General features: G+C 51.1%; 1 protein-coding gene across 1 annotated transcript; it reads right to left on the bottom strand.

The window, feature by feature from the left end:
- Positions 1-33,607: 33,607 nt before the first annotated feature.
- On the bottom strand, positions 33,608-69,707 carry Trmt9b (tRNA methyltransferase 9B (putative)). The gene is made up of 6 exons (XM_048330551.1): positions 69,645-69,707; positions 57,090-57,252; positions 49,171-49,325; positions 40,451-40,624; positions 34,154-34,332; positions 33,608-34,003 (listed from the first exon to the last, which is right to left on the bottom strand). Exons 3-6 carry the CDS (start codon positions 49,322-49,324, stop codon positions 33,608-33,610), a joined length of 903 nt encoding a protein of 300 aa, XP_048186508.1. The 5' UTR covers position 49,325; positions 57,090-57,252; positions 69,645-69,707.
- Positions 69,708-71,098: the final 1,391 nt, after the last annotated feature.

Here is a 71,098-nt window from a genome sequence, read left to right as displayed (position 1 = left end):
CTGGGCGCTGTCTCTGAACTTGCTTTTCTTTTTCTTCTTGTTCAGAGCTACTGCCCTACGAATTGAGCCATAGCTCTACTTGTGACCTTTTTGGTGCTTAGTTGGAGATGAGAGTCTCCTGAAGTTTCCTGCCCAGGTTGGCTTCAAACCAGGATCCTGAGAACTCAGCCTCCCGAGTAGCAAGGATTACAGATGTGAGCCCTGTGTGCCTTGAAGCTACTCTACTTTTAAGGCAACTTCTTTTTTTAAAATTCCATAGATGAGAGGCAAGTACCATATTGTCTTTCTGTGTCTAGCATATTTCTCTTAACATGATGTCTTACAACACCATTCACTGTTCAATGAAGGACAGGATTCCATTCTTCTTTATGGCTGAGTAACATACCATTGTGTATGTATACATTTCCTTTCTCTCTTTCCTTCCTCCTTTCTCTTTCCTTTTTCCTTCCCTCCCTCCCTCTGTCCCTCCCTCCCTCTCTCCCTCCCTCCCTGCTTTCCTTCTTGGCTTACATCCCTTAACTTTCTCGCTCAAGGTTAGCGCTCTACCACATGATCCACAGCTCCACTTCTGGCTTTGGGGTGGTTAATTGGAGATAAAGTCCTCCCAGTCTGTCTTGCCTGGACTGGCTTTGACAATGATTCTCAGATCTTCTGCGTAGCTGGGCTCACAGGCCTACGCCGCCTGCCTCCAGCCTCGATGACCGCCCCTAGCACCATGTTTTGGCATGTGGCTCGTTGCAGGTGTGCCTCGAAGTTTAGAACGCCGCAGAGGCCCGGGCTCCAGGGCTGAGCGTGGGGCTAAGGGAAGGAAGGGAGGAGTTGACATCAGTGGAGAGACCCAACTCATTCTTCATGATCTTCCTCAGGCTTAAATCTATTTCCTACACTCCGGAAGGGGGTTGGCTCTTAAGGTGTCTAGGACAGTGTCCACCTGCCCCTTGTCCTATGCAAAGCTCTCCAAGGCTGCAATGCAGAGCGTAAGAGTTACATCCGTTTATATGTGGGCTACACTGACAGACAGTGCTCATGTTTATGGGGTGGAGGGTGGCAGTTGGTACCCCGTATGCCGTAAGTAGTTGACATTCCACAGCAAGCCCCGCTGTGGGGAGATGACACTAAGCAGGACTAGAGCCAGTGGACCAAGATTCATGGGAAAACCAAGTGGGATCAGAGTTCTAGGACTCTAGTTCCTTAATCTGCCTGCACCTCTGCTTCCAACAACAAGAAATGGAAAATAGGGGCTGGGGATATAGCCTAGTGGCAAGAGTGCCTGCCTCGGTATACCCGAGGCCCTAGGTTCGATTCCCCAGCACCGCATATACAGAAAACGGCCAGAAGCGGCGCTGTGGCTCAAGTGGCAGAGTGCTAGCCTTGAGCGGGAAGAAGCCAGGGACAGTGCTCAGGCCCTGAGTCCAAGGCCCAGGACTGGCCAAAAAAAAAAAAAAAAAAAAAGAAATGGAAAATAGAACTTTATGGCCTAGACTGGGAAACCCAATGAGAAAACGGGGTTTTCAGGTACACTCTTCTGTACCAAGTGCTTAGGAGAAATACAAGATTTTGACTTTGCCCGTGTGAGCATTGCTGGAATATTTTGTGGGGTGGGTGGTGGCCATGCACTTTGAAAGTCCTCCAGAATGAAGTCACCTCCAGCCCTCTCAGTAGAATAAAGTTCTCACTTGTTCAGGGCTTGGGTGGACCTTGACGATTTCCTGCAGAAATTCCTGGCTTGGCTTTCTTTTTTATGGAACTCCCTTCTCCTCCCCAACAGCCTCATATTTCTAACGTGTGTGGACCGCGCCTTTCATGAAAGGGACACAACGCTGTCTGTGTCAGCCCTTGCACGGAGGGGAGGTCTTCCAACTTGCATCTGAAGGCTGGGTGAGAGAGAGATCCCGAGAGGGCGCTCTCAAAATGACTCAGCCCACTCTCTCCGTGTGGGACTTGAAATTCTTTCTCTGGATGCAGCCGGCATCAGCCAAGCAAACACTGGCTCACTTATGACTTGGGTTCCACATGAAAAGACAGAGTTGTGTTTTCACGAGTGAAGTTCTAAGAGCCAAGGCAGGAAGCCGTTCATGAAGCATTTGGTTTGGATTTGCTGCTCCGTGTGTGGAGTTTGTGGACTTGGGGCCTCTCCACCTCCTGGGTCTCCCTCAAGAAGGTTCTGGTCAGAAACCGGAAGCCTGTGTCCATCAAGGTTTCAGAAAGGGTTTCCCTCCCCCCTGGAGCCTCCCTCCTACACCCTGGTCTTCAGAACTAACTTTGTCCCCTCACCCCTCCACACACACACACACACACACACACACACACACCACACACACCACACACCACACACACCACACACACAGAGTTTTAAAGTCTGCCCTACCTTGTACTCCATTGCTTCTGAGACCTCTGTCACCTTGTCACCGACTCCGATGTCCTCCCTCCTTCTGATTTTTGTGTGTTTGGGTTATATGGGTGGTGTTGTTTTTTAATCCTTTCTAGAAATGTCAAGACATGAAAAGCGAAGTGTTTTAAATACGCAGAGACAATCATCCAAGTCCTAAGTTGGCCAGGCTCTTTGTCTTCTCTTCTTCTATTGCCCCCCCCCCTTTTTTTTTCTATTTTCAGTTTTAGTTCGCAGTACCCTGACCACTTCAGTCATAATATGGTTTCGGTGCGCGGCCCTCGGTGACCAGTGCGCCCGCAGGTTCCGGCCAACGCGAGGGTCTGGGATGGTTGTTGAATGAGTAATAGAGAAGCTCTGCGCAGGAGGAAGCGGGTCTCACTCTAGAATGCGGCCACTTCCTCTCCTTCATTATCTGAGGTCCCGGTTTCCTGAGCCCCAGGGCCCCTGGCGGCTTGCTTTTCCTTGTGCGCGGCCTCCTGTGGGGCCTCTGCTTGGGCACCCACGGGAAGGAGTGGAGTGGGTCCTCTTGCACCTGTTTCACTCTCCTGGGGGGGGGAGGGGGGCTGCTGAACCTAGGAAGGGGGGGCAGGGCTGGCAGGCCTTCTTTTGCACGAGGTGACTATCTCAGACTTTGCACGCGTGTGGTCTCCAGTCAGCCTCCAGCCATTGTCTCTCATCGCGGGTGCCTTCCGTGGGTGCAACTTGCCCCCGCGCTGGATTGGGGGTTCGTGGGGTGGCACTATCGCGTTCTGCAGCTCAGGCTCGCCTCCCACTCGCCGTCCTCCTCCTGCAGCCTCCGAGGGTTGGGGTGACAGGCGTGCACCCCCATACCAGCTGCTAGGATGTACTTGTCATCTCCACTTTAGCCCCGGAGAGGTCTCTGTGGTGTCAAGGAGACTTCCCCGGGGACAGGAGACACCCATGTGAGGGGGGGGGTGGCCGGGGAGGGAGTCCCGGTCCCCGGGGACAGGAGACACCCATGTGGGGGGGGGGAAGCCCCGGTCTGCCCTTCTGTTTCCGCTTCCACTCTGCAGGGCGCCGTTCGCACCGCCTCCCTAGCTGTGTTGTCCTTTGCATTTTTTTTGGTATTTTGGTCAGCACCTCCCTGTTTAGAATGCTCCCCGCGCTTCTACAATGTTCCCTGACCTCTCCACGTGGAAGGAGATGGGGCGGAGGCTCGGGGCCAAGCCCTCGGGCGGGAGAGTGGCCGCGGGCAGCCGGCGAGTATCTGATCGCGGAGCCACACGCGTGTGAACACGAGTATCTGATCGCGGAGCCACACGCGTGTGAACACGAGTATCTGTCCATGGAACCACACGCGTGTGAACACGAGTATCTGATCGCCGAGCCACACGCGTGTGAACACGAGTATCTGTCCACGGAACCACACGCGTGTGAACACGAGTATCTGATCGCCGAGCCACACGCGTGTGAACACGAGTATCTGTCCACGGAACCACACGCGTGTGAACACGAGTATCTGATCGCCGAGCCACACGCGTGTGAACACGAGTATCTGTCCACGGAACCACACGCGTGTGAACACGAGTATCTGATCGCCGAGCCACACGCGTGTGAACACGAGTATCTGTCCACGGAACCACACGCGTGTGAACACGAGTATCTGATCGCCGAGCCACACGCGTGTGAACACGGCGCGTTTAAACAGAAACGCGCACAAAATACAGCTGCTGGGTGACCGGTTGATTGGCAAGAAAGGGGGCGCCGCGGGCTCAGGGGAGGCTCCAGGGCCCCGGGAGGCTCCAGGGATGGGGAGGCTCCAGGGATGGGGAGGCTCCAGGGATGGGGAGGCTCCAGGGATGGGGAGGCTCCAGGGCCCAGGGGAGGCTCCAGGGATGGGGAGGCTGGGGAGGCTCCAGGGCCCGGGGGAGGCTCCAGGGATGGGGAGGCTGGGGAGGCTCCAGGGCCCGGGGGAGGCTCCAGGGATGGGGAGGCTGGGGAGGCTCCAGGGCCCGGGGGAGGCTCCAGGGATGGGGAGGCTGGGGAGGCTCCAGGGCCCGGGGGAGGCTCCAGGGATGGGGAGGCTGGGGAGGCTCCAGGGATGGGGGAGGCGGGGGAGGCTCCAGGGCCCAGGGGAGGCTCCAGGGATGGGGAGGCTGGGGAGGCTCCAGGGCCCGGGGGAGGCTCCAGGGATGGGGAGGCTGGGGAGGCTCCAGGGCCCGGGGGAGGCTCCAGGGATGGGGAGGCTGGGGAGGCTCCAGGGCCCGGGGGAGGCTCCAGGGATGGGGAGGCTGGGGAGGCTCCAGGGCCCCGGGAGGCTCCAGGCGCCTCCCTCCCCGGGACCATAGCTTCTGTGAGTGCAGTGTTCAGGGTGACCTTTCAGGACAAAGCCACCCGGAGGGACCGGAACTGAACCCGCGGGACTGCACTCTGCAGGGCGAGGGCGGGCGGGGGAGGGGGACGGGGGTCGAGGAGGGCGGGAGACCCACCAGTCCCGTCTGGGGGCGGAGGCGTCCGCACCATCTAACTTCTGTGGATCACGGATTGTTTTGATCCATCTGATCCCCACCCCCCACCCGTGGCCAGCAGGTGCCCTGCGTGGGGGTCACAGCCCTGCGTGGGGGTCACGGCCCAGGGAGGGAGGGAGGGAGGAGGGAGGGGCGCACATCAGGTCCCAGCACCGCCCCGGCCCCGGGAGAGGGTGGCGCGCGCCCGGGGGGCCAGCGGGGAACACCCACACCCACGCCTCGGCCTGAACCAGGCCAGCGCGCTGTAAAGGAGGCCCCGCCCCTCCGTCCAGTGGGCGTGGCTCGGGCGCCCCGCCCCTCCATCCAGTGGGCGTGGCTCGGGCGCCCCGCCCCTCCATCCAGTGGGCGTGGCTCGGGCGCCCCGCCCCTCCGTCCGGTGGGCGTGGCTCGGGCGCCCCGCCCCTCCGGCCAGTGGGCGTGGCTCGGGTGCCCCGCCCCCGTCCGGTGGGCGTGGCGCCACGGCGGGGCGGGGAGCTGGGGGGGCGGGGGGCGGGGCTGCCCAGATGGGGCTCCCCCCCCCCCCGCCCCCGGCCTCACCCCGCAGCCCCGCCTTCACCCCAGGGCTGGGGGCGTCCGTGCGCGCGCGCGTGTGCTGGGTGTCTTTGGGGAGCCCCCCCCGCCCCGGCCCCGGCCCCGGCCCCGGCCCCGGCCACCGCTCCCCGTCGCCCTCCCGCCGCAGCCCTCGCTCCTCGGAGGCCACAGCAGAGAATCGGGCTGACAGCCAGGCTGGGCAGGAGAGTCCCGAGGCGCTCACCTCCAGCACCCCCCCCCCCCCCGTCCCAGGGAGCCCATTTCTAACAGTGTAAAAGCAAAACTAGGTAAGTCTGTGGTTGGTGTAGCATGTTAGTTGAGTGACAGCAGGGTGCTAGTAGCTCAGGTCTGTGATCTGAGCCGATCATAGGGCTGAGATTTGGGGATCACGATTCAAAGCCAGTCCAGGCAGAAAAGTCTCTGAGACTTTTTTTTTTTTTTTTGGCCAGTCCCGGGCCTTGGACTCAGGGCCTGAGCACTGTCCCTGGCTTCTTCCCGCTCAAGGCTAGCACTCTGCCACCTGAGCCACAGCGCCGCTTCTGGCCGTTTTCTGTATATGTGGTGCTGGGGAATCAAACCCAGGGCCTCATGTATACGAGACAAGCACTCTTGCCACTAGGCTATATCCCCAGCCCCTCTCTGAGACTTTTGTTTCCAATTGATCATCAAAAAGCCAGGAGTTGAAGGTGTGACTCAAGTGGTAGATCAACCTTGAGCAAAAAAAAGCCAAGCAAAAGCTCAAGGCCTGGAGTTTAAGCCCCAGTACTCACACACACACATTTAAAACAAAAAAGAGAGAAAGAGGGCTGGGAATATGGCCTAGTGGCAAGAGTGCTTGCCTCCTACACATGAAGCCCTGGGTTCGATTCCCCAGCACCACATATATGGAAAATGGCCGGAAGTGGTGCTGTGGCTCAAGTGGCAGAGTGCTACTAGCCTTGAGCAAAAGGAAGCCAGGGACAGTGCTCAGGCCCTGAGTCCAAAGCCCAGGACTGGCCAAAAAAACAAAAAAAACGAGCATGTTAACACACACAAACAGAACCACTGACTGGTTTGTTTAAATCCTGATTGTCCAGGCATTGGTGGTTCACGCCTGAAATCCTAGCTACTCAGAAGGCTGAGATCTAAGGGTCGCGGTTCAAAGTTCAACAGGACAGGAGAGTCCATGAGATTCTTATTGCCAAGTAACTACTTAAAAAAAGAAAAAAAAAAAAAAAAGGCTGGAAATGGTGCTGTGGCTCAAAGTGGTCAAGCACTGGGCTTGAGCCCAGAAGCCCAGGGAATGCGGCTCAGGGCCCGAGTTCAAGCCCCAGGACCAGCACACAGACGCACAAAAAGCCACTGATGATAAGACAGGAAAAATACATTTTTACCAAGTCTCAGCCTGTGCGTCTTCGTCCACTTAGTGTACTGCGTGACCAAAAGGGAAGTGCAAACAAAGTGATTGTGTTCACCAGCGAAGCAGACTCGCTCTCACTTACACAGAGGCCGGATCCGCGGCGTCATGCCCTTGTCGCTCGTGGGCTGCTGGCGCACTGCTTCTTGAGCCACGTCTCCAGCCCAGCACTTTGGCTGTCAGTTGGCCTCTCTAAGGCCTCCTCCGAGCCACAGTCCTCCCCATCTCGGTCTCCGGAGCAGCGAGGAGCCCAGGCCTGCGCCCCTGTGCTGAGCTCCACGGGTTTTCTTGGGGGGAAATCCTTCACCATTGCGTTATCAGCTGTTTGCGCTGTAGAAGATGAGCGGCAAGTGGGGCTTACTGATTAAGTTCAAATCTCTTCCACAGACAGTTTCTCAAAAATGAAAAAAAAAGGGAACTTGTCACCTCAAGTACCAGGCCGGGGAGTGTGCACTGCCACAGACAAAATCTGAACTTGGAAGGAAATTAGTACTAGAGGAAGCTTCCGCCCATCCGGTGGCCGGGGCAGCTTCCCGAGAGACGGCTCTCGTGAGCCCCACGGCCACATGCGTAAGTAAGGGCCATCGCTTGTGATGCCGTGTAACAAAACATGTCGAAACCTGGAAGATCTCTCGAGACCCACGAAGCAGCCTTTGCCCAAATCGCACCCGAGTGAGCTCCATCGCCGGGCAGAATGGATGAGCGGATTTCTTGTGGGGAAGATTTAATGGTCCCATGGATAAGGCTGTTGAGTCCCCGTCCCAATTAACTTTTAAGAAATGAGTTTTTGTTGAGCTTGGATATAATAGCAAACAATAGGCACAATTATTTTATATTTAAACACGTACCACTGGAAGCTAATTTTTCTTTATAAGCTTTAACTCAAATCGTTTTTGTTGTAAGATAACATTTTTGTTGTAATTTGTTTTGGGGGTGTGTGCCTTGGTGGCATCAATTCTTGACTTTATGCATGTATGTACATATGCATGTATGTATTTATGTAGTTTGCATGTGTGCATGTGTGCATGTATGTACATATGCATGTATGTATTTATGTAGTGTGCATGTATGCATGTGTGCATGCATGTATTTATGTAGTGTGCATGTATGTATTTATGTAGTGTGCATGTATGTATTTATGTAGTGTGCATGTATGCATGTATGCATGTATGTACATATGCATGCATGTATGTATGTAGTGTGCATGTATGCATGTGTGCATGCGTGCACGTGTGCCTGTGAGCCTGGAATCTGCCCCTGAGGCGCGTGCTCGAGGCTGGCGCTCTTCCAGCCACTCAAGCCACAGCTCCACTTGCAGCTGTCTTGGTGGCTGCTGGAGTTGGGAGTCTCGCGGGCTTTCCTGCCCGGGCTGGCTTTGAAACGCCGTCCTCGGATCTCAGCCTCCTGAGTAGCTAGGATGACAGGTGCAAGTTACAGCACCTGGAGGCAAATTGTTTTTGTTGTAAACTATTATAACAGGTAAATGTTGAAGGACAGCAGGTATGAGACTTTATTTAAATTTATTTATTTATTAAATTTATTTAAATTATGCATCAAAGAGGTTTGCCAACTGTAAATAACCAATTTTCACATTGAATTTCTGCTTCGCTTTAAAAATGTTTATTTTTTGTAAACAGTGTTTTGTATCTGTGTGAGATGAAGCAAACATATGCATAATTATTACATTTAAATAAACAACTGAGGATTTCTTACTGCCACTTTCTAACATGGTAATTTCAGTAGTCTTCTTTCATTTGAAGCAATACTTCCTGGGGTTTCCATTTTCTTCAGTTAACCATGGTCTGAAAATACTAAATGGAAAAATTCAAGAAGAGAATTTAGGGAGAGATGTTTCATAATAAATTGCAAAAGGAAAAAAATGAGATTTAGGCTTCACAAGTTGAGTAAATCTAGCAGTTTGTCATTTTCCCATGTCGTGGTAACTGAGGGCTACATTGGGCCTGAAGAGCCAATAACTTCCCCATCTTGGCATCCTTGGTAATCATCTGTGTGTCCCTTTACATTGTTAATTTGAATTTTCAGAGTCAACATTACAATGAGCCATCTGCAAAGCATTTTAAAGCTCCTTTCCATAATCCTAGCTACTCAGGAGGGTGAGATCTGAGGATCTTGGTTCAATGCCAGACCAGGCAAATCCAAGAAACTCTTATCTTCAATTAACCAGCAGAAAGCCAGAAGTGGAAGGGTGGCTCAAGCAGTTGGGCACTAGCCTTGAGCACAACACAAAGTGAGAGCACGCATTCCTGATTTCAAGTCCTAGTGCTGCTGCACACACGCACGCACACCGCATACACACCTAAGCCCTGATAAAGCTATGGTTCTGAGGGTTGAGTATTACGGACAAAATGTGTTTTTGTGCACAAAATGTTCTGGAAACTTGTAATTATGATGTATTATGGATGTTGTCATTTTGAAGTTTTCCCTCAGAAAGGGAGACTTCAATTTGAACTCCTAGCTCTGGCTCAGTGGCTGAAGTCTGTCGTGCTAGCTGCTTGGAAGGTGGAGATTAGGAAGCCTTGGTTCAAGGCCAGCCTGGGCACAAGGTTGCGCCCACCTGTAATCCCGGCTAGGGGGAAGCGCCTGGCGAGGGCCTGGAGGGCAGGCCTGCTGTCCCCAGTGACGCCGGAAAACATAAGCAGGACTTTCAGCCTGGGCTGGCCCAGCCTACAGGGAGACTCCTCCCAAATTACCCCTGACTCAAGTGGTAGAGTGCCTGTCTAGCAAGCACCAGGCCCTGGTTCAATCCAGAGTACCGCACACAAACGATTTTAGCCTTTAAGTCATGCTCACATGACAGTAAAGCTAAACATCCTCTAAGACATGTATGACTATCGGTTTTCATGCTGCGTGGTTTTAAGCGTGCCGGGGTGGGTATTGGGACCCCCTCAATGAATGGGGGGGGGGGGGGGGGCGGAGAGTATCAATCTGAAAAAAAAAATCTGACATCTTCATTTTTAAGAGCCGAGATCAAAATGTGCCGCGACCTCTGGTTTCCATTCAGCCTAAGAGAACTCGGGAGACGTTTTCTCCTCATTGTTCTCTCTACCAGAAGCCAAGTCTCCAGCAGCAGGCACGGTGGAGAGCCGCGGGTATGGGACGCGGACACTAACGGAGGTGGCTTGGTGGCCCCGGCCCTGCCCAGTCCGTCCGTCGTGCAGGTCTGGCCAGGCCTCGGGCGCAGGCCCTGCGCGTGTCCCTGAGGTTTGCTTGCTCCGGTCCAGCGCCCCGTCGCCGGAGCCGCAGCTCCGCTTCTGGCTGCAGGGGTGGTGACTTGGAGTCCGGAGGCTCGCAGACTTGCCCGCCCGCCCGGCCGGGTCCCCAGGCCGCAGCCTCCCGGGTAGCTGGGATTACAAGTGTGACCCCGGCCGCCCCGGCTCCTCGTTCTCACCCGGGGGGAAGGCGTTCGGGGAGGCCGTGGGGATCCATCCCGGGGTGACGGGACGAAGGCTCCGGCCCCGAGGCCCACGGCTTCCCGGGACTGCGCGGCCATCTCCCCGAGACCCAGACCCATCGGGCCACTGCCAGAGAGGTTCACCTCCCACACAGCACTGCACCTGCCGTGCCAGCATGGCCTCATCCCAGTAACCGCCGCACAATAGCATCGCACGCACACACGCACATGCACACACACGCATGCACACACGCACGCACACGCACACACACGCACGCGCACGCGCACACACGCGCACACATGCACACGCACACGCACACACGCCTGTGAGCCAGCTGGGCCTCCCTTTAAACTTCTTGCAGTCATTCCTCTTCCTAAGGAAGACGGTTGCGCCCCCCCCCCCCGCCCTGCGCTGGGCCTGGCGTTCCCGTGTGCGTGTGGAACTGGTGACTAAGTAGGGTCAAAGCGCTTGCGCCGTGGTCTCCTGTGTGATCGCGGTGGACTCCTCCAGCCTCGCGTGGCGGTCTCCTGTGTGAGCGCGGTGGACTCCTCCAGCCTCGCGTGGCGGTCTCCTGTGTGATCGCGGTGGACTCCTCCAGCCTCGCGTGGCGGTCTCCTGTGTGATCGCGGTGGACTCCTCCAGCCTCGCGTGGCGGTCTCCTGTGTGAGCGCGGTGGACTCCTCCAGCCTCGCGTCGCGGTCTCCTGTGTGATCCGGTGGACTCCTCCAGCCTCGCGTGGCGGTCTCCTGTGTGAGCGCGGTGGACTCCTCCAGCCTCGCGTGGCGGTCTCCTGTGTGAGCGCGGTGGACTCCTCCAGCCTCGCGTCGCGGTCTCCTGTGTGAGCGCGGTGGACTCCTCCAGCCTCGCGTGGCGGTCTCCTGTGTGATCCCGTGGACTCCTCCAGCCTCGCGTGGCGGTCTCCTGTGTGATCCCGTGGACTCCTCCAGCCTCGCGTCGCGGTCTCCTGTGTGATCCCGTGGACTCCTCCAGCCTCGCGTCGCGGTCTCCTGTGTGATCGCGGTGGACTCCTCCAGCCTCGCGTCGCGGTCTCCTGTGTGATCGCGGTGGACTCCTCCAGCCTCGCGTCGCGGTCTCCTGTGTGAGCGCGGTGGACTCCTCCAGCCTCGCGTCGCGGTCTCCTGTGTGATCGCGGTGGACTCCTCCAGCCTCGCGTCGCGGTCTCCTGTGTGATCGCGGTGGACTCCTCCAGCCTCGCGTCGCGGTCTCCTGTGTGATCGCGGTGGACTCCTCCAGCCTCGCGTCGCGGTCTCCTGTGTGATCGCGGTGGACTCCTCCAGCCTCGCGTGGCGGTCTCCTGTGTGATCGCGGTGGACTCCTCCAGCCTCGCGTGGCGGTCTCCTGTGTGATCGCGGTGGACTCCTCCAGCCTCGCGTCGTGGTCTCCTGTGTGATCGCGGTGGACTCCTCCCCAGCCTTGCGTGTGGTGTGCTCTCTGGGGCGGCCTGGCCCGCTGCTGGCGGCTCAGAGGGCTTCCTTCAGCTTCCTGGCTGTGGTCGCCGTGAATGCGTGTGTGCTTGTGCCCCGTGGAGGAGGAGGCGTCCCGGGAACAGACATCGGGGTTGTGAGGTTTGAGTCACGCAGCACCCAGCATCAGAGGCACGAAGGAGGACGGCACCAGCACAGATGGCACTCAGGGCTCCTCTGTCACTGATTATCTGCATCGTTTTTGGAGTATTATTTCGTCTTCAAGCCCAATTCTGCTTCCATACAAGGCTCCTTCCAGCTCCACAACTTGAACATTTTGGCTTCTATTCAAAGCTTCTTCTTCTGTTGTTGTTGTTTGTTTGTGTGTTTGTTTGTTTTTGTTGTTGTTTTTTGCCAGTCCTGGGCCTTGGACTCAGGGCCTGAGCACTGTCCCTGGCTTCTTTTTGCTCAAGGCTAGCACTCTGCCACTTGAGCCACAGCGCCACTTCCGGCTTTTTCTGTGTATGTGGTGCTGAGGAATCGAACCCAGGGCTTCATGCATGCTAGGCGAACTCTCTACCACTGGGCCACATTCCCAGCCTATGCTTTGCTTCTCCAAAACATTTGCTTTTCTTCCTTCTGATCTTACTTTTCATTCTTTTACATTTCCCTTGATTATTGCTACACCTTAGCCTCTCACGCTGGACAAAGGCTCCTTTTCTGCTAGCTGCTTTCAGCCAGTCTCCATTGTCTCTGTGTAAACATTACAAAGGGTCAGGCTTATCTGAACACGGAGGTCCAGAATGTGCTCACTTCCTGTTTTGTTCACGGAGGAGCCGGAGCTTGGATTTCCTCAGCAGCCTTCTTCCGAAATCTGTAAGAGGGGCCGGGCTGCCGTCCGCTTCTCTAGCTCGGTTCTATTTTTATTCAGTGCAGCGAATGGCACCGTCGCTCCCCTGCGCTGATCCCTGAGTAGCAGTGTTTGAAATGGACGGAGGCCGTGGACTTTCACTCACACTGAGGGCTCGCGAGTGGATCTGGCGCCACCTCGTGGCTGGGCGCGGCATGACCGTTGCTGTCCGACGGGTTTCATGGAGAAAACCTACGCACGGGATTTGAACACAATACTAGGCCGCATTCACAACGGATTACTTGGTATCCAGAAAATTTGTTATAGACATACAAGTTTGATTACGTTTACAAAATCCCCGAGACTATAACAAGCGAAGGTTCAGGCGTGCGTGAGATGTGAGTAACGAGTTTTCCGTTCTGAGTGTTGTCTGTGGGTCATTTATGTTCCTGGGCGAAGCGTGAGCATGTTGTCTGGTTTTTATCAGCCTCCGTGTCTCTTTTTCTTATATATAAAAGATAAAATCCAAGAACCCCCCGACCCTTTGAAGAACTTGGACGCATGTTGGGCACGGGGGTGGCTCACGCCTGTAATCCTAGCTACTCCCGGGTGGGGAGACGGAGTCAGCCGACCTGGCACCTGGCCGGGTGCTGGGAGCTGTTGTTTACACAGCCATCCTGGAGCCTGGTCAGAAGTTGTGGGGTGAGGAAAGCCGCCTTTGAGCTGCGGGTGCTGGCTCTGGGTGGGGAAGATGCTCCGGGGAGCCCTGCCCTTTGGGCTGTGTTCCTGCCTAATGCTTGGCCGAGGCTGGGTCTCCACCAAACCCGTGGCTTTGTCTTTGAAAGCTGGGCGCACGCTCTGTTCCGGGCTGCAGGTCCTGGCAGTTGGCTGCTTGCAGGCTGCTAGCGCTGAAGACGCCCAAGCTCCACCTCTCCACGGTGGCTTCTCTGTTTTCTCATGACTAGATTTGCATCTGAATTAAGGTCTAAAACACCGCACAGGACTCAGAAGGCTGAACTCTGAGGATCAAGGTTCAGAGCCAGCCTGGGCAAAAAAGTCCTCCAGACTCTTACCTCCAGTTCAATAGCAAAAAGCTGGACGTGGATGCGTGACTGAAGCAGTGGAGAGCCGGTCATGAGCGGAATACCGGCACACACGTACAAAACCAAGAAACACCATGAGAGGGGTGGCTGTAAGCTCCTTGTGTGTGCATGTGTGCAAATGTCCTAATGAAGCCTTTCACTTTAAAACTATCATACGGTAAACTTTTTTTTTTTTTTTTTTTTTTTTAAAATTTTTTTTTTGGCCAGTCCTGGGCCTTGGACTCAGGGCCTGAGCACTGTCCCTGGCTTCCTTTTTGCTCAAGGCTAGCACTCTGCCACTTGAGCCACAGCGCCGCTTCTGGCCGTTTTCTGTATATGTGGTGCTGGGGAATCGAACCTAGGGCCTCGTGTATCCGAGGCAGGCACTCTTGCCACTAGGCTATATCCCCAGCCCGGTAAACTTTTTTTTTAAGAGGTCTGTGAGGAGTTTCCATGCTGATAAACATTTATTGAGGAAATCCTATTTCCTGACTCATTGACTCTTGCCATTTTTGTAACATCTTTTCTGTGTGCCCAGTACTACCCTAACTCGAGCAAACGTTCCCAGCAATCCTATAAAAATAGGTGCCTGTAACAGCTTCACTTCACGTGTGAGGAGCTTATCCAGACGGCTGAGCAAGCCTTATCTCTACACCACAGTTTCCAGACTCTTCAGTCGGCCCTGCTTGCCTCCTGAGAACCTGTTTCTCAACCGCGGGTCACCGCACCAAGCCATCTTGCCCTGGACTAGGCGTTTGTATCAGATCCTAAGAGGTCTAATTAAGACATAAATGAGCTGGGCGCTTGTGGCCCATACCTGTAATCCTATCCACTCAGGAGGATTGTGGTTCAAAGCCAGCCTAACCAGAAAAGCCTGCGAGACTCTTACCTCCAATGAACCACCAGAAAACCACAAGTGGAGCTGTGACTTAAAGTGGTAGAGTGCTGGCCTTAAATAAAACACAGGGACAGTGACCAGGCCCTGAGTTCAAGACCCATGAGGGAAAGGGAAACTATTGTGTGCGCTTGGACTTTACTTATGGGCCATGAATAGAAAAGAAGGATAGAGGCTGGGAATGCAGCTTAGTGGTAGAGTGCTCGCCTTGCATGCATGAAGCCCTGGGTTTGATTCCTCGGCACCACAGAAACAGAAAAGGCCAGGAGGGCGCTGTGGCTCAAGTGGCAGAGTGCTAGCCTTGTGCAAAAAAGAAGCCAGGGACAGTGCTCAGGCCCTGAGTCCAAGGCCCAGGACTGGCAAAAAAAAAAAAGTTAAAAGTTCTTTCCGCAAACAGCAACACACCGACTCAAGCAAAGCGTTGTCCTCGGTATCACTAGCTTTGCAGTGGTCATTGAAGTAGAGTGAGGGTTCGCTACAATGAAACGGGGTCCCCCCCCAAGGGAGGGGATTCCTGGTTCCCCCAAGAGTCCACCACACAGTCTCCAGCTACAAGGTGACAAAAAGACATTTATTGGGGAAGTAAAAAGTGAACTCGGGAGCTGAAACTGCCGACCAGGTGTGCAGGGTCAGGGCCCAGACTCGGGAGCTGGAACCGCATACACCTGTGCAGCCCAGACTCGGGAGCTGGGCTCGCGTGTGTGTGTGTGTGTGTGTGTGTGTGTGTGTGTGTGTGTGTGTGTTTGGCCCTCCAGACTGGTTATTATAAGGCAAACATCACAGTCAAATGTGCCACACGCAGGTGACCAATGAGGACACAACACTTACAGAGCATGCTAGGCTGCACACAGGTGGCCAATAGAGTTACAGTCTGCCTCATAGTATCTGTTTGAACCAACCTATCATATCTTTTTGAACTAACCTATCATTCGCCTACTCATAGCAGGTTCCCTTGAAGCTCCCAGGCCTCAGGTGGTCAATCTACGTAACTTAAAGGGGAGCTTCCTGGAGAGGGTGGGGAGGGCTGAGTGGAGGTGGAGTCGGCTTCTGCTCTACTCTGAGCTGGAGTCCACCTGAAGTCCCTCCACAGTTAACGAGGGCACTGGGCAGACCTGGCCTCCCTATTACAGTCGTCACTTCTCAGTCGTTTTATAAATGTATCTGAGGTAGTGACGCAGGACTGCAACCCACCTGCGGGGGTGAGGGAGACAGAGGCGGTAAGTTGGAGGACCGCCCAGGCAAAGGTAGCAAGGCGGTACCACGTGAAGAGAACGTCCAGAAAAGGAGTGGGCTAGTGGCATCACCCAGGGGCTACAGCCACCCCCGAGCAAGAGGCCACACACCCTGAAATACACGACATGGCTAGGTACTTTTATCTCTCCCTCACGCTCTTTTTTTTTTTTAGGGCCAGTATGGGGCTTGGTCCCCGGGCCTCACGTTTGCGTGCAGCTTCTTCGCTCGTTGCTGGAGCTCTGTTACTTGAGCCATACCAGCTTTTCTCTTTTGCTGGTTAGAGATAAGAGTGTCTTGGATTAGAACTAGGATCTTCAGATCTTAGGCTCCTGAACGGGATTGCAGGCGTGAACAGCGGAAGCCCGGCGAGGTACATCTTGCGTAAATAAATATCTACATCTTTATGTATTATAGAGCATATCTTTCATAAGCAGCATCTATATTTAATAACTGAGCCTCCATAAACCCTGGCCACAGCAGCTATTGTTATGCTGTTTTCAGAGTTGAAGAATCCACGGCTTAGAGCAACCTAGTGACTTTTCCCAGCCCCCATTGCGTGGGGGGCGCGTGGGATTTCACAAGTCCCCCTCAGTCACGCTTTCCTTTCCGTGGGGCGCTTGAGCTGAGGTCCCGCACCACGCCTCGGGGGGAGACGGTTGTGATGACTCCTCTCCCAGGAGGCTGGGGAACCGTGCTGCTCCGTGAAGAGCGTGGGAAGCCGGGCGCAGGGGGTGGCCGACCGCCTCCGGCCGCACCCCAGCGCCCCTGACCCCCGAAACCACAGAACAAGGAGGTGACAGGGCTCCCAGAGAGATGCGCCTGTCACCTGACTCACAACCGACCCCTCCGCACAGCACCTCTGTAATAAAACATTAAAGACAAAACTAAAAACGAATTTAAAATAATGAGAGACGCGGAAGTACCACATGCTTGCTTCGGGAGCAGTGAGTTTTGTGGGGGTCGTTGCACAGTGACAGTCGCTTCACTGATGGCCACGTTAGAAACTAGCTCACCGGACTTCAGACACACAGGGCCTCGGCTCGCTGGTCCTGACCGGCAGAACCACGTGTGCGAAGGCTCGTCCGCACCGGATTTATCTTAGTGATAACCTCCCAGACTTGCAGTCGGTACTGGGGCGGGTGGAGACTGGCGCTGTTTTGATAAGGATGAGAGAATTTCACCTGCGAGAGGACCATAAAAGTCCTTTGTGGAGAGTGTAATGGTTTAAAATATACCCACAGATTAATCAGGCACTGGTGGCTCACGCCTGTCATCCTAGCTACTCAGGAGGCTGAGATCTGAGGATCACAGTTCGAAGCCAGCCCCAGCAGGAAAGTCCATGAGATTCACAGCCAGAAGTGGTGCAGTGGCTCAGGTGGTAGAGTGCTGGCCTTGAGCAAAAGCAGCTCAGGGACCGCGCGTGGGCTCTGAGTTCAAGCCCCAGGACCAGCATACACACACGAAGAATGTCTGTCTGTAGTGTGTGTGTATATACATGTGCACACATGGAGCCTAAATTTCCTCCTCTTGAGTGTGGGCTGGGCTCTGTGGCTTACTTCTGATGAACAGAATAAAGTACAAGGCACAGTGTGTGTGACTCTGGTGCTTGCTTTTCTTCTTAAACCGCTGCTCTGGGAACGGCATGAGCTGTCTCGTGGTGCATGTTCAGAGAACATGAATATGGAGGAAGCGCGCCTAGTTCTTACCCTTGTGAGGTTCCCTTTATTTATGGAGTATGGAGTAATCAGAAAACAGTAACGTCCCACACAGTAAGATACCACCCGATCACTATCCAGTTAAACTGGTGTTCTTTTGTTGGGGCTTTTCAGTTTAACCCTTTCCTCTGATGGTTTCCTAAGTTCGAAGTGCATCTTATGAGAGTGTCCACACAGTCGATGCGCACATCGGACTCCTGAGCTGGGAGGGCGGGGCCTCCTCCCGGGCCGACACGGGCCTGAGGGGCAGGCGCTGGTGGAGGAGCCGGCGTTCCGGCTTCTAGCCCTGTTGGCTGTATTTGCCAGTGTCTAAGCTTCGTGAGTGAGCGGCAGGCTGGGACGCAGCTCTGGTCTAGCAAGGGCAACCCCGCCGCTTTGATTCCCAGAACCAAAGAGGAGAAGACCAACATAGAATGGAGTGAAGGTGTGTGGATGTAACTGTATGATGTATTTGGGCTTCTTCCATCCAAATAATGTTTGTGAGATTTATTCTTTAAAAAAAAAAAAGTTAGGGCTGGGAATGTGGCTTAGCGGTGGAGTCCTTGCCTAGCAGGCATTGTTGTGCCAAGTTGCAAGACCACCCCCAAGAAGACCACCGAGATTCAGACACTCCGAAATGCAAAAGCAAGGCAAGGGTTTATTGAACGAGCTGCCAACTCGGGCCTCGTCCTACCCACCGACACAGCGGAGGTTAGGAGGGAGCCCCGAGCTGTGATTACACAGGGCTTATAAAGGCAAAGAACAAGGTTACAACAATCAGCTGTGCAAGCGAGATTAGAACACAGGTACAAATCTGATTGGCTCAGGGTTCGATTCTAAAATGGGGTTCACGTGGTGGGGCCTGACTTCAAAGTCTGGCACCTCATTTCCCCCTTTTTCTTTTTGGTACCTTGGGAGCCAATCATGGCTCCATTCTGTCCATTTCAATGGCTTGCATGTCTAGGGGATGATATAGAGGTAAGGCATGGGCCAGTAGGGCCCAATGTAGTAACCAAAGGGCCTGTCACCATTTCTTACAAGAATATTCTCTGTACCTCTGTTCTGCATGTCTCTAGTTTATCCTGCCTCATCTTCCCAAAAACAACTCTGGTCCCTTGATTTTAAAGGGGGGCTGATGGGTGAAGATCATCCATCTTCTGTAATTTCTTCAGGCTGACTCAGGGGCGTTGACCTTACCTAGCCAGGAACCTATAACCTTAGTCTACTTTTCCAAGGGACTGCAGGATTGCTGCAAACTGAAAATTAACTTTCAGCTATACAGACTTACCATTAGCTCTATAGTGTTTAGTATCCAAATGTAAGCAACAAAATAATACATAAACTTCTCAACTGTGCTCTAAGGGTCGGGTGGCTATACCCGTATTCCTGAGCAAGCTCAAAACTACCTAAAATAAGGGGGTCACCTCACTTTGGAGTGAGCTGCCAAAATGACATCAACACTAGCCAGGGTAGTAAGGAAAGAAGGCAAAAAGAAAATTATAACAATATTCAGTCTAACTTTCTTTTCTTGAGGCGAAGGCGAAGCGGCTGAGTTGGGTGCTTGGAGACCTCCCATGTTCCATCACGGTAGTTGTCATCCAGGGCAAAGGGGTCAGCTGGCCTGGCGTGGGAGCAATGGACCCAAGTGGTGACGCCATCTACTTTAAGGGCCGTGGGAGTAGTCAGTAGCACCACGTAGGGTCCCTTCCATCGTGGTTCTAAGGATTTGGAGTTATGCCTCCGGACGAACACCCAATCTCCTGGCCTGAATAAATGGGGGATAGGGACAGAAGCAGAATCATATAATGCCTTGAGTTGGGGCCACATTTTCTTGTGCACGAGCTGCAAATAATCAAGTTTACACAAAAATTCAATATCATCCAAATCAGTGAGCAATTCAGTCTGAAGGCTAGGGATAATGGGCGGAGGGTACCCGTACATTATTTCAAAAGGAGTAAAGCCAAGTTGATAGGGAGAATTTCTTACCCTAAGTAGAGCAAAAGGAAGGAGTGACACCCAGTCTGCGCCAGTCTCTAAGGCCAATTTAGTTAAGGTCTCTTTTAGAGTCCGATTCATTCTCTCTACCTGTCCTGAACTCTGGGGTCTACAAGCACAATGCAATTTCCAATCTGTCCCCAGTGCAGCGGCTATTCCCTGACTTACTTTTGAAACGAAAGCCGGTCCGTTGTCCGACCCAATGGTGGATGGGAAGCCATACCTGGGTAGGATTTCTTCCAGGATCTTCTTAGCCACTATATTCGCAGTTTCATGCTTTGTTGGATAGGCTTCCACCCATCCTGAAAAGGTGTCTACAAAAACTAGCAAATATTTGTATCCAAATTTTCCAGGTTTGATTTTTGTGAAATCTACTTCCCAATACACGCCTGGCCTATCCCCACGGAAGCGAGCTCCTTTAGTAACTTGTTGATTGGGGGCATTGGTAAGCTGACAGATCTTGCAATTTTTAACAATATACCTTTGCAGGCCTTTAACAGATCTCAATAAGGACACAATCTCAGGTCTACAAGCTTTCTTTACTAAACAGATGTATGAGCTTAAAATTCTCACTGCCAGTCAGGGCTTTGAGTAAATGCGGGGGGTGAGATTTTAATCTATCCTCTCATTTGACAAACTTACCCTTACTAACCACTATCACAGATGACTGGCAAATTCCTGCCCAGTAGACAGACATGGGCATTGGAAAGGCATGCTTATGAACTATTCTTCTAGGACTTCCCGGCTTTAACTTTTGAAAGGCCAACAGTAGTGACTCTAGGATCTGACACCATCTCTGCCATCCAAGCAGTGGCTTACTGCCTCTGGATGCTCCATCACTTTTGTCCCAGGAGGAGTGACTTTCGACTTGGACTCAGGGCCTGGGCGCTGTCCCTCAGCTCTCCAGCTCAAGACTAGCACCGTACCACTTTTGAGCTCCACACTACTCCATTCCCAGCACTCTGCTGGCTGATTAGAGACAAGCCTCTCACAGGGACCTTTCTTTGCCCGGGCTGGCTTCGAACCGCAGATAAGGGTCAGTATTAGATCTTGACAAACTTGTAGGAATCACCTGTGCTTCTCTGTGGGCCTGCTGGAAACTGTTACAAAAAAACCTACAAAGAAGCTGGAATGGCAATTAAACATTTTGGTAGCCATAATTCTCCTTTTCTCACTTTGCAATAATTATTTAGGACAATTTTACTTCCAAATTTCTTCCAAAAGGCTACAAAAACAAAACAATTAATACAAAAGGAGGAAAACACACAGGCCTAAGAAAAGTTACGAGTTGGAGATCTCCCAAGCTGGCCCACAACCTCCTACAAGGGTGCAGAAGGAATGGACCCGAGTTGGCCCACAACCTCCTGTAAGAAGGAGTGGACCCGAGTTGGCCCACAACCTCCTGCCAGATAAGCAGAAGGAGCAGACCCAAGTACAAGGTGGGCGGGTTGAGTCTCGTTTAGGAGGCCCTCCTGGTCATTTGCAGCTAAAAACCAAACTGACTCGCGCCCTACAAGCAAAAGCAAAACAGACAAATTACAGGACAAGACAAATGAGCAGTGCTGTTTTCTTACCTTCGGAGTCTGGGATCTCGGGGTCTCTGGGGCTATCCCGGACGAAACCCCAAATGTTGTGCCAAGTTGCAAGACCACCCCCAAGAAGACCACCGAGATTCAGACACTCCGAAATGCAAAAGCAAGGCAAGGGTTTATTGAACGAGCTGCCAACTCGGGCCTCGTCCTACCCACCGACACAGCGGAGGTTAGGAGGGAGCCCCGAGCTGTGATTACACAGGGCTTATAAAGGCAAAGAACAAGGTTACAACAATCAGCTGTGCAAGCGAGATTAGAACACAGGTACAAATCTGATTGGCTCAGGGTTCGATTCTAAAATGGGGTTCACGTGGTGGGGCCTGACTTCAAAGTCTGGCACCTCAGCATGAAGCCCTGGGTTCGATTCCTCAGCACCACATACACAGAAAAAGCAGGAAGTGGCGCTGTGGCTCAAGGGGCAGAGTGCTAGCCTTGAGCAAAAAGAAGCCAGGGACAGTGCTCAGGCCCTGAGTCCAAGCCCCAGGACTGGCAAAACAAACCAAAAAACCCCACCAAAAATAGACAAAATTATCTTTAAGTAGTTGTGCAAAGGAGTTGTCATTTAACAAAGCAGTTTACGCAGCTGTCCACACTCTCGTCTATTCCTTCCTATTCACGTCTCTCATCACTCTTCCTGGTGTTCAGTGTGGCCGTTAATTAATACAGCTGTCCTACATTAAACCGTGTGACTATAGTTCAAGCTATTTGTCCTGCATCTACTGCTAACTAATTTGAATTACATCCGGGCATGGGCAGGCTATCATAACAGTGCCACCGAGAACACGCATGTCCGCATCTTCTGGTCCCACGGCCCTCTCTCTGTGTCCAGCACCTGCAGGTGGACTTCCCCACCGCCGGGCCTCTCGGTCCTCGGCCATGTACCTGCGGCACATCCTTGAAAGGATTCGCAAGTTCTTCCACGGGCTGAGTCACATCTGTGACACTGGAGAGCATTTTCACTTGAGACATTCCTGAGTATTTCACATCTAGTTTTTACCTAGGTTTTCTCTATGTTTACAAATCCTCAAGGAAATAGAGAGAGAGAGAGAGAGATGAGAAGGATGAAATCAATACCATGGTAGCCCAGCTGGGTTATGAATATACCACACCGATACAACGTTAATGTTTGTATTGACATTGGGTGGTCACAGACAAGTAATAAAACCCCCAGTATATACTCCAAGTGGACAAAATACTCCTCAGCTTTCAGTTCAAGTTTTACACTCCCTCCTCAAAATGTCATGGGTCATCTGCATTTAGAAATGATTTCTCTGTACAATCAAGCCCGTTGTCCTTCGCTCCGGGGGGGGGGGAGGAAGTGGAGAAAGAGTGGAGGGAGGGAGGGCGGGGTGTCCTGTGTGCTGGATTGCTTTCCCCTTCTGCTGGGAACTGTTTTCCCTCAGGCCCATCCTTCCTTCTCCCGGACCTTCCTGTTTGCCCTGTCTTTCCTCTCCTCTGGCCTCCAGCTCAGTTTTCATTCTTCCGGTTCTGTCGTCTGCGTGCTCTCTGTGTGAGCCCACGCTATGTAATTGGGGGGTGGGCAGCGGCGGTGTTGTCCGGGGGCCATGTTGAACCCTGCAGAAGGAGAGTATGGAAAACCTGTTTTTCCTTGATTTGGCCTCAGTGGGGAAACACTACAAGACAGCAGCGTCCTTCTTCCTGCTGACACTAACTAGGCTTTTGGGGTACAGGCCACACATAAGCCTCCTTATTCAGATCACTTTCAGAGGTGTCCCTTATATTGTAAGGGACAAGGCCCTGTGTGGGTGCATGTGCGTGCACGTGTGTGTGTGTGTGTGTGTGTGAGAGAGAGAGAGAGAGAGAGAGAGGAAAGGGATAAGGGGTGGTAGTAGAGAGCCATCCACCCACCCACCATCTCGGTAAATAATTGCAGCATTCTCTGTTGAGTATGACTGTCTACTGCCCAAGCATTGTGTTTTTGAGCCAGGCTGTACTAGGTGGCGATTAAAGTAGTGTCTCGAACGAAGCAATCACAGAACTTACGTGACATCAGAGACGGCAACGGGTGACCTGCACAATGACCTGGCACAGTGCAGTCAATCTCTCAAAATGACACAGGCGTCTTGCTGACTAAGCTGTTTCTTTGGCTCGTGGTTGGCTTGTCCTTAGGACCATGGATTTCCTGAAGCCAGCAGTTAGGTTATTTTTGCTTAGCTCTCTTATTACTTCACAAAGGCACAGATAAGTACACTGGCTACAACTGTCGATCAAAAGAGAAAGAATTCATTCCTTCAAGGAAAAGGTTACGTGGAAGTTGCCAGAATCAGAATGAAGTCACTGGTGTCAAGCAAATGACAGTCACACAAATATATACACGATGGCGGGAATTTGTGAAGGAAGAGCTGGTTAGAGCAGGCAAGTAGCTGGAGCCTAGCAGCACAGGGAGCCGTCTCCATTGTCGATGTCAGATATACTCCAAACGGAACAAGCACTCTCTGTTACCCACAAACGCCTCCTAAAGAGGCCCCACAACCCAACAGCAAGTGCACATGCCCTGGTCCATTTTGGCATAGACAGATTTCCCTGATCCTGCCCCAAGGAACTACCTCAGAGGAAGATTGTGACTTCTAATAAAAGCTTCTTTCTTTTCACAACAAACGTCCCCCTTTTTCTTTACTGTACATGGCCTGTTTGTTTCCTTTTTTCCCACCACTAGGACAGTAATCTAGGTTTCGAGACTGTTCCAAAGGGACTGAAGTCATAGCTCTATCATCACACGGGCATACCACCAAAACCAGTAAGCTATTCTGCATGATGGCCAGATAATAACTGTCCCAAAAGATGCTGCCACAAACACAGTGTCATACAAAGGCCATTGGAACCTTGTACAAAAATACTTCTACGAGGATAGCTGCCTAGCAATTGTTCAATCTTACACCTCCACCATCTTTGTTTTAAATCATTGTGGCCAAGGATGAGTGTGTGTGTGTGTGTGTGTGTGTGTGTGTGTGAATTCTGAGGTCGTAACTTGAGGCCCAATCTATTTTGCTCAAGGTTAGCAATCTACCACGTGAGCCACAGCTCCGCTTGTGGCTATTTTGGGGGCTCAATGGAGATAAGCATCTCAGGGCCTTCCTGCCCCAGCTGGCTGCCAACCACGGATCCCAGTCTTCAGATCTCAGACTCCTGCCCTGCAGAGTTAGAATGCCAAGTGCGGGCCACTGGCAGCCCCGATGGCCCACAATAATTTTTTTTTTTTTTAGTCTTTCTCACTTCACCTTTAAGAACGTCTCATTCAGTCTCTCAAAAAAAATTAGGAAATCTGATAGCTTACTGTGGTATGTGTATTTCTACGTTGGTGCTATTCTATTCTGAAGTAAACTTAATTACTCTTTACAGAATCTGTTGTTTTGGGTTGACAAAGTGCTGGCAGTTTTGCAGGAGAGAAGTTCTCCGAGCCCGAGGTCCAAGCCTGAATGCGAATCTCGATATTGGCAAGCTGGAAGAGACTAGAATGTTTCTCCAACTCTACCATTTGGGTTGATCCCAAACATAGATTCTGGGGCTGGGGATATGGCCTAGTGGCAAGAGTGCCTGCCTCATATACATGAGGCCCTGGGTTCGATTCCCCAGCACCACATATACAGAAAACGGCCAGAAGCGGCGCTGTGGCTCAAGTGGCAGAGTGCTAGCCTTGAGCAAAAAGAAGCCAGGGACAGTGCTCAGGCCCTGAGTCCAAGCCCCAGGACTGGACAAAAAAACAAAAACAAAAACAAAACATAGATTCTGATTCTGGGGCTCCGGATTCTGGCATGAGGTTGATCTTCTGGGTCCACAGACCACATACGGAGGTCCTGGACCAGTAAGATGGTGAAGAACCTTCCAGAAATGGAATGGAATGGCACGTTGGTGTGCGTGCAGTGTCCAGTGGGCTGACCACGGGATCCGATCAGCGGCTCCCGAGGGGACCCGTCCTGCTCATTCAAAGCTCTCGGAACACGGCTTTTGTTTGTTGGTGTTTGGTTTCTGTTTTGATCACATGGTAACATTATGTTCATATATGAGCTGGAATACAGCGTGGGGTGTGGCAGGGCTAGGACGCACGCCTGTCATCCTGGCTGTGCGGGAGGCCGAGAGCCCAGCCTGGGCGGGAACGTCCATGAGACTTTCATCTCCTTGGCCGGCAAAAGGCCAGGAGTGGAGGTGTCGCTCAAGAGGTGAAGCGCCAACCTCTAGCAGAAAGCTGAAGGAAAGGGCCGGGCGCTGAAGTCAAGCCCTAGCACCACCGCAAGGCAAAGCAAGCAACGTGCACGCGGTCAGCGATGACGCCGCAGCGGGTGATGATGAGGATGATGGGCACGTGGGTCACCCCGTGCACTATCGCTGTGGTGAGAACATATGAGCCCTGTCTTCTAGGGGGTTTTGAGATCTACATTGTCACACAGGAACCATTTCTGCACGGAAGGAGCACGTCACAAAGGTTTCCCACACAGGCAGTGCAAAGCTGCACAAGTCAGCCTAAGGGAACCCCGGAGCTGCGGGAGAGGAGGACCTCGGGGCTGCGGGAGAGGAGGACCTCGGGGCTGCGGGGAGAGGAGGACCTCGGGGCTGCGGGAGAGGAGGGCTTCGGGGCTGCGGGAGAGGAGGGCTTCGGGGCTGCGGGAGAGGAGGACCTCGGGGCTGCGGGAGAGGAGGACCTCGGGGCTGCGGGAGAGGAGGACTTCGGGGCTGCGGGGAGAGGAGGACTTCGGGGCTGCGGGAGAGGAGGGCTTCGGGGCTGCGGGAGAGGAGGACCTCGGGGCTGCGGGAGAGGAGGACCTCGGGGCTGCGGGAGAGGAGGACTTCGGGGCTGCGGGGAGAGGAGGACCTCGGGGCTGCGGGAGAGGAGGACCTCGGGGCTGCGGGAGAGGAGGACTTCGGGGCTGCGGGAGAGGAGGACCTCGGGGCTGCGGGAGAGGAGGACTTCGGGGCTGCGGGAGAGGAGGACCTCGGGGCTGCGGGAGAGGAGGACTTCGGGGCTGCGGGAGAGGAGGGCCTCGGGGCTGCGGGAGAGGAGGACTTCGGGGCTGCGGGAGAGGAGGACCTCGGGGCTGCGGGAGAGGAGGACCTCGGGGCTGCGGGAGAGGAGGACCTCGGGGCTGCGGGAGAGGAGGACCTCGGGGCCTTCTTTTGCTGTGGCATGAGCCTGGATTTACAGCTGGGCTTCGGGGAAGGCGAGACAGCAGTGTTCTCCAGACTTGGGTTTCTAGGAGCAGCAGAGACCACATGAGAGCCAAGCAGGGCAGAGCACAGGGCGGGGCGGGGCGGGAGCACCAGCGGGCACCGTCTCAGGTTGCCCGGCCCGACTCGGACCCAGCCCCCATCGAGACCGAGCATCGCCAGGCAGCCGGCAGCAGCTCTGTCCCCGGAGCCCGTGTTTCGTGGGCCCGCCGTGTCGGGGTGACTGGCTCCCCGGGCACTCGGGTTGCTCAGCCCGCGTGGGGAGCCGGGGAGTGTGGACCGTGCAGCCGGCCTCGCCGTCGGGGGGGGGAGGGCGCTGTGGCCCACGCTGCCCTCGGCACCCGGGGCAGCCCTGCAGCCGGCTCGCTACCCGGGTTCTAGCTCGGGCCGTCTTCCCAGGGGCTCCTGCATCTCCCGCCCCCCCCCCCCTCCGGCTCCATGCTCTCGGGCCACAGGGTGTTCTGCGTGGCAGCACCTGCTCAGCCATCCTCCGAGGCTCCCTAGCAACCCAGAAATCAGGACGGGGACAGGGCCGCAAGCATGGCACCTGCTCACGCGGCCTTCAAAAGCCACCAGATCCCAACTCCACCCCGTCCGCCCCTCAGCTGCTTCACCGAAGGCCGGGGTCCACGACCTGAGCCACGGCGCACCCAGGCTTTTTGCTGGGTGGGTGGAGGTGAGAATCCCAGCGACTCAAGCGGCGATCCTCAGCTCTCAGCCTCCTCAGTAGTCGGGACTGCGGTGTGAGCCGCTGGCACCTAGCAAGTTCCGTGGATCCCTAAATACTTCAAAAGGGAGGTGAGTGCAAAGGACGGCGCCTAAACACAAGAACTGCACGGGCTGGGGTGCATTTTTGAATGCAGAGACTTCTGTGAAAGACCCCAAGGCCCAAGACGAAAGACCTCCCTTACTCTTCTTGGGGGGTCAGTGGTGGGCCTGGCACTTAGGGCCTGGGCGCCATCCCTGGAGCTCTCGGTGTTCAGAGCCAGAGCTCTGCCGCCTGAGTTACAGCTGAGTGATCAATGGAGGGAAGAGTCTCGCGGGCCTTTCCTGGCCTGGCTGGGAGGGAAGAGCCTCGCGGGCCTTTCCTGGCCTGGCTGGCTTCCAATCAAGGTGCTCAGCTCTCAGTCTCCTAAGTAGCTAGGTTTACAGGTGTGACCACGGGCGCCCCGCCTCTCTCTCTCCTTCCTTCTTTCCTTTCCTTTTTCTTTCTTCTCTTTCTTTCCTTCTTCCTTCCCTCCCTCCCTCCTTCCCTTCCTTCCTTCTTCCTTTCTTCTTTCTTTCCTTTATCTTTCATTCCCTCCCTCCCTCCCTCCCTCCCTCTCTTTTCTCTTTCGTACCCACCCATTCTCTCTTGAGGCCGAGTCCCTGAGCAGCCACGCTGGCCTTGAACCTATCATCGTCCTGCTTCAGTCTCAGAAGAACTGAGCAGATCCGCGCAGCTCGCTGGCTCCCAGTGATACCCACCGGCGATACCCAGTGCGTTTTCCGTTACTTCTTGTCCCTCAAGCAGCGGCTGCGAAGGCCAAACCCGGGCTCTGAGAGCCAAGGTGGCCTCGGGCCGGGCAGGAGAGGGGCTGTGGGCTGCAGGCCGGCCCCAGGAGTCGCCGCAGTGCCGGGCCGGGCCTCTCGCCCCACCACACCCCTGCGTGGTGGTTACAGTCCAAGCCACATGGAAGAATGGCGATCTCCCATTATCACACGCTATCTTCAAGCGCACCCCCTCTGGCATAGCCCATTCATCTTTATTTGTCTTGTCTTTTTACAAGTCAATGGAACTATCTCACTCACTAGAGAGACACGGTTATTAAATGGTTAACTTGGTTTTCTTCGCAAAAAGACAATTCAAGTTCAAGCAGGTCCAGGTCCGCGGAAGTGTAAGGAGAGTTGGCTTTTGTGAAGTGAACGAACACTTGTCCTGTAACACGCAACATGAAGATAAGCACGCAATTCTGTTCATCTAAGACTATTTTTGGACGGTACATCACTATATAACTTAAGCAGACATATATCACAAGCAAGCAGATTGCACCAGTTTAAATAACACTTACTGCGAAAAAAAAAACCCAAAACTGTTACTGTTCACTCAAATAAAGACCCTCAAGTTATTTCAAGAGTCAAGGCATTTTCCATGCTTTTGAGAGTATTGTTAGATTCTACTGGGAAAAAGCTATAATAACTGTATGTCATAGGAAAAGGTTTTTTTTTTTTTTTTTTTTTTTACATTTTGACACAAATACACATCACCACAAAAAAGAGATGTTACAAAATCTAACAATCATCTTTAAATGTTCCTGAAACAACAAAAAATGTCTCTTCCATGAAACATATTTCTATGGTAATTGTTAACTTTATGTTTTCTTGGGTGCACAAGAAAGCTACTTTTCTTGGTCAGTAATGACAGCAAACACCAGATGTCTAGGAATACATATATTTAAATACATACATACTTAAGAGCATCTTATAAAAATGGGCCAACTTCATGTACATATTCAGAATGTCTCACAAATTCCACTCATGTAAGTACTAAGTTGTGCTAGTGTTCTGTATAAATAGAGTAGAACCACAGGTCTTTACTAGTGGAGTGTTACTCTGTACATTAATAGAAATCAAGGTGGAAGTGGTATAAACTCATACTTAAAAATGTCTACCCTTCAGTCAAATTCCATCCTAAGTGAACATAAATTGATTTTCATTTGTTCAGTCAATTCATCATTCGGTTACACTGGCTACTAATGAACTTCAATATCTTCCTTTTATGTTACAGTAATTATCTTTGGACGGTAGATATTCCATGTGGAGAAAACACATTGTTTCGTGTGGATTAGTTAATGAGGCTGGGCTTAGCTCTGCTTTCCCCAGCTCTGACTGAACGAAAGATCAAGTACACACTTATCTTCCAGCTGAGAATCCAATTGGCCACTTGGCTCTCACAGTGTTTCCCCCGGCTGGCCAGACAGACCCACCAGAGCTCAGATCTCCCCCAGATGAAGAGGAAGCTATTCATTATCCACGCACTATCAATTTCAAAAGGCCGTCATCAAGAAACGAGAACAGGGGCCTCAACCAAAACGATCCACAGTCCCCCTAGTGAATCCCAGACCCTGGGTCCCCGAGGGATCAAGACGTAGACAGCGCTCAGTGTTTTCTCTGGTTTGGTTTCTTAGGTTTCAGGCCAAATGCACTGCCCGCGTGGTCACTTCAACCCCAGGCTGCTGAGAGTTCTTTGACACATTCTCACCCAATCAGAGCTGCTGAGACAGAGTTTAGCATTTCAAAACAGCCATCAGGAAACGGGGAGCATCCTATCGTGGGGTCCCGGGTGAGCCCATCGGCCGGCAGAGGAGACGCAGAAGGCTGCGGAGCGCGGCATGTTCCTATCTGAGCATATGCTTAGGAGGCGGCTAATGGTTGACGTGATGGACGTTTTAATGCCGACACTGTTTAAAATAGCAGAGTGCAGCGCAGGAAACGCTGATGCGGTCTCGGGAACTGAGGCTGAGGAGAGCGTGTCTGTGTGTGAATCGTGTGAATGCCACGCACTTGATCGTGCAGGGCACGTTATTTTCTGAAATAAATTCCACAGAGCATTTGTCTAGAGGACGTCAATATGTCTAGGACAACTTCAGTTACATTGAGCTGATACTTGTTTCAGACAGACCATGAACATGTGAATACAGTTACCCTAAGAGGGTGTTTTATATACTGGGTTTCTCAAACTCAACAATATACTATTGTAGCAGGTACATAACAAATATGAAAAATACCCCAAACTGACCTGTTATTTAATTCTACTATTCAGTGTAGACGAAGACCTTAGACAATTCATGGTTTTCTATCTTTTGTACCCAGCACACCACAGGTTCTCTGGACAGATGGCATGAACTATCTGAATAGCATTCAGTTATCTACGTTACAAAGTGAGAAAACAGCTCCACAGTTCCGAGAGGGCTAAGCAGGTGAAGAAAAGTGATTACAGGGCATTTTGTATCTAAGAGCTATTTTGTATTGAAGTCAAATTGAGATAGATTTATAGATATGAAAAATAAGCAAAAAAGGTGGAGGAAATGTGCAAGGGACCACTACCGAATTATTGTCTGTGTGATTTTTTTACTTAATCTGTGAATTTGCAGACTGAACCTTGACGGAATCTGACCACCTGCCGAGCACAGAGATGGGGTTCCAGTGGGTGCAAAGACGTGGCATTGTGGTTACAGACCTACACCTGTGTGAATCTCAGCTCTGACCAATGCGTGATGCCCACTAAGAAGGTCTTTCTACTTCCTCATCAGCAAAATGGGAACACAGTAAATTTCTCTCTGAGAGCTACGTGAAGGATTACACATAAAATAATAAATGTTGGATCGTATATAGTAAGGAATGAGAGGCAGGCTTGTTTGTGCTCATTTATTTTCTAGGGTGCAATTCTGTGGTTGGTCCCTATTTTTACCTTCTTCCCAACTGGTGCTCACAGCTCTTTTAAAATTTATTTTTGTGCCAGCTCTGGGGCTTGAACTCAGGGCCTAGGCACTGACCGGAGTGTTTTGGCTGGAGGCTATCACTTCCTGCTTTTTGGTGGTTAGTTGGAGATAAGAGTTTCATGGACTCCTCTGCCGGGGCTGGCTTTGAATCTTGTTCTCCGATCTCACCCTCCGGTGTAGCTCAGATGGCAGGTGTAGCACCCGATCCCTGCTCCGCGCCTCATTTTTAAGGCGGGCCCTCTTCTACTAAGGTTACTTGCAGAGAACTCTTCACGTAAGCCGGCGAGCCATCAGGATATCAGCAAAAGATTTTTAAGGATTCTCCAACAACCCCCCCCCTCTCTGTTCTCTCAATCTATATATTTTAAAAAATCATCCAGTGTTTTATAATGAATAATTTGCAAATACATGAACCTTCTTGGCTGATCTATATATTATTTTCTGTCTTTAACTCCAATTTTTTGGCTTTATTAATTAAATTTTGTTGACAAGGTATTGTGCAAAAGGGGTACAGTTACATAATAAGGCAGTGAGTACATTTCTTGTGATATCTTATACCCTCGTTTTATTTCCCCCTCCCTAGATCAGGTAGACATATGTACAATACCCAGTGTATCAAAATCATATACAGTAACCACATAGGGTACGCCACAGGAAATTCACCTAGAACTTTAAATGTAATGTCAACAATAGAATCCTCCTGTGTCCTTCTCTTGGAGTTGTTTTTGCTTATCCTCGTCTTATATGATCCTGTGTACATAGCTGTTGAGCTATTGTGATCCACTGAGAGGTCTATTCTAGACCTTTTTATGTTTAGTAGTTGTTTGGTTTTAAAGACATAATGTAAGGTCACTGACCCAAACATGTGGAAATACCATTCGACAAGAAGTTTTCTGTTTTTACCAATTTTTGCTGATTCAATTGAAGGTCAGTTAAAATACACAGGGATTCTTGGCATCTAGACTTAGGAAGGTACAGAAAGATGAGCTAGAAACAAGAATGAGTGATATACTCTACCACATAGGAATGGGAGATGCCAAAGCAGGGGTAACCAATAGAGCAGTCTCCCTACTGTATTCTAAGACACTTCAGCAACTAGTTCGTGAGTCCCTTTGACAGGCCAACGTAGTTCATCACTGCTGACACTGAGGATGAGCCTCTCACTGGGCTGGTGGCGTGTGTGTGTGTGTGTGTGTGTGTGTGTGTGTGTGTACCCTAGAGAGTGAACTAAGGGCCTAAGCACTCTACTACACTCGTACCAAGCCTCTCCAGCCCTTTTGCTTTTAGTTTGCACCTCCACCCTGACCCCGTCAGAAACCACCACACATTTTTTTCCTCAGTCCAGCTTTGCACTGCAATGTTCCTATCTCAGCCACCTGCGTAACCCGGGCTAGGGGTAAGCACGTCTACCCATGCTAGTGCATTTCTCCCCAAACTGTTTGGCTCTTTGTGCCTAAACCAGTGAACCATCGGGATATCAGCACAAGTTCTTTTAAAGGATTCTCCCACAATCCCCCTTCCTTTGTCCTCCCACATCTGACAGGAGGACACAGTGTGGCTTCCAATCAAAAGGAAAGAACTAGAAAGATGCTATTTGGTACCATATTAACAATGAAGAAAAAATTTAAATCACTTCAGATAGATCAGTAAAATCTGTAAACAAGCCAATTAAGGCTAGTGGAACCCTTACAAATAAACTGTCTATATTTACAATCACTTATGACTTTCATTTTTCCTATGAGGACAACTCTAAAATCTTTTTTTTTTTTGCCGGTCCTGGGCCTTGAACTCAGGGCCTGAGCACTGTCCCTGGCTTCTTTTTGCTCAAGGCTAGCCCTCTGCCACCTGAGCCACAGCACCACTTCTGGCCGTTTTCTGAATACGTGGTGCTGGGGAATTGAACCTAGGGCTTCATGTATGGGAGGCAAGCACTCTACCACTAGGCCATATTCCCAGCCCCTCTAAAATCTTTTTCAATGATCAAAATGTCTACATTAGCTCAGCTGTTCAATGGTTTTATTTTTAATCCAAAGGCAAAAGAGAAAGAGCGCTTTTCACAGATATCTCTGAGAGAATATCAACTACAGGGTCCAGTGTTTGTTATACAAAATAACATTGAATGCATATAATTTCTTGTAATTTACATACGAAGATGAAAATAATGCTATTACTAGTGGTGTGTTTTTTTTACAGCTGTCAAAATTACATGAAACTATCTCACAAGTCTTTTACAAAGTGGTGTGTGTGCACGCGTGTGCATGTGTGTGCAATATGCAATTGCTCAGATGAACTTAAAAACTATTCTGGCACAGACCACTGAACTGAATTTTGTGTCATGACCTTTATTTTATTTTTGCCAGTCCTGGGCCTTGGACTCAGGGCCTGAGCACCGTCCCTGGCTTCTTCCCGCTCAAGGCTAGCACTCTGCCACTTGAGCCACAGCGCCGCTTCTGGCCGTTTTTCTCTATATGTGGTGCTGGGGTATCGAACCCAGGGCTTTATGAATATGAGGGGAGCAACTCTGCCGCTGGGCCACATCCCCAGCCCGCCATGACCTTTGAATGGCGGGCTGCCACTAGGCAGAGACGACCTCAAGCTCAGATTTCTAGCAGAAATACTCGAGTTAAAGAGTGAGAACAAACTTCGGAGGGGGGGGAAAGTTTTATCCACGATAAGAAAGGCCACGGGGGCGCCTGCTTCCCGGTCCCGCAGCCTCGACGCCCTAGTGACGAGCTGTCCGGAAACGCGATTGACACCCCGGTGCTGCGCTCGTCGATTCTCGAAGGCCCAACGCGCCTCCAGCGACGGAACCGGGCGACGGTGCCTGCCCGGCGGGCGGGCGTGCGGTGATGGGACCCCGGCCGCCCCGGGACCCGCCGTGCGCCCCCCCCCCCCGAGGCGGCGTCGCGAGCCCCGGGGCCGGCGCCTCCCCCTCCCCCGGGCGGCCGCGGGGGCCCCGTCACCGGCCCTGCGCCGGGCGGCCCCGCCTCTTCTCGGCCAGCACGCACCAGTTGCCGTGGTCGCGGCCGGCGCTGAGCACGCGCAGCTCGCGCGCGTGGCCCCGCAGCAGCTCCCCGAGCTCGCCCGCGCGGAACACGTGGTAGTAGCGCGTGAGGGCCGCGCCGCCCTCGGGGCCCGGCGGCTCGGGCGGGCGGGGGCCGGGCGCGCGCGTGCGGCCCGGGGCCTCGGCGCCCGCCGGGCCCCCCGCGTCCCCCCCCGCGCCCCCGCGGGCTCCCCCGGCCCCCCGCGGCTCCGCCGGACGGGGCGCCTCCAGCGCGCGGGCCGAGAGCCAGGCGCGGAGGGACCGGCCCAGGGCGGAGTAGAACCCGCCGGGCCGCGGCCCCGGCTCGGGAGGCTCCTCCGAGGGGGCGTGTCCGGGGGCGTGGCCCGGCGCGGGGACGGGGGCGTGGCCCGGCGCGGGATCGGGGGCGTGGCCGGGGCCGGGGGCGTGGCCCGCCGCGGGGTCGGGGGCGTGGCCGGGGCAGGGGGCGTGGCCGGGCCCCGCCCGCGGCCCCGAGCACAGGGCCCCGTTCCAGGGCACGAGCACGTCCTGCCGGGCGAAGCGCCGGTTCTTCTGCTCCATGGCCCACACGTAGATCAGCAGCCGCCCGCCCGGGGCCAGGACCCTCGCCATCTCCCCGACGGCCCGGCTCCTCCGCCGCCTCGTCGAGAAGTGATGGATGACTGCGGAGAAGAGGGGGCCGCCGTCAGCGCGCGCGCACGCACGAGCACGCGCGAGCACGCACGCGCCAGTACGCACGCGTGCACGCACAAGCACGCGAACACGCACGCGCAAGTACACAAGCGCGCGCACAAGCACACACGCGCAAGCACGCATGCGCGCGTGCACGCACAAGCACACACCAGCACGCACGCGTGCACGCACACGCGCGCGCACGCCGGTGTCTCCGCGGGGCAGCGGTGACGTGGTGACAGCGCAAACCCCGCCGGCCCGCGGGGAGGCCACGCGGCTCCGCTTCATCCCCCGCCCACCGGACAGCGGGTGCGGGGCGAGCGAGAAGCCTGGAATAAGTCACCCGTGAGGCCGCCCCGGCCCCTGCCCCGCCCCCACCCCCGCCCCCGCCCACCGGACAGCGAGAAGCCTGGAATAAGTCACCCGTGAGGCCTCCCCGCCCCCGGCCCCGCCCCCGCCCCGCCCTGGCCCCGCCCCCGGCCCCGCCCCGCCCCCTGCGGGCCTTGCTAAGTGAGCAAGACACGCGTGAATCACCAACACTTGAAAGGGCCACCAAGGTCGGCATGCTCCCTGGTGGGACTGTAGGAAAGAAGGTCCTGCGGACGTGTATATATATATACACATATACATGTCCACATATATATAATCCGCATATATACATATACATCACAATGAAACTCTTATGTATGATTAAATTATGCTAATACAAAATTTAGAAAGAAAAAAACCCCATCATTGCTTTCCTGACTACTTGGTGCTTTCTTTGTTTCTGTTTGGCGGTTCTGGGCTTGCGCTCAGGGCCTGGGCACTCCCTGTCTTTGAACTGAGCTCTTCTGCTCAAGGCTGGCTCTCTACCGCTTGAGCCACGCCGCCTCCTCCTGTTTTTGACTGGTTAACTGGAGAGAAGAGCCTCAGGGGGACTCTTCTGCCCGGGCGCAGGACGGGGCAGATCCTCGGGCATCAGCCTCCTGAGCAGCTCGGATTAGAGGCACGAGCCACCAGCACCTAGCATATTGGGTGCTTTCTGTAGAAACAAAAGATGAATATCACTACACATTAGTGATACTAAAGCACACAGAAACAGAGGTAATGATGAAGGTTGCTCAAATGATGACCTGCTTAAATGTTAATTTGTGTGTGTTGGTTCTGGGGCTTGGATTCAAGGTTTGGGTGCTGTCCTTGACTGTACTGCTTAAGACTATTGCTCTACCACTTGAGCCACAGCTCTACTTCAGGGTGTGTGTGTGTGTTTAATTGGAGATGGGACTTTCCTGCCTGGGCTGGCTTTGAACCAGGATCCTCAGATCTCAGCTCTTTGAGTAGCTAGGATTACAGATCTGAGCCACCAGTTCCCAGCTGTAATTGTGCATATTAAAAAAGTAAATTTATAGGTCATCATTTTACTTCAAATGTCTGTAAAGTCAAAGTGAGTTTCGAGTAAGACTGCTTTTATCTAGTGGTATGCTAGTAGGTATGTGTATCTAATTAAACATATATATAACACTATATGATATGTAATTTTATTGATTGGTTGCTCTGGGAATCAAACCTAGGGCCTTGTATATACTAAGCAAATGCACTGCTACTGATATACATCCCCTGCCTTGTTAGATATATTAGTAATCCAATAGCACATAGAAAATGCTAGTATATGAGTTCCCGGAAGTTTAACCCCAGTACTGTGTCAAGATAAAACATGACATTGTTTGTCCAATCACAAGGCTACCACACATCTCAGGGAAGAAACTGGTCCTGAGCAAAGCTGGTTGATTCGAGCTCCATGAAGGCATGCGGAGGCAGAAAAAAACTCACACTGCTCCCCTAACCGCTACTCCTTCCAGCGGGGTGGTTGTGGTTTTAGGAAAACTTATATCTGCAGTTTACCTGTCAAGAAGCTGTATCAAAATATCATCGATGGGATTCTCACACAGATAAAACTGTCCGAGGAAGAGCATTCGAAAGCACACGGCACGCTTTGAGATAGCAGCCATTAGGTTTGGATTCCTAGCAACATTGCACAAACCGTGCCATGTTTATTATGCAGCAGCGTGGGGACCAGAGACAGGAGGCCCACACGGGCTGAACAAAAAGCCACCCCTGGCATATGTGATCCCTGATTTATCAGGGAGTAGCCTTGTCATCTTGGACTCTGATCACCCTGTCTTCTGAGGAAGATTGCAATTCCCATTCATAGAACGCATGCGTCTGTCGCTGATCTACAGTCGGCTCGCAGCGAGGATGGTGGCGGAGCCAACACAAGGCTGGCGTTCATCTTATCTCATGTTTTGAGGGTTGTTAATATCTCCCACGACTTGTTCTCAAAGCACTCTAGAACAACATCTTTCTTTTTTTCCTCTTCCTTCTCCCCTTCCTTCCTTCCTTCCTTCCTTCCTTCCCTCCTTTCTTCTTCTCCTCCCCTTCCCCTCCTCCTCCTCCTCCTCCTTTTCCTCTTCTTTCTCTTCCTCTCCTTCCTCTTTCTTTTCTTCCTCCTTCTCCACATTTCTTCACCTGAGACAATGTTATGGAGTCCAAATTAGCCTTGAACTCCCAACCATCTTGCCTCAGTTTCCCGAGCACTAGCCTTATATTTCTACCTTCCTTCAAAATCCAAGGTCTTATAGACACACAACACCAGGTGTCTAGAACCGCTCTGGGTGCATGTTCTAAACACAAATCCTCACCATTCATGGATTTTGCCTTTGCGAACTGCCCACTTGCTAAAACGTGTTTGTAACGCCTAGCCTTTCAAGATCATTTCTCCAAATGTGCGGAGGAAATCTGAGCCTCCCATGAAACAGGGTTCTAGCTGAGATAGGACGAAGCAATCTCTTTGTTCGTATGCCTCTGATGCTACAAGCGAACTTGCTTTCCACGATCTATTTCGTGCCGTGTTTTCTGCACACTGGTGTTCTTGATGGAGAGCTCCACCATTAAGGCAGCCTCCAATGCGGAGCGACGCTGGCGTGCTCCTTCTGTGGAAGGCTGTGCTGTGCGTTACAGAGCAAACATCGTTAGATGAGCCTCGTGCAGGCATGAGTTGGAGTCAGTGATGTGTTTAAAATTCAATAAAATGCCTTTAACTCTAAACGCTCACGGAACGGAGTAATATATGGATCAGTGGACAAAAAGATGTTATGACTGACTGGTGGTTCACAGGAACCGCATCCTGTAATCCTTCTGAGATATGTGCCAGTGAATTAGCTAACCCAGAGTTCACAGGAACATTATAGAACACAAGTTCTGTGAATAATGATGGCTTGCACCATTTGTCTTGGAGGGCTATACAAGGAGGAGAAGCATTGGAGCAGGACTATGTCCATGGAAGTTTATCTTCAGCAGACCAATAGGCCTTCCGAATTCTATTGGGTTTCAGAAGAATCTTTGTTAGTGAAAATGGGACAGGAAACGTGAGTGGATGGGCCGGGATGGTGGGGGTGATCCCGGTCAACGTGCCCTGTGCACACGCGTTGATACGTGGAATGGAGGCCTCTGGGCAACTATCTCTAGATAGATTTAAAAAGAAAACATTCGTTTACTGATGAATAAGTGACGTGGTTTCTAATAATAATTCATCTAGAAAATAGAACATTTTATGTTTTCAACCTATGCTTCACAGGTCATAAGCAATGACCTTCAGCCAAATGCTTTGAAGGACAAAAAAGCTTGCAGATAAAATGCTTCCATTACATATATAAAATGTGTTACATGCTCACACAGTGACATAGTCTACTAATAGTAGAAGCACTGTAAACGTAAATAGAGCAGTATGTCAGCATGGATCTGATATGTCAATATGGGGAAACTTTGTGTTGGTTTTTTTTTGGCTAGTAGTAGGGCTTGAACTCAGCACCTGGGTGCAGCCCGTGAGCCTCTTTGTGCTCAAGGCCAGGGCTCTACCACGGAGCCACAGCGCCAAGCCCAGTTTTTGAGTGGTTAGTTGGAGATAAGAGTCTCTCGGGGACTTTCTGCCCAGGCTGGCTTTGAACTGCGATCCTCGGATTTCAGCCTCCTGAGTAGTCAGGATTACAGGCGTGAGCCACGGGCGCCTGGCAACTCTTGGAATGTTTTAGAAGGCTAAGTGGCCAATCCTAGCTTCTCACGAGGAAAGGGATTTGAAGGCAGCCCAGGCAGAAAAGTCCTTACAGTCCAATTGACCAGCACAAGACTGGGTTGGGGGCATTGTTCAAGTAACACCGAGTGGCCAGTGTGGCCATCTGGGGAGACCATCTGGGGAGACCGTGTGGGGCTTGACGGCCTGGCCGAGGCCTTCACAGGACGAGGAAGAGCATGTGTGACACACAGAGAAATATGGGCCCAACTCGTCTTTTGATTTGGACTTTGTTTCCATGGCAACTGCTCTGCTCCCGGCATGATGGCTTTTTTATTCCATTCAGGAGAAGAGTGAGTGACCTTATAACCTAATCGCCCCTTCAAGCTCCCATTTCTCTAGATTATATATACGCGGGCTATTGGAGGTGACCTCTAAGCGACAGTACTGGGTGTCCTCCGTTTTCTCCATGCACAAGGCACGGGTTAAGCTCAGCACAGGTGCACAAGGAGCATTTCCCCAGAGTACAAAAGCTGCTCAAAGCTCCCTTCCCCTGGCAGTGGCTCGGTGATACAGTGGTGAAGGAAGCGGCCCTGCAGACCCTGAAACGGATGCACACACACACACACAGAGCAAAGTCCTATGCTTCTCTGACCTCGTCCTGTCTCAACTTCTTTAAGGGGATGAGCAAACCCCAGATATCTGCCACCGGAGACCGAAAGCAGTGCCTAAGGTGCTCTCGTTCAACAAGAGCCCTTCTCTGTTACGGTTGAGTCCCCCCAAGAGGCACACCCAAGCTTTGTCCCCAACAAGGGGGTGTCATGATTTTAGGAGGTAGGAACAGACTTGCTACTACACAAAGACCCGCATCTCTTCAGTAGACAAATATGCAATTCCAATTTCATTGGAAAAACTGCTCTCTCATCTATTTCAGGAAAAAGCAATTCAAGTTGTGTATGAATGTGGTCAGTTTTATGTACATTCACTTTGCTTGGATGAGGCTTTGTATACTCAGAGTAATTTCTTAAAGTAATTCGCACAAGTTTTTCTTCATCTAAAGTGCTTACCACAGGGTTCCCTTAAATATGAATTTCCTATCTTATTTAAATAAGACTAACATACTAGGTATCAAAAATACATGTGTGGGGTAACATGAGCCAGATGTGCGTGGATTTTAGGCAAGGATTTTGGAGTGTGCATGTGTGTTTCCTAGGAATACTTTTTGGCAACTATGAGGAACAAATTTCCTAAACTCATGAACAATCTCCGACAGAAAAGAGCAGAACAGATTGTAAGACCAAAATACTCTTGTATGGAACTGGTCGCTCGCACCTGCAATCCTAGCTACTCAGGAGACTGATATCTGCGGATCATGGTTCAAAGCCAGCCCAGGCAGGAAAGTCCACGAGCCTCTTAGTTTCAAATAACTAGCAAAAGGCCAGAAATAGAGCCGTGGCTCCAAGTGGTAGAGCACTAGCCTTGAAGCACAAAAGCTCAGAGACAGTGCCCAGGCCTTGAGTTCAAGCCCCAAGCACAGCACATATAAAAACAAACAGAAAACCAAAGTCCCACAGTGTACTCTAAAACTAGGTGTGACCCCAACTGTTCCAGGAACTTGAATACCAGTGAGGAGCACATTGATCCAGAATTCTCTGTTAGTACCGGGTACTATAGTGCCCTGGGAAAAGGTACTATAATAGTTAAAATATTCATGATGGAAGAATCAGATTTATTTAGTCTAACCAAGCACTATCTCCAATGAGTAAGATTCCCTTAGCCCAGTTTTCCCCCCTCATATATAAAAGGAACAGGAATGACTCATCAAACAGGACACAATAGCAGTTTGTAGGCTTCAATAAGGTAGATAATCAGTTATAACACAAGAGCGTTTGAGATGAGTCAAGCAACTCAAACCGCCGAAGTATGTTTTTAAGCGTTCGATGAAGTGAACCACACAGACGTGTTCACGAGGGGAGGGATGTCGAGTCATGAGAGTGGCCCGAGTCGTGTAAGTTATTCTCGGGTCAAAGTGTGCGTGCGAGCCCGACTGGCTGCCTTACCTCCGATGGAGATGACAGCATCGAAGCCCTGGTCCCTAAAGGGAAGATTAAGGTTGTCACATACCATGACTTCACTTCCTCCAGCCCGGGCAATCTCTACCAAGGGCCTACAGTAGTCACAGCCCAGGATGTGCACCTGGCTGTTGACTTGAAGATATTTTCCAGTGCCACAGCCTATAAGAGAAAAAACCCATGTTATACATGTTACTGTTGTTTATTTTTATTTCTGCCAGTACCGGGGCTTGAACTAGGGGCCTGGGTGCTGCCCGGAGCTTTTTTCGCTCCCGGCTACCACACTACGATTCGAGCCACAGCTCCCCTTCCAGCTTTGTGGGGGTGAATTGAAATTAAGAGCCTCAGTGGTTAAACTACGATCCTCAGATCTCAGTCTCCTGGGTAGCAAGGATTTCAGGCTAAGCCACCAGAATCCATTACACGTTATTCCTAAGAGAAAGGGGAAAATAATTTGTCTTACAACAATCAATAAGAATCTTATATTAAATAATAAAGACAGAATACAACTGTGAAGCTATCCACAAAACCAAAGGAAAAGCCGTCAGAAAATTCTGTATACTTTGGTATGTAAGAGAAGAGAACAGAGAATGAGAAAAAAGAAAGAGTGTGTTATTGACTTCAGTCCTGGCGATTGAACCAGGGCCCCAAGCAAGTGCTTGCATTACAAGTGCTACCCGAGATTCTGTAGTGAATCCTCGCTGAGTGATACCCACGGACCCAGCATCCTTACACAACCCAAACCCACGAGCCAGTGGACAGCAAGGAGTGGCCGGAACTAGGGATGGACATGTGCAAGCACTTGGTCATCACGTGTGTACCTCCTTCGTATGAGTGTGTTAGGCTACCGTTCCCCTGAGAATGTCCCCAAGGTTCTCACCAATTGCCGGCTGTTAAACTTCTGCCTAACACATTTCAATGCTTCAAATAATTTGTGCAACAAAATATTGCATAGATACTACAAATCTGATGCACTTGGAGTTTTTATAAACCTGAATGTGAATGAAAATACAAAATCTAACATCTTCTAACCCTGTCTGCCATTAGTGCTAGATTGCAGATAATTTCTACTGATTCTGTTCTAATGAAGAACTTTAAAATAAGACTATTTTTTAAGCGCTACAATGAACAAAAAAGACTTTTTTTTTTTTTTTTTGCCAGTCCTGGGCCTTGGACTCAGGGCCTGAGCACTGTCCCTGGCTTCTTTTTGCTCAAGGCTAGCACTCTGCCACTTGAGCCACAGCGCCACCTCTGGCTTTTTCTGTTTATGTGGCGCTGAGGAATCGAATTTCATGTATGCTAGGCAAGCACTCTTACCACTAGACCACATTCCCATCCCCCCAAAAGGACTACTTTTGACATTGTTGTCCAGTGGCAAAGAGCTAAACAATTCAGCATTTGTACAGCCCCAAAGATTTAAATTAATAGATATCATGGAAACTATGCTAAAGTAGTAACATGATGAATAACTACCTTGAAACATACCTTTTACTATCTAGCATATCTAGCTAGCTAGCTCTCATCACACTCTGACCTACGCACAATGGAATGTGCCTAGAGTCACAACTACTTAGAGGCCGAGACAGGAAATTCACTTGAGCCCATGAATTTAAGACTAGCCTGGGCACCATATCGACACCTGACTCAAAAAATAAATATTTGTACATATTCTATAACATATAGGGAATCTGATTCACTTCCAGAATGTTTAAAAGATCATCAGCACTAAAAAATCATTAGCACTGATACTTGTATCTATTGATATGATTTACCTATAGATTTTTCTGAGAAAAAAATATCTACCAATATCAAAAGATACTGTTTGCTTCAAAAATACATATGGCATTCTTAATAGGCATTTTTCAAAATTATGAGACACAAAACCAAAATGCAGTTTCACTAATGCCAGTTGAGACAATGAAAAGTTTATGAAGAAAAGTAAAATTTCTGGGGCTGGGAATATGGCCTAGTGGTAGAGTGCTTGCCTTGTATCCATGAAGCCCTGGGTTCGATTCCTCAGCACCACATATATAGAAAAAGACAGAAGTGGCGCTGTGGCTCAAGTGGCAGAGTGCTGGCCTTGAGAAAAAAGAAGCCAGGGACAGTGCTCAGGCCCTGAGTCCAAGGCCCAGGACTGGCAAAAAAACAAAACAAAGCAAAAAAAGAAAAGTAAAATTTCTGGCATTATTATTTCAGTGCAAATGACTGGATCTTCGAAGTGTTTTAGATTTCACAGCCACTGTTCCTAAGGACTGTATGAACCAAAAGTACCTTGGGTGACAGAAATTGCAGGGAAATAGGATTCACAGTGCATCTCAAAATTGAAATCCTAGTATACTTTAAAGCTATACATCAAGAAAAATAACCTTGCCAATCTGTTGGCTTCTTTATTGGTTTGAGAGATATATTTGGAGACATGAGAGGCAAAGTCACTTCAACGGACGAATAAAACCATGTTCACGAACCACGAGACATGCAAGATACAAAGAAATGTCCAGGCTTTTGTAGCAAGGGAAAAAGAAAACCACAGCCCATCTCCTCAAGGCCGACAGTGCTCGATGCCCTCCGGCTTCCCGAGCCCTTGCTTCCTCGGCGCCCGTGTCTGATGGCCTTGGTTTTGAAGTTCAGTGGAGCTGCGGGCGGCCATTTCCCAAGCGCACGACCTGCTAGAGAGGGACGGCTTTCCTCTGCAGGAGGGAACCGGGAGGACGCATTCCCAGACGGTCCCGTGACCTTAACTGTCCCTCAGAACCTCAGTGGCGCTGTGCTCTGCTGTCGTCCAGGGGTGGGGGGGGGCTGCCCGTCAGTACTCAGGAGGGGGGCGAAGAAGTCTGCGCGCCCGCCTTCTCAGCCGCGGTTAAGGAAGAAAGTAGTTGCTTCAATTCAACACAACGCTCTGGGCCACGACGGGCAAATCTTTGGTGAGAGTCACGAATGCGAATCTTCCCTCCAAAGTCTGTAAAAGCAACTGCATTGTCAAAATTAAGAGGTAGGGACCTTGCTTATATGTTTTCACATTTCTTGAATGCAAGGATGAGGCAGTGTTTTAGTTGGCAGACATGATGCTTGCTCCCCCCCCCCCGCCCCCCCCACCTGCTCCCCTGGGGGTGTTCTAATGTTATTTCAGCAGTGAAGGAACGATCACTAGCAAATGACTTAGTCAATTAAAAACATTCCGAGACACTGATTGGTTGTATTACGTACACAAAACAACCTTTCAGCACAACTGGAAGTTTAGTCTGGTGTCAGACCATAGAGAATCCTGGCAAACGAGATTCCAGTTCTGTTCTTTCTCCTAATGTCTAAACGGATTCCAAAGAAGGGCTTCCAAGCCCCCAATGCCCCAATGGATTTGAATGGACGGCCCCTTTCAGGGGAAGGTGGCACTGTAACTGCGCAGGCCACTGTTAACGTCAGTGCTGCTGCTTCAGTCCCTGCAGTTCTTTTTATTTCTGCTGCTTGTCCTGCTCCCTTGCCCCCTTGAGGCTTGATTTCCACCCCTGAGCCACTGTCACGTACCTCGGCAAAGAGGCGTGACTGCAGCGTGGCCGACAGGCTTCACAGCATTTCACACAGCTCTGAGTTTCCTGACCGAATTAGTCAAACTGCCCAGATACGATACGTCCTGTCCGGGGAGCTAGAACCTGGCTCCTTCTTGATGCTTTTTACTCACTGCCATGTTTTACTAGTGATTAGCCATAATTCATTAGAAGCTGTGCCCCAGTAACCAAAGTAAAACGCAACGCTGACTTTAACTAGGCAGGCCACCTAGAAACATTTTCCTGGGGAGATAGCATTCCGGAGTCGCCTAACCAGTTCAGAAAAACAAAACAACGATTCTCTAACCAATGGGATTCTCTGTCCTCCAGGAAGAGAAGCTGATTTGTATCTTTCTCCTCCTGTTCTAGCTTCCAAAGAAGCCTTCTGACTGTCTTCCTCTCCCAGAAAAAGACACCTTTTGTGCCTCAATGAGCTACAGTGCTAGCTACTCCTGGGAAAAGGAACTGAAAAGATGAGCTTCTAACTCAGCAAGTTTCCTTTAGCCCGGAACATACAGTGGCCTACAGATGTCGTCCAGTCAAAAGCCGACCCGGGAATATTACAACTACCCTGGCGTCTCCTATCTAATGTGTTTTCCCGAAAGTCTATAAAATACTGCACCTGCACCCCTAACAAGATAGCCTCCCCTGGACCAAAGGCCCCACTGTCGAACTTGCCGACATGTTCCCAATTAACTTCTTCCATTTCTAATCCATCTGTCTCCGTTTATTGGTTTTGCCACATAGCAGTGGAAATGGGCCTTTCATGGTTACAATATTACCCATGTGTCCTTTTCTCTACCCATTCTTTGGGACTTCTTTCCTTTCCATTTATTTAAAAATAATTTACTTTGCCAGTCCTGGGCCTTGAACTCAGGGCCCGGGCACTGTCCCTGGCTTCTTTTTGCTCAAGGCTAGCACTCTGCCACTTGAGCCACAGTGCCACTTCTGGCTTTTTCTATATATGTGGTGCTGAGGAATTGAACCCAGGGCTTCATGCATGCAAAGCACTCTACCACTAGGCCACATTCCCAGCCCTAATTTCAGCCTTATTTTAAAAGTGTATCCTGCCTCGGGCAGGAGCCAAGCACTTTTAGGTTATTTGTAATACTGATGAATTGCTGCTAATATTAAGAGTAAATCTTCATTACAATCTCTGGTTATTTTGTTGGTGGTGGTGTTGGTCCAGTACTGGGGCTTGAATTCCGGGCTTGAGTGGCGTCCCTTGGGTTTCTGGTGCAAGGCCGGTGCTCTACCCCTTGAGCCACTGCCCTTCTTCCAGCTTTTTTGGTGGTTAATTAGAGAAACTAATCTCACAGCCTTTGCGGCTTGGGCTGGCTCTGAGTCAGGAGCCTCGGTCTCCGCCTCGGTAGCTGGGATTAACAGGTGCACGTCACGACCTTTGGGTATGCTGAGATACGGGGGAGGCTGGACCCCCGACGGCCACCTCCTCAGGTCCTCGCTGGGCCGTCCTCACTGCAGCGAGCACTGGCTGCCCGGGCACGCGAGGAAGCTGGACCAAACCGCAACTCGCTCCGGCAACGGAAGGCCAGCGGGCTGCTGAAGGTGCCGGCCCCGCACACGGCTGGCGCGGGCTGGTGGCCAGCACAGACCTCCGTGGATGCTAGAGGCCCAGGCCGCGTCCACGCAGCCCACGGGGAGGGCGGGGTGTCCGCCGGTGGGCACCAGGCCGCCACTCCAGGGCGTGCGCGCTGACGGGCAGCGGCACCGTCCTTCACTCGCACGAGCGGCCACGACTGGGGCAGCACTGAGCTCACCCCCTTTGTGGAGGCCCTCAGACCTGGCAGGGCTTCTCCCCAGTGCTCTTCTTGCCTACGCCCCCCCCCCCACCCCCGCGGCTGCAGGGTCCACCGCACGGGGCTCGACGTGCTGCTCCTGCCGGTCCTCTACGACGCCGGCCAGGATTAAAACAACAACAACGAACCCCAAGATCTGCCCGCCGGCCCACCTCGATCCGGGGGGCGCAGGGGGCCCCCGTAGACGGCTGAAGGCTGCAGGCCTCGGCCTGAGCCCCGGGAGCAGCCGTCCTGAGAGCTCACCTCTCCCCGGGTCTCCCCCGTCGGCGAGGCACAGAGCTTCTGTGTGTCCGTGGCTGCCCGTTCCACCAGGTGTACCCCAGGTTCACTGGCCGCGAGGCACACCGCGGACGGCCGGCCTTCGAAAAGCGTCCCAAATGCAAGAAAACGGAGTATGCTCTCACGGGCCGTTGGCATCTTAACAACTACCGTGACGTATTTACGTAGGTTTTCATCTTGCAGCACGATGTCCCCCAGTTTCGAGGGCCACAGTCTGTCGTCATGATGCATCCGCTGGTCACCGCGGAGCCGAGGGCACCCAAGTCTCGACAGGTGCGGGTTGGTTCTGAGCTGCGCGCAGGCGGCCTTCGGGGTTCAGCTCCCGTGAACGTCAAGAACAGAATCAAATCGGAGCATTCGCCCTGGAGCATTCGCCCTGGAGCATTGGCCCTGGGGCATTCGCCCTGGAGCATTGGCCCTGGAGCATTCGCCCTGGAGCATTGGCCCTGGAGCATTGGCCCTGGAGCATTGGCCCTGGAGCATTCGCCCTGGAGCATTCGCCCTGGAGCATTCGCCCTGGAGCATTGGCCCTGGGGCATTTGCCCTGGAGCATTGGCCCTGGAGCATTCGCCCTGGAGCATTGGCCCTGGGGCATTGGCCCTGGAGCATTGGCCCTGGAGCATTCGCCCTGGAGCATTGGCCCTGGAGCATTGGCCCTGGAGCATTGGCCCTGGAGCATTGGCCCTGGAGCATTCGCCCTGGAGCATTGGCCCTGGAGCATTCGCCCTGGGGCATTCGCCCTGGAGCATTCGCCCTGGGGCATTCGCCCTGGAGCATTGGCCCTGGAGCATTCGCCCTGGGGCAGTGACGTCCGGTGAGCACTGCATTGCTGCGGGCGTGCTGTGCGCCGCGGCTGACCGTTCGAGCTGACCTGTCCGCAGCACTGACCCAGGTATCATATGATTATTGCTGCGTGGCCCGAGCCAATCACGCTTTTCTGGAACTGAGGCTTAGTCAGCCCTTGTAACAGTTTGTGGAACCAACCGCCCCTTTTGCCTCCCTAAACTGCCCAGAGATCGAAACTGAGCCTAATTCTTTCCTTACAACCCCCTGCTGCATCAGTCATAATCCTGGCAAACAAGTAAAATCAACACCCTCACTGTAGCGAAGCTATCAACACAGCCGTTGTGTTGCGCCGAGAGCGCATTCCCAAAGCTACTTAACTGGGTTGTCTCCTGGATTTCAATCCCAGTAAGCATCCCAAAATACAGGTGTTTTGGTTTTTTTTTTATTCTCAACTAGATTGATTATAATTTCAATCAACATTGTGAAAAAAAGTATTCTTTTCACAATATATTTGGTGCCATTTTTTTTTTGCATTTTTAATGGTGATTTTGCTTTTTAAAATGGTCCTCAAGCATTCTAGCATTCCTGAACTGAAGGCTGTAGGATTGCTATGGACAAAATATTTGAATGATGAGCTTTGTTCAAGCATGAGTTACAGTGTGTTGGCCATAAGTTTAACATTAACAATCAACAACATATAGTAAATAGGTGTCTTCAAACAGAAGCACAATGAAACAGGTTACACATTGATAGGCTGACAAAGACTTGTGACCAAACACAGAACCCTGTCCCATATTTCTCCTCATGGTAATTACCCCACATAGGCTAATTCAATGTTTACTATAATTTTATAGATCACAGGTACAATGGGGGATAACAGGAAGTTCTAGATTCTCTTAGGAGTCTCTGTGTGGGTTTATGCATTAAATAAAGAGACCCTCGGTCTTAGGAATGTTTTAAAAATAATCTAATTTTCATCTAGTCCTTCACTAATTTCACCTTCTTACACTTAAATCTTTGCTTCATTTGGAATGTACTTCTGTGTAAGATGCGAGAAAAAATAGCTCTCTTATTATATGTGCTCTGTCCCATAGCGATTTACTGAATAGCTCTTCTTCTCTTTAGTAATTTAAGAAACTGGTACCTTGTGTAGATTCTGAGGAAAAGAGTTCACTGATCTTCGTAAAGTCAGAGGCTGCCCTCCCCATTTTGCAGTGGTCGGGACCAAACTGACAGCTCTACTCAGGCAAAATACATGCTCCACCACCAAACCATGTCTCCAAACCCTAAAACCAGGTGTTTTTTTTTGTTTTTTTTTTGTTTTTTTTTGGCCAGTCCTGGGCTTGAACTGAGGGCCTGAGCACTGTCCCTGGCTTCTTCTTGCTCAAGGCTAGCACTCTGCCACCTGAGCCGCAGCACCACTTCTGGCCGTTTTCTGTATATGTGGTGCTGGGGAATTGAACCCAGGGCCTCATGTATACGAGGCAAGCACTCTTGCCACTAGGCCATATCCCCAGCCCCAAACCAGGTTTATTTTTAAAAATTGACATGATGGAGATATTTTTCAGACTCCCAATTTCAGTGTGATATATACATCGCTCCAAAATTGCTCACTGGTCATACCATTTTGAGCAAATTAAAAGCTCTGGACCTCTTTAACCACCCTGTTTGTCTCCCCCACCCCCCCCAACAGTATTAAGAGTGATATCACACCAGCTGTTTCCAACTACAGACTTAGGGTTCTTAAGGGACGGGCACTGTCCAAATGTAATGGATGCAAAGCAGTGTTAGGTAGGCATGCCTGAACGGAAATCCAAATTTACCCTAAATCTTCATTTCAGATCTACTGAACTTTGGATTATGTCTTCTCAATTCAGATATACTGAGCTAAAGTCATCCAGACTAATGAATTATTATGAAATCTTTACCTAAATAGGTTAACGTTCTAATAGCACAATGTCTATCCATAAGAGATGAAACCGCATGAGAACCATTCCAAGTGACCCACCCGTACAAAGCCCTGTACACTTAAAGCTCTCTGTGTCACAGTCATTTCTATCCAGAGTTAATGTCAGGTCAGTTTTGGCAGAAGACGCACACAAGAATCTAGAAGCGATCACCACTGTTTAAATGTAGGTATGGGGATGTTTTCTGCTGGGTGATCTGATGCTATACATTCCTGTATAAAGTGACTATTCTAAAGAATGTTGTGCCAAGGGCCCAACTGCAGGCTTCTTGTTGGAGAAGACCTATGACAAGAAGACCTGTGGCAAAAAGCTCGGCTTACCAATGTCAGCGACGAGGCTGCCCGGCTTCTGGTCTTGGAGGAACTGGCGGACCCGCGGCCAGGCTCTGCTCTGCAGGTGGCTGAGGTAGGGAGCCGTGCTCTCGTAGACATCATGCACGTGCTGCTTCTCCAACCTGGCGGCTTCGGGCTCCATGCTGGGGAAAGCAGGACCAAGCCAAGGCGAGCAGGTCAGAGAACGCGCCAGCTCTGCCGCAGGGGCACAGCCTTCTGAAAGCTGGCCCTACAGTGGAACAGCACCGTTAGCCCACGGGTGGCCAAAAGATTTACAGAGTTGCAATCTGCTAATCTTCAGAAAAAAAAATATGGTTTAAAAACAGCCCTAAATCTTTGTAAGCTTCTGGACAGGATCAGTTCTTAATTTTGGAAGCACAGCCATTATTCTTACCAAATGCCTCCCTCTGAAGAAGACTGCTCTATCTGATCGGTACCGTCTGACATATTTCTACTTAAGTTGAAGCAGTTTATATGATGCCCTCGACGGGAATTTATAAAGTCGACATATGGCTGGCTGTCCACGTCGAAGAAACATTTGAGCACTGCAAGCTTTTCCTTTACACCAAAATCTCAGTAGCCCAAGGAATCAATCTGGCATATAATTCACAGAACCCTACAACAGACACATTTCACGTTACTGTACTTGCAAACTCCAAATGCAACTGGTACAGACTGGACTCCTCTCAATTTGCACTTGAAGACGGCTCTAAATTAAGCGTAGAACTTTGTAATCACAGAACAGCACTCCTTGGAGATCTTTCTTTGTGTTCTCCTCAAACCTAAGTGGCCTTAGCAACCGCTGCGTTTGAACAAGTGACCAATGCACTTTGTCTTTACTGAATTTTACAGTGAAGTGCTACAGAGTGAATTGTGCTGCCCAGGAGTGCTGATACGCAGGGCCTCGATGGAAACTTTGTAGTCCTCAATTTCCTACAAAATTTTATGTCTACTATATAAGCTAATTCTTTATTAATTTGGCAGCATGATGAAGATAGTAAGACTAGTGGTAACAAAATGGCACAGACTCCTAAGTGACACAGGGAGATGGGGATTACTTTATCCAGGCTGCTTTCGAAGTGTAGGCTTGAAAAACACTCGGATTAAAAGAGGGCCAGCCAAGGGCAAACCAATGCAACATTGAAACTCACAAGACACTGTGTTGGAAATTAACTGTGTAACTTGGGGGGGCGGGGAGGTTACCATTTGAGCCATAGCTCCACTTCCAGTTTTGAGGGGAGTTAATTGAGAGTAAGAGTCTCAGGGACTCCCTGCCAGGGCTAGCTTTGAGCCACAATCCTTAGGTCTCAGCTTCCTGAGTGGATAGGATTCCAGGCGTGGGCCACCAGTGTCTAGCCCAACTAACGTTTAACATTTGCTTTTCCTAAAAGTCACTGGGCCTGTAACAAGCTTTTTTTTCTTCTTTAAATACCCTATCTTCTCAGAAAACACTATTCTACATTAGACATATTTGAAAATGTGACTTTCATGATCTTCTACTCAAGAAACTCTCCAAGACAAAAGAAGTATTTTCCCCCCAAGTAGTCTGTTGATGCAATTTTAGTGTAAAGTATGTGATGGAGAATATTTTGACTAGAAGGATGGAAAGTTAACGGAGTTGCTCATTGCTGGTTGTCTGAAAGAAGCTGCTTCTGGGCCCCTTGCTTACATCCCAGCGACCCTGATTAAGCCCAGGGTGAAAACTGGAGCAACAAGGAACCAGTCCACTGGAGGAAAAACAGGTAGCGTACAGCCTGGCACGTCTCAACCAAGTGACTTGAAGCACGGATGACTGCAGGTAGCTGGGTAGTCAGTCACTTGGAGCTTGTGCTTGGGAGCCCATTTTAAACCACACACATATAGATGAAGCGAGAGAAAATACTTCTGCAAATGAAAACCAGCCATGGGGGGGCGGGTGGAAGCATGGTGGGAAAGACGGGGAGGAGAAAGTTCTGTGTATGATCTAGAGGTGCTTGCTGCTCTGTGCACACTAGACAGAGCTTCAGGCTCAGCCAACGATAGGAAATCTGCTCTTTAGATATGATACACTCCATTTTCTAACCTTGACCTGCGGTCGCTTTTTTTTTTAGCTGTACATATTCTTCACTTGAACTCTTTGTGTTTCTCAAAACCACATCCTTCCAGAGGCAGGCAAACTGCGTCTTTCAGAAAAGAACATTCAGAAATGATGATTTCACATTCCAAGTAATTAGTGTCCAAGAGTGCGGACATGCAGCATTTTTTAACCTTCATTTCTACTAGTCAAGCAGTCTATAAAGCTTAGAATGTAACCTGGAAATGAGTAAAAACGGAAGGCTACCCATCCGAAGCAACTGTAAATGCGATGACAAAAATACAGACACGATTCCGTGGAGAAAGGAGCAAGCAAGGCTGCAGAGGAAGAGCGGCCTGCGACCACGCAAGGGAGGCTGAGACGCGGGCTCGTCGCTTTGCGTTCGGCCCCCAGCGCTACCCGCCCTCCCCACGTGGCCAATGGCATCCCCGCCCCCCCGCCCTGCCCACCCACGTGCTGCGTCTCAGACGTCTGCACTCTCGACGTGACTTGTCATTTGCAAATGCTCTTATTCTGGCTCCAAGAGAGCGGATCTGAATCCGCGCATCCATGCTTGTTCACTTCCATCGCCACAGTCTTCCTGCTCTCTCCCTCTCCTCGTGTGTGTGTGTGTGTGTGTGTGTATGGGTGTGTGGGTGTGTGGGTGGGAATCGAATCCAGAGCCTTATGCATTCATTCTAGGCAAGTGTTCCACCAGTGCACACCTAGCCCTGATTTTATACTTCTGTTGTGACCTTTGTCAACATTCATTGGACTATAAAGCCAAAAAAAAAAAAAAGATAAATGTTTACTGGCAGCAGATTATAGCTGATAGGAGGCAGCAAGCCGCTGAGATTTCACGCTGCTCGCACTGTTTATGGACGCTGGAAGAAGACAGCCAGCCGGGAGAGAGACGGGAGGTTTGATCTCGCACAGCTCAGGTAGCGCGAGCTGCTTCTCCCAGGCTCCGGCCTCGGGGAGGGGACGGCCCTGGGGGAGGGGGCGGCGGGCACGGCCCTGGGGGGAAATCTACAAATGGTGGGCAGCATTATGGCTGAGAAATTCTAAGTGTGAGATCCCCAACCCCAGTAAAGGGTTTTATTATCTTGAACAGAAAACAAAGCAAAACAAAATTCTGCCCCCTGCCCAAGGGAGACACAATTTCGAGTCTCTCTCTCTCTCTCTCTCTCTTTCAAGCTTATGTGCCATCCAAGCAGCCTTCAAAATATATTGCACAACAAAAGCTGAGGTACATATACACACACATGCAGAAATAGAACACAAACATAGAGAACGGTGTCTCCACAGTAAGCCCTGTGCGTGTTGTAGCCCTGTGCGTGTTGTAGGGGAAGAGGTAGGAGGTAAGGTGAGCGATGACAAAGCCAAGCATGAAGCCGGGCGCTGGTGGCTCGCGCCTCTGGTCCTAGCCACCCAGGAGATGGAGAGTCCAGGTCGAAAACCTGCGAGCCTCCATCTCCAATTACCCATCATCTATCAGAACAGAGACATGGCTCAAGTGGTAGAGGGCTAGATGCAAAGAAGAAAGCTTAGCAAGAGAGCCAGGTTTGGGATTTCAGCTCCAGAACCAGCATAAAGAAAAGAAAGGAAAGAATAGAGGCAAGAAACAGAAAGAAAACCAGACATGTGCAGAATAAGAGAGAGCCACGAGTTCAAATGTACCAAGGCATTAATCTGCTTGGGGCATGTTTTGCTGGTGAGGCACAAGAGGAAGAAAAATAATGTGTAAGAAAGGGGGGAGAGAGAGAAAGAGAGAGAGAGAATGTAAGCTATGCATTAAAATGAGAAGAACGAGTCTGGATTTAGTTCTAAGTGCAGTGGGAAAGTGGTGTTAAGTTGCTGGGCACAGGCAAGGCAACGGGATTGAATTGTCAATAAAATGGTTAATGTGGGCATGCCTAGCTCTCAGCAGATGACGCGTGCACTGCTGCCCTGTGTGCAGCACAGTCGAGGTGCCGGTCCCTCCAGGGAGCTTTCCCACGCTGGGCTCCCTGCCCGGTCACGGGACCCAGGCCTGCCGGTCAAGGCGCAGTCAGCCCGGAGAGCAGGGACGGAGATGAGCCCGGCAGAGCGTCCTCCCGAGACACCTCGGTGTGATACACAGGCGACGGCACCGCGGAGCGGCGAGGGGGGGTCAAGGCCAAGCGCTGGCCGCCTCCTTCCCACCAGATGGCAAGGCCAGGCACACAGAAGGAGACGAGGCCGAGCCGGCAGGGGCGAGGGAGCAGAGGAGAGAGAACGAGCGGCACGGGGCCCTGTGCCTCGTAGACACAGCACGGTAAAAGAACGCGTGAGCAATCGCCGCCAGCACGCTGAGCCGCGGTTCTTTTTGAACTTTATGTTTAACAGTTCAGCTTAATCATGATCGACATGGCGCAACCTGCTCATAATTGAAGGGCAGAAGTTTGGACATACGGAGACACCTGGGGAATCGTCAGTTCCATGAGGACAATGAACCTATTCATCACCCCAAAGCTTCCCCCGCCCCTCTGTACCCTAGCCTACTCCTCTGTCCACACCCCGAGCAGTTTTTCCTGGGGCCACACGTCTGGTCAAAGATAGGAAGGTGGGTACACATTGTGACTATTCAGACATCCCACCGTTACAATTTTTGTTTCTTGCCAGGTCTGGGGCTTGAACTCAGCACCGGGGCACTGTTGCTGAACTTGTTTGTGCTCAAGGCTAGCACTCTACCACTTGAGCCACAGCGCCACTTCTGGATTTTTCTGTATATGTGGTGCTGAGGAATCGAACCCAGGGCTTCATGCATGCTAGGCAAGCACTGTGCCGCTAGGCCATATTCCCAGCTACCAACCGTTACAATTTTAAGGGAAACTTTGGACATCTGATGTGTCTACAAGTTAAGCAAAATGAAAAGAAAAAAAAAAGGAGTTCTTTTTGCAGGTCTCCAGTGCCCTAATGGCCGTTGTGAAGTACACACATACTCACACACACGTGTAAGGAGGAAGGATGTTCAGAGGGCTGTAAAAGCTCCCAGGGAAAGTTTTCCTACTGCGCCATCAAGGCGAGGAGACCCTGCATTTGACCCACAAAGACCTGGGGGACTTGAAGAAGGCTCTGCGTTGTCCCGGGAGCAGCCTCTGTTCTCCAGGAATACCACAGTAGTGACTTCATCCGGGTTTGCTGGTGACCACTTGTCATTTTCCCTCACAAATCCACAAAGAGCAGCTAAGCACCTCTAGTTCTTCCTAGCGCATAAGGACGCCTTTCCTAACTCCCCCCCCCCCCCCCCCCCGCTCGAGCCTTTCCACGGGCCTCTCTCCGCCAAACAGGTGGCCTTAGGTTCTTCAGACTAGTACGAGCAGGTCCACCCGGCCCCAGTCGACGTGCGCAGGTTTACACACTGTGATCTCCACAACTGCGACGTCAGCTGCTCCCGCGTGCATGTGTTTGAGGGTGCCCCCCCCCCAAGGCTCAGAGGCTGGGCATGCGCTCTCAGGGTGGTGAGCAGCGTTGGGGGGGACCTTTCTGAGGCGGGGACCTTCATGTGCCTCGCTTGGCGGGTGGTCCACGGACATCGACCTCAAGCGGAATGAATTCTAGTCTCGTGAGCGAGTGAGTTCTTGCGAGCGTCGTTAGAGAAGAACAAGCACGGCCCTTCTAGTCCCCTGGCTTCCCGCCCTTCCGCGTGGCAGTGGCTGTCTCCTCCCCCGCTCCTATGCCATTTGCCCCGTGGGGCTTCTTCGTCCAGGGAGGCCGTCGGCGGGGGGCCAACCTGGAGGAGCCTCCCCAAATGTGAGAGAAATACATTCTCACTTAGAAACTTCTAGCCTCCGGTGCTCTAAAAATCTTGGTTTGTTTTTTTATCAGCCCTGAGCTCCTTCTGTCCAAGGCTCGCGCTCTACCACTCACGAGCCACAGGTCACTGCCGATTTCTGAGTGGTTAACTGTAGATAAGAGTCTCACAAGGACTTTTCGGCCTGGGCGGGCTTGGCACCATGACCCTCAATGCTCAGCCTCCTGAGGAGCTAGGATGACAGGTGTGAATCATCAGTGCCCAGATCTTGTCTGTGCACACACGTGTGTGTGCACACGCGCGCACGTATGCACCAGTTCTGGGGTTTGAACTCAGGGCCTTGAACTCATGCTTGCCTTTTTTTTTTTTTTTTTTTTTTTGGCCAGTCCTGGGCCTTGGACTCAGGGCCTGAGCACTGTCCCTGGCTTCTTCCCGCTCAAGGCTAGCACTCTGCCACCTGAGCCACAGCGCCGCTTCTGGCCGTTTTCTGTATATGTGGTGCTGGGGAATCGAACCTAGGGCCTCGTGTATCCGAGGCAGGCACTCTTGCCACTAGGCTATATCCCCAGCCCCTCATGCTTGCCTTTTTACTCAAAGCTGCTCTTCTAACACTCGAGCTGCACCTCCACCTCTGGCTTTTTGGTGATGAACTGGGGATAACGGTCTCTTTGATTCGCCGGTAGGGCTAGTTTTGGGCTAGTGATCCTCCTACCTCAGCCTGCTGAGTTCTAGGATTTCAGGCGTACGCCACCTGTGCACGGTTCTGGCCTCAGGTATTTTATAGAGCAGCAGAAAATAGAATGACATGTTTACTCAGTTCTCCTCAGTGGGTCTTGTACCAAGCTCCTTAGGTGTTTGGTGAAGGCAATGGTGTGTTCTTTGTCATCCGCAATGTCCTCTTGCTCTCCCCTTCCAAAAGCTGACATGCCCTTCACAGGTTAGTACTGCATTATTCTCCTCCATGAAGGCTTCATGAGTAACTACAGACAGAAATAACGACTCCACTGTTTCTACACATTGAAAATTGCCTATCTCTACCACTCTTAGATCATTTCTCCGAATAGCATCATGAACTTCCACTTGCGTGTGTGCTCTCAACTAGAGTATAAGCTCTTGGAGAAGAGGTAGGATCGTGTGTGTGTGTGTGTGTGTGTGTGTGTGTGTAATATATCATACTGCTGAAGACAGAGCATCATTCAATGGTTAACTGAGCAAGCAAAGGTATCAGTGGGCTAGTGCTTCAACTCCCTCTTCCACACAGTAATATTTTAGTCTAGACAAGCTGGTCCTCAGCTCTTTGGTCATAAATTGTGAACACTCTTATGAAACCAGTGGGCACTTAGAGAAAAGCAGGGATAAAACTGAGTTTCCCTAGCTATGTTTTCTGTTCCCCTTCCCTAGTAAAGGCCTATTTTATAGACATACCTTAGACAATAAATGTCACATTTTTATATAGTAGAACACACACAGATTACAAATTGCTCCTCTTTTATAAATGCAACATAAGATAAAATATTTTAAAAGAGTGTATAAAACTCTGCTTTAAGTTTCAAAAATATGCCTAATATGTAATTCAAAGATGAAAATCAAAGTTAATTAGTACTAAGACTCTGTCATAAGACTAAATTGCAAAGCAGCTTTTGTGGGAATAAGAGAAGATAGGAAGGATGAATACGACGCAAGTATGTTATATGCATGTATCAAAATGCCATAATGAAAACTCATTATTTATACAATTATCATACACTAATTTTAAAGACTAGCTAGCTGCGTACTTTTTAGAACCTGGTACTTCAAACTTAACGCCTACACATTATACTGAAAAAGTATCCTTTAAAAATGAGCTAACACCTTAGAAAAGTATCTTAACGAACTAAATGAACTTATATATTTTTTTCTTATCCTGTGAAATGATTTGCCAATAGTTTATGTACCTGGTGCAAAGAAAATAAATTTCAACTTGATATTATACTATCATAAACTACAAATTTTAGGAGCTGGCACGAATTAGGTTTAGTAAACCATATTGCCCCAAATCTGCATGTATTTGGATTGCAGAAATAGCTGAAAGCTACTAACCTGAGTCATCTTGTGAGTACAAGAAAATTACTTCTTGTCTTTGTAAATGGTGGCAGCTCCCACCCGCGGAGAGTGACAGTTGTTTCTCATGACTCCTAGTGTGTACTGTAAATGAAAAGTAGGAGTGACATCAAATAGTGCCATCCTTCACATGATTCAGGCCCTAGAGGGGGGAAAAAAAACAAGAACTAAATGTCATGTTACATAAAAGAAAAATACTGAGACTGCCACAACCAGGGTGACCTCCTGACCTACACACGAATTACCCAAAAAGGAGGACAGAAGCACAGTTACGCTGTGGAAGGTACCAGAATTCCAGGACTGGTTTATAAACCAATTGTACGTTGTTAGTAAAAACACACAATTCTTTCTCCTCAAGTTACAGTGAATGTTTTCACCTTGTTCCTGGAAAAATTATAAGTGTGGAGACTAAGCACTGAATCCAGTGGCTTAATTACATGTGTAGTCACATAACAACGCCCTGCTTGGCCATTCTACGGTGCCCAGTATTTCTTCTGAATATAATGACATAATGGGATCCACTGAATTGCTTTAACTAGGAGCAATGGTAAAGTATGACTTGGGTTTTAGAAATCTCTGGCAATCGCACAGATGAGGATTGCCTGGATGGACCCAAGTAAAACTAGAGAAACACATTAGACAGAGAAAGAAATCAAGGATTCAGAGGAGGGAGCACATACAAAGAAGATTAAGGAGACTTAACCAAATGGACAGCATGTGCTGACTAACAACAGAACATTTAGGAAACAAACAGACTGAAGATGAAGCAGTGGTAACCACAGGGCTGACCGTAACCGTTACCACCACCATACTAAAGTAAGGTAGAAGACAGAGTGTGCAAGGTAAACAGATGAAAACTTTGATAGGAATTATACCAAAACTGTCAGGTGCTAGTGGCTGAGGCCTGTAATCCTATCTACCCAGGAAGCCAAGATCTGAGGATCGAAGTTCAAAGTCAGGGTAGGAAAGTCTGTGAGACTCTTATCTCCAATTAATCACCAAAAAACTAGAAGTGGAGCTGGGCATAAGTGATAGGGCACTAGCCTTGAGCACAAGTGCCCAGGCCCTGAGTTCAAGGGGTAGGACCAACAGGAAACGAAGGAAGGAAAGAAGGGAGGGAGGGAGAGAGGGAGGGAAAGAGAGGGAGAGGGAAGGAAGGAGGCAGGAAGGAAGGAAGGAAGGAAGGAGAGAAAGAAAGAAAAAGAAAGAACTAAACAGATAAGCCTTATTTCACAATGCCTATGAACCTATGTTTAAAAGTGTATTTACAGATTTCTGCCATTGCAGGAGATGGGATAAAAACGAACTAGAAGTAAACAGCTTTTCAGATGCTTAAGTGATCAGCAACACATTATGCTTTACATTAGGGCATAGGTTATTTGAAAATACTTCTATGTTTTGTGATGGACTGCAGTGCCTTTCAATAGGGACACCATCTCTTACGAGCCCCACCATAGTATTTGGTATTGTGATTTATGTATTCAGTAAACGTCTATTGGGTAACTAGGTGAAGAAAGGAAAAGAAAGATGAAAGCGATGACAATGGGACTGATCGTCAGGAGGAACACAGAAGAGGTGGAAGTTCAGGTTTGGACATGCTGTTTCTGTAGCCTCTGAAAGACACATATGTAAGAGACACACAGGAACCTTGCACACAGACTGGATCAGAAACCCCACAGAATTCATCGTCACGTCAGCACTGGGTACCTATGCTATCATAATTAAATTGGATTCCAATACTGACTGCGGCATCCCTCAACATTCTTCCTTTGGAAACTGTAAGAAAAGCACAAGATGGGGAGGGATGGGAGCTCCCAAAATCTAGACTCCAGGCTAATAGAGAGGAATACAAAATAAAGGCAGAAATGTAACAGGAGAGAGCAAGCATGTAACCGATTGAAAGTGTAGACAGCAAGCAATATTCCCTTTGGCAGTTTGGAGTGACATTTGGTGACTTCTAAATAATGAGACAAGTAAAACAGGCCCATTAACATTCGACACAGAACTCCTTAATGATCTGCCAGGGAGATCACAGTAGAAGAGAACAGGAAGAGAACAACTGGCGTTCTTAATTGAAATACTATGAGGAAAGCAAACGCAGTGCTTCAAAGCAACAGGACATGAGAGAACATGGAATTCTGTGGCTCTGAGAGGGTCTGTCAATATGTGCAAACAATGCGTGGAAAGGAAGGAGACAGCAGGAGGGACCACTCTGTGAGGAGAGAGACTTGTCACTCCCTTTCTTGAAAAAATTCACAAATGTATTTCATTGAGCAGGATATGATCTCCATAATCGAAATGGATCTGATACGATATGGATGGGAAACTGAATGCAGGCGTGTGTGTGTGTGTGTGCGTGCATGAGTGTGTACGTGTGTGTCTGTGTGCCTGTGTGTGTTTATAGAAGAATGAGATAAAAATAGGTAACAACAAACCCGCCACCTAATATCGATCGTGAGATCTCTATCAGGATTCTCTGGAGGCAATAACTAGGCCATTTTTGTTGTCACTATAATTTATGTTGATTCTGTAGTAGAGAGAATGTAAAGGGAAAAGAAGGACATGAAAATCAAATATGAGATTTAAGGAGATGAACGTATAGCACCTGGCTCCCAGGTACCAGCTGCCGGTGCCTCTCAGTCTGTGATGAGATAAAGGGGCCAGCTGCTTGCGAGGAGAACACGCTGACATTCTGAAAGGCAATAGCACAGGAGGAGCAGAAACGTCCATTACCCGCCGCTTCCCTCTCAGGAAGGACAGCAGAGGAAGAGAGGGTGAGGAATCCCGGAGTCACTGTACCGGCAAACAGCTGTTCCAGAAAGGGCTTTTCAGTAAAGGTCACTGCGCCCAACGAAACTATAAATTGAGCAATGATTTACTAAGGAAGAAATTAAGGAGGAAATGTGAAGATGAATTATACATTAGTGTCTTTCATAAAATATATTCGTGTGCTAAGTGTTGGTGGCTCACACCTGTAATCCTAGCTCCTCAGGAGGCTGAAATCTGAGGCTGAAGATTTTAAACCAGCCTGGCTGGACAAATCTAAGAGATTCTTATCTCCAATTAGCCAGAAAAAACCAGAAGTAGAGGTATGGCTCAAGTGGTTGAATATCAGCTTTGTGCAAAAAAGCCAAGTGAGAGCCTGAGTCTCCGAGTAGCCCCAGTATTGGCATGACCTACATAAATAAATGTAAATAGTGTAAGCAATATACACAGATATTTACATTTATATTTATTGATACCATGCTAGGCAATGCAGAGATCTGTTGGTAAAAGAAATAGTCTGATGATGTCTTTGAGTTTCAGGAAGAGTCCACATAGTATAGATGTAGACAGACAGTCTGGTATACATAGCAGGATTTGTTCCTCTTGTGTGTCTCTCCATCTTCTATTTACTCCCTCAGCCTGAGGTCCACTCCTGTGGGCTTTACAATACAACCCCCCCCCCATACACACACACAAAAAAAAAACACCAAAGGTACAGACTAAGAGAGAAGAGCTCTCTTCATCTTCATTTGAAAGCTAGGATAGATGAATGGTGATAGATGAGACAGACAGATGACAGACAGAATCAGATAAGGTAGACAAATGTAGGTGGTTTAAAGTCTGTCATAATTACACAAAGGGACAAGTTGGGAGGCCATGACTGCAAAGGCGAACCCTTTACAACTGAACAAAGTTCAGTTTTAAGGAAACATGTCAATCAACACTAGAATAAGTAAGTTTGAGGAAAAAACATTAGTCTAATGATCTCCGCACACCCCAGGACTCCTGCCTTCCTCAGAGGTCCAGGTCCTGCGGTCCATCCTCTGCCTCGCCACCCTGAAGACCCTCCCCTCACTGGCGAGAACTTCCAAGTCTCGTGGTATGCCACATAGACACTCCCATGACCTGACACCAAGCAGGGTCCAGACCGTGGGAATAGCGGCCACCTCATAGGAGACAAGGCTGCTACCGAATACTTGTCTCTCCTCCGCGGCCACGCCCTTCTGCTCCAATTTCTTCACCTCGCAGACCCTGTGCCCACTCTTCTACACAGACCCAGGGGCTGGGAACAGGTAAAGCCAAGTGAACCACAGTAGGTAAGTAGTCCAATAAAAAAAAGCATCGTGCCAATTCTTATTTCCATTGGTAAAAGAAACTTTAATTTTCTGCATCAAAATTTTTTAAACCTGTCTGGATATTTGTAAGATCATAGTCTGGAGTGGAAGCAACAGTGCCAGCCGCATTAACCATCAAACCCACTGGAGTGTGCGGAAAGCTCAGGCTGGGACAGCGAGTCACCTATCTCCTGGATGAGATGAGACAGGCAGGGGGCAGCTGCTCAAGATCAAAGCTTGGAAGCCAAGGCCGGGCCATGAACGGGAACGGGAACGGAAACCACAACCACGGGTCAGGAAGAAGCGGACTGTAATTGCCAGAAGGGCAGGCTCATCATGGTCACATTGCAAGGAGGAATAAACTACAAGATAAAGTCTGCTGAGGCTTGAGGATATATTCCAGTGGTAGAGCCCTGGCCTATCAGATAGGAGGCCCCAGGACCAATCCCTAGCAAGAAAAGAAGGAAGAAAGGCAGAAGGAATGAAGAGAGGGAGTCTGCTGCTCGACTGGTTACATCGAGGGGATGCAGAAGACAATTTACTTCTCAAACTTTCTTCAGTCCTGCCTTGTCATCTGTCACGTCTTGCTCTCTACGTTGTCCTTCGTGAGCTCCTTCACTCTCTAACCTGCTGCCTTTTGTCTGCTTTGGGCTCAAAGCACATAACTGCATCTGTTGGAATCCTACCTAAAATATCAAGAAGAAGGCTTTCAGATGAGCAGAGAGGTCTTTTCTGCTGGCCTCTGTATCGTCTGCGCACAGGCTGCCTTCACTCTGGACTGGGACTGGGACGCAGGGACAGGCTGGCTGCACCTGTGACCTCTGCCAAGTCCTTGGATACTAGGCCTCTCTCGGGTGGCCAGCCCTCCGGGCTCCCACTCAGGACTCTGGGGTTCTCGTTCACTTCCATGCTGCTTCTCTCCTTCAAAGCTGGTCTTGGACTGTGCTCTACTGTCTACAGCAACCCACACCTACTTCAGCCCTGGGAAAACCAATACGATGGCATGTTCTGAAAGCCTGCATCACGGGGAGCGCCACTCAGTTCTGAGCAAAGGCCACAATTATGCAAGCTGCACAGGCCAGGAAAGACGCCAGCTGAAAGAAGGGGACTCATTTGCAGGCAGCTTGCATTGTGTTTTATGAGAATGTGTTTGACATTTTAAGCTTTCCTGTGACTGTAAATTGCACTTCTCCTAGCAGCAGGAGTTATTAAGTCTGTGCTCAGAATAAACCAGACTGTTTTGGAAAGTTTAATTTTTTTCCGTTTCCATGCTCCATTTTATGATTGTATCTGTTTCCGCAAAGAGAAATCTATGTATTAGAACACACAGTTTATTACTTCAAGTTTAAAATGAACAAATGTCTTATTTTTTAACCCTCAATGGGTTCTGTCATAATCTACTTTAAAAACTAAAAATAAATTAAGCAAGAAGATAGAATTCTGGCTCTAAATTAAAACAATTTTAATGAACAAACATTCAACCTGAAATTCCTGGGGCGGGCAGAAATCATTTTGGTATACAGATACATTCATAACAGCTAGAATACCATCTGTTTTGTTACTTGCACAATAGTTTAATTTACTGCTGAGGGAGTGGTGTACATGGCTTTCAAATTTAAGCTCCCCAACCCCCATGCCAATAATGTGGAAATGTGAAGCCGTATTTTTAATGGTAGAATAAATTATTTTAAAACTAGCTTTAAAGTAACAGAAATAATATAATGACTAGAGTCTTTCCAAGTTTCCGTAGGAATGCCTACATTCTTCAGTCTTTTAAATGGTTAGAAAATGAGTCATTGTTAGCTTATGCATAGAAACAAACAAGCAAACAAACAAAACCTGGAGCTGAAATAAGCAAATGGAGCAGGACACTTCTAGCTCAGGCCTAGAATCCTAGCTACTCAGAAGGCTGAGATCTGATGTAGATTATGGTTTGAGTCCAGCCTGGGCAAGAAAGTCCATAAGATTCTAATCTCCCTTGATCACTAAAAAGTTGGAGATGGAGGTGTGCCTCAAGTGGTACAGCAAAAAGTCTCAGGGAGAGCCTAGGCTCTGAGTTTAAACTTCAGTAAGGGCACCACAACAAGCCAAAAAACAAAGGCAACCAAAGTGGATATCACTGATATAATTTACAAATAATATAGATTCAATAAGAACCAATAAGTATGAGAATCAGTAAGAACCAGTGAGAATTAATATATGAAGATTATCTGACTAGTTTCTTTGGGATAAGGACTATATATTCCATGCTTATTGATTCTATAGGTCTATATATACTTAACAAACAGACAAAGTGGTTTTTTCAGGCACAACATTAACAAAAAGACATGTTACACAAAGTACCCAGTAATCGGTGTAAATGTATCAGTGATTAGTATTTACATGCTGTAAAAGTTTTCATGTCAAAATTCGATTTTTAATTATTCAATGAGTCTTCCATTTCCTACTTCAATGGATGGCTCTTAATACATAGAGCAATGGGAATAGTTCAAAGCTCAAAACTATAGTGTTACAATTTGGTAACTTGACAATACAGTTGGCAAGATGAGCTTTGCTGATGGCAAAACACAGCCACAGTGCGAAGTCAATGAGCTTCAGCTCTATCTGTATTAGGGTTCTTGGGACCTTTGCGTTTCCAAGGTCACGTTCATTCTCACAGGATAAGATACACGTAATCTACTTTGTGCCAGAATACATCTCACTGAGAATAAAGCTTCTGTGAGCACTGCCAATATAATTTTAAATTTTAACTTGTTAAAACTAGTTTGTAAAATAGATGGACAAGACTCCTCGACAAGAAATCATCAATTGCTTTGGCTGAGAAAAAGATCTTTACAAGTACCTCGTTCAACCTCACAGATTCAACATGAGTGTCTCTGTCCATTTTTTTTTTCAGGGAACGGAGGCTGTATGAACTGTCCTCTTTCCTATGCTTATGTAACAGCCACAATATTCTTTCCTAGCAAAATGACAGGAAATAGGGCTGAATTTCATCCAAATAGATACGGACCCTGAAGAGCTTCCTGCAGAAGAAAGCTGCATTGAGAATCCAATCCAGTTCTGTGGTAGGTAAAGTAGCAGGCCTACAGGGGCATGGCACGAGATGGGCTAGAAGCTTTAGAGCTGTTGTTTCCTCTGGTTTTAGGGCCGTTACTTCCATAAAGGGATAGGCTAAAATGAGAACAGATGGAGTAATGTCCTTGACATTGGCATTGTGATATCCACACCTATAGCCAAGGGTAGAATAGTTTTCTCTACCTAGAAGGTCCACCTTCAGGTGAAGTCTATCTACTTTCATCTCACTTCCAGACTCAGTAAAGAGTTCGGTTCCACATTTCCTAGGAAGTTCACAGTTTCCTATGAAGACTTCAAAGATCTTGGCCACATAGGCTATTCTGTCATTCAGCTCCCTCTCCCCCAAGCTGCCCTGCTAGTTCTTTGTGTTGTCAAAAATCCACCTTCAGATCTGAAATTCTTGACACCACCCCCTATCTTCCAGAAGCATCTACAGCTAGTAAATCATAGTATTTGTGATAGAAAAATGCTTCTTTTTTGTTTGTACTTGCGTATGAAATTTGAGAGCACATACTCTTTTCAGTAGGCACTTTCTTTAGATTAGATGCACCAAGTGCTTTGCTCTTGTTGTTTGGCTTTGTTTTCTGATGACTTCTGCAAAGGAAGAGCTAGACTCCAGCTATCTTGAAGCATTACTATGTTGAAGGATAGGATTAGAAAGATCTCATAGAGGAAGAGAATGTTTTCTTTCTCCTCTATCTTTTAATCTCTTCATGTAAAAAATTAATGCTGTATATCAAATCGATCAAAAGAATTGAAAGCACCAAGAAGCTCAGACAGGAAAACTGTAAGAGGCCCTGAGTTCAAACTGACTAAAAACAAGTGAACAAAAACACCACATGAACTGAAACCAAGGACTTAACAAGCTATTTGTATACCCTACTTCATGATACAATATGTACTATGGCCAAAAGATGGAAATCAATGGAGTGTCCAACCCCTGAGGAGTGCATAAACAAAATATGGCATATTCATACAATAGAGTGACTCTCTATGCCTTAGGAAGGCATTGCATCCTGGTGTCTGGAACACCATAAATGAATTGTGAAGACATTATGCTGAGTGAATTATGTCACAATACGGCATCACAGTAGGAAATCACACAAGGTTTAATCATGTAAGATTCTTTGGAGCTAAACTCGTATACCAAAAAGGTACAATGGTGGTTGGCAGATACCTCAAAAGTGGCTAAAATTTCCTCTTTTATATTTTTAAAGAAAAACCAATGACTGTTAAAATGGTTCTCCTCACCAAAGCTCAGATAGTCATGACCCACAACCCACAGGAAGAATTCAGTCTTGTCCCTGTTAGCCTGCTGACTGGCTGGCTTTTTCACTGGGTGAGTTATCTGTATACTTATATTTTTTGCTGATCCTTTCCTTTCTCCCTAACTCCCAAAGTGCTCTTTTTAGAGACTGTAAAATTAGAGTATGCTTGAACTTACACCACTCACTTGAGACCTTGGCACTTAACCAGGCTTCGTTTTTGCAAATCAGGAAAGTGGATATGGCTGGATTTCCTGTTACTAAGTAATGAATGATGGGCTTATTTGTACTTAGAAATTACATGAATACATCTAGGAGTAGTCCATTATCGAATAAAATATCTTGTTTTTGCCTCTGACATTTGGAATTAGAAGAGGGAGGAATGAAGGTGAAACAAATGGAAAATCTTAATGTATTTTTTTCAGCTACATATATCAAAGTAGTAGTAAGTAAGTAGTAGTAAGGCTGGGTCAGGCAAAAATGTGAGACCTTACCCAAAAGCTAACTAAAGCCCAAAAGGGTTGGTGTGACTCAAGTGGTAGAGTGCCTACCGAGCAAGCACAAGGCCCTGAGTTCAGTCCCACAAAAGCTGGTTTAAGAGAACACATGCGGTTGACTGACAAATTAGAAACCCAAGGATCCTCACCAGCACAGCAACAGACAAAGGCCTGATATCCATCATCTACAGAGAACTCAAGAAACTAAGCCCCTCCAAGCCCAGTAAACCAATTAGGAAATGGGCAAAGGAGCTAAAGAGAGACTTCACAGGAGAAGAAATAAAAATGACAAAGAAACATAGGAGGAAATGCTCAACATCCCTGGCAGTAAAGGAAATGCAAATAAAAACAACCCTGAGATCCCACCTCACCCCAGTGAGAATGGCCTATACTCTGAACTCAGGCAACAACAAATGCTGGAGGGGGTGCGGGGAAAGAGGAACCCTTCTCCATTGTTGGTGGGAGTGAAAATTAGTACAACCACTTTGGAGAACAGTATGGAGGTTTCTCAAAAAGCTCAACATAGACCTACCCTATGACCCAGCCATACCACTCCTAGGCATCTATCCTGAACAACAGTTCTCAAAATATCAAAAAGACATTGGTACTTCCATGTTTATCGCGGCACAATTCACAATAGCCAAAATATGGAATCAACCCAGATGCCCCTCCACAGATGAATGGATCCAAAAACTGTGGTACCTATACACAATGGAATACTACGAAGCGATTAGAAATGATGAAATATTGGTATTCGCAGGGAAATGGTCAGAACTTGAACAAATAATGTTGAGCGAGACAAGCCTAGAACACAGAGCACAAAGGGGCATGATCTCCTTGATATACAACTATTAAGGTGGAGGGAGGGGGAGACAGTAGAGACCAGGTCTGTGAAACCAAAAACTGCTTGTCAAATGGTATTTCCCACAGGTTTGGGTCAGCAACCCTACATTATGTAACTAAAACCAAACAACTACTCAACATATAAAGGCCAAAAATAGACCTCTCAGTGGATCACAATAGCTCAACAGCTATGTATGTATGTGCATATAAGACAAGGATAAGCAAACTCTATTGTTGACTTTATATATAAAGTTCTAGGTGAATTTCCTTTGGCGTACGCCACATGGCTACTGTATATGATTTTGGTACACTGGGTATTGTATATATGCCTACCTGATCTAGGGAAGGGAAAGAAAAACGAGGGTGTAAGATATCACAAGATATGTACACACTGCCCTGCTATGTAACTGTACTCCTTTTGCACAACACTTTGTCAACAAAATTTAATTAATAAAAATAAATTAAGTTTGGCCTGGCTCCTACTTCCAGACCAGATAGCCAATTTAGTGTGCTAGGTTTGGTCTTGAGGTTTAGATTGTTAGAAGTGATGGTACAGAGCAAACAAACAAACAAACAAACGAAACCCATGGGCCACCTTTCCCGGACCATCCCGCGTCTGGTGATGGGGATGGAGAGCACTTGGAGAGCACTTGGTAGCAGCAACTGCAGCTGCCTGGGCCTCAGCCCCAGGGAGAGTTCTGGAAGTCGGCAGCAGCTTCCCCTAGCTGCGCCCTGGGTCCCCGGGTCCACCTCGGGCCTGTGGCAGCGATGGTGTCCATCTGGGGGCCGTTCCCACAGACGCCGGACGCCTGGGGTCACCTCGCGGCGCTTTCCCTCCATCCCCGTGGAAAGGCACACACCGGGCCAGCACCGCGGGCGAGGCGAGGGAGCGGCGGCCTTTTCCTCTGCGAAGGCTGAGATCCGGGGCCCCGCAGCCTCCTCTACCGGGGCCCCGCAGGCTCGTCCACCGGGGCCCCGCAGGCTCGTCCACCGGGGCCCCGCAGCCTCGTCCACCGGGGCCCCGCAGGCTCCTCTACCGGGGCCCCGCAGGCTCGTCCACCGGGGCCCCGCAGGCTCCTCTACCGGGGCGCCGCAGCCTCGTCTACCGGGGCCCCTCAGGCTCGTCCACCGGGGCGCCGCAGCCTCCTCTACCGGGGCCCCAAAGCAGCGCTGGGCCAAGCTTCATGTGTCAAATGTCAGAGCGCGGTTCTTCCAAGGACCGCGCGTGCACACACGCACACGCGTGCACACACGCAGGCGCACACACGCACACGCGTGCGCACACGCAGGCACACACGCAGGCACGCGCATTCTTTCACAAGACACAGAATGCGCTGGAGTCCCCGCACGCACGTCCGTCCGTCCGTCCGCACCCACGGCGGCAGCGCCTCCTCGGGTCCCTGCCGGGCACCGTGCGGCTTCTGCCGACCCCTAAGGCGGACGGGGGCTTCCCCGGGAATTCGTTCTTCCCTCGAGGCCCAGACCCGGCGCTACCGACGCCCAGCCGCGCCTCCTCCGGGCGGGCGGGGGCGCCCCGGGACGCCCGGGCCCGCGCGTGGGGAGGCGCGCACGGCTTCCGAGCCCCCGCGAGGCCCGCGGCCGCTGCAGCCGCGGGGAAGGCTGCTGCGGGGGCTCCGGGGCCGGCCTGACCCCGCGCGCCGGGCCGTTCCCGGGGCGCCCCTCCCCCCTCCCGGCCCCCACCCGCGCGCCCGAACTTCCAAACGCGGGGCCCGTGCGCGCCCGGGAGGCGGAGGCCCCGCGTGCCTGCGCGTCGCACGGATCGCGGGGGTTTGGGGGTGCAAGGCCGGCCGCCCCCTCCCGGCTCCCAGGCCGACACCCACCCCCCACGCCATGCAATGCACCCCACCCACCCCCCGCGACGCCTCTCCCCCCACGCCATGCACTGCACCCCCCCGCGGGGTCCCCGAGGCCCCCGCCGTCCCCCCGTCCGTCCCCCCACCGGCGGGTACGGATCTACTTACGAAGCGCCGGTTCCCACGCGCGCGCCGCAGCCTCCGCGCGGGGACGCCCGGGCCCCGCCGCCGCCGCCGCCTCCCGTCCCGCGCACTCCCGTCCCGCTCCGGAAACTTTCCCGGCGTCGCGCGGCCGTCACGCCCCGCCTCCCGCGGCCGGAGCCCACGCAGGGCCGCGTCCCCCGCGACGGCTTGGCGGAGGGGGAGAGGGAGAAAGCCGCGCGCGCCCCGCGGGAAGGACGCCCCGCCCCGCGCGCCCCGCGCCCCCCCCCCCCGCGCCCGCCTCCCGTGGGCCGGGTAAACAGCCCCAGGGCGGCCGCGGCCCCGGCCCCGCGCGCGCTCACCCGGGCCGAGGAGACGCGGGCGCCGCGCGTCCCGCCGGGAACCCGGGGGCGGGGGGGGGGGGGGAGGAGCCGGGCCGTGGGGCGGGCGAGGTGGACCTGCCCTCCGCCCCGCCACCGATTTCCGAACCGGAGCGGGGAAGGAAGGGGGGGGGGGCGCGCAGCCCTGGGGAGCGCGCGCGCGGCCGCGGCAGAGAAGTTGGAGCGCGGCCCCGCGGCCTCGGGCGCCGCAGATCCTCGTGGGGGGTCCGACCCCGCGACCCCCGCGACCCCCGGCTCCGGCCAACACCCGGATCTAGGCTCCGACAGATCCTAGTCGCCGCGCGCCCGACCCCCCCCCCCCCCCGATCCCCGATCCCGTGACCCCGCGACCGGGTCCCCGACCCCGAGGACGTCCCCGCGCGCGCCCCGACCCCCCGCCCCGATCCCCGCGCCCTCACCTTTCCGGGAACCCAGCCCCGAGCGCGCGCAGCCGCAGGGGCGGCGGAGAGGGCGGCCTCCCGGCCCCGTTCTCGCGGAACGCCCTCCGGGCCGGGCCGGGGCCGCTGGGCCCGCGGAGGGGGGGGGGGGCGGGAGGCCTTCCCGCCTCCTCCCGCCCCTTCCCCGCCCTCCACACCCGGCTGGGCCTCCGGACCCGGTGAGCGCGCGCTTCCCCACCGGGGCCCCGAGTGCCCGCGGATCCTCACCGAACCCCCGCGCGGCTCGCTCCGGAGCTCGGCGGGCAGCGAGCAGCCGCCGGGAGCAGCGCGGGCACCGCAGCCGCGACCGAGGCAGTGAGCCGGGCTCGCCAGTGCCTCCCCGGCCTCGGCTGAGCGTCCGCAGCCCGAGAGCCAGCGCCGCGGGGCCCCTGCCCACCGCCCTCCCCAGCGCGCCCCGCGGGGCCCCTGCCCACCGCCCTCCCCAGCGCGCCGCGGGGCCCCTGCCCACCGCCCTCCCCAGCGCGCCTTGGGGGCCCCTGCCCACCGCCCTCCCCAGCGCGCCCCGGGGGCCCCTGCCCACCGCCCTCCCCAGCGCGCCTTGGGGGCCCCTGCCCACCGCCCTCCCCAGCGCGCCCCGCGGGGTCCCTGCCCGCCGCCCTCCCCAGCGCGCCGGGGGCCCTGCCCACCGCCCTCCCCAGCGCGCCCCGGGGGGCCCCTGCCCACCGCCCTCCCCAGCGCGCCCCGCGGGGCCCCTGCCCACCGCCCTCCCCAGCGCGCCCCGCGGGGCCCCTGCCCACCGCCCTCCCCAGCGCGCCTTGGGGGCCCCTGCCCACCGCCCTCCCCAGCGCGCCCCGCGGGGCCCCTGCCCACCGCCCTCCCCAGCGCGCCTTGGGGGCCCCTGCCCACCGCCCTCCCCAGCGCGCCCCGCGGGGCCCCTGCCCACCGCCCTCCCCAGCGCGCCTTGGGGGCCCCTGCCCACCGCCCTCCCCAGCGCGCCCCGCGGGGCCCCTGCCCACCGCCCTCCCCAGCGCGCCCCGCGGGGTCCCTGCCCACCGCCCTCCCCAGCGCGCGCCGGCCGCGGGCTCCGCGGGCTCCGGTCAGCCTGGGGCGCCTGGGAAGGGGGCTGCTGGAAAGCAGGCTGGGGCAGCGCTCTGCGCACTGGGATGGAGTCCGGAGGAACCTCGGCCGCGGCCTCTATCACTATGCCAAGGAAAACCAAATAAGCAGCTCCTTGTTTCTTTACTTTGTAAATGTGTAAAAAAAAAAAAAGTAAAGACAAAAGCCAGAAGACTGATTTTGTAGACACACACATGCACACACACACACACACACACACACACACACACACTGGAGCTGAGTGCCAACGCACAGAAAGACCGCTGCTGGTTTGGCTTCCATTCCACTGTACTGTCAGGAGAGTATCAGACACCGCCGTGTTCCTCCTCACCTCCTCCAACAGCCCCACACCAAGCACG

This window comes from Perognathus longimembris, chromosome 21 (assembly GCF_023159225.1).
Source record: "Perognathus longimembris pacificus isolate PPM17 chromosome 21, ASM2315922v1, whole genome shotgun sequence".
Taxonomy (NCBI): Eukaryota; Metazoa; Chordata; class Mammalia; order Rodentia; family Heteromyidae; genus Perognathus; species Perognathus longimembris.
This window is presented reverse-complemented; position numbering and strand designations above follow the sequence as displayed.

Excerpts from the sequence above, each read along its gene's own strand:
- Trmt9b (XM_048330551.1), bottom strand. The coding sequence starts at position 49,324 with ATGGAGCCCGAAGCCGCCAGGTTGGAGAAGCAGCACGTGCATGATGTC. Across the intron at positions 40,625-49,170 it reads CAGCCTCGTCGCTGACATTG|GCTGTGGCACTGGAAAATAT; the intron begins GTAAGCCGAGCT and ends TTTCTCTTATAG. Across the intron at positions 34,004-34,153 it reads CCCTGTGCTCGGGGCCGCGG|CCTCCCGAGCCGGGGCCGCG; the intron begins GCGGGGCCCGGC and ends CCCTCGGAGGAG.